Below are 72,089 nucleotides of genomic sequence, written 5' to 3' on the forward strand. Positions count from 1 at the left end.
TCATACACTTAGCAAATAACCAGCAGAGAAGAAGTGAAGTGAAAGAAAGTCTTGTTGAGATTAGTGGTTAGCTTTGTTGATGCAATTAATCAAATAGTTAGAAGAATGGAAATATGGACAATGGATAACTAAAATAATCAAAGAAAAAGAAATAGAAATCAGAGTAGAGATAAAAGAAAAATAAAAAGCACAAAAATAAAATAAAATAACAAGGAAATTAAATTGCTTAATCTAGCTCTCCAATCAGAAAGCCAATCCCCGGCAACAGCGCCATAAAACTTGATGAGTCCAATTCACACCCCATTCAAAAAAATGGTGAATCAATTCTTTTGGTGAGCACACCAAAATTAACGTCAAGTAATAACCCACAGTGGAGTGGGATCGTATCCACAAAGACTGGCAAATTTGAGTAGTTTTAATCAATTGATGAATTAGTTAAATGGAACAGATAGATTGTAATTGCAGAATTGTAACTGGCAGAAATGTAAATGGTTAAAATGTAAAGGAAAGCAATAAAGTGCAGAAATGGAAATGGCAGAATGTAAAGTGCAGAATCATAAATGACTTAATTGTAAATGGGAATGGGAAATTGCATAATGTAAAAGCAGACTATAAAGAAAGTGGTAGATAAGAATGGGGAAATTCATTGAGATCAGTAGATGTTGTCTCTTTGGATCAATTTCAGCTTATATCCTCTTCAATCATGCAACTCATTGACCTCTTGGCAATCATGATTGATTGAGCCCCAATCCCTTGGTGACTCAATCTCTCAGATCTTGATCAATAGCCAATTCCTTGGTCTAATTGTTCATGAAGAGAGATATGCTTGGTCCCTGATTATACCACACATCATCATAGGTCCAAGTAGAGGGAGGATTATATGTCACCATATCCAAACACCAAAACCCAGATCCTATTCAAGTGTGAGAAGGGATTTCAAGCATGATTTCATGTTTCCTTTCCCAAGGTTCCCATGAAACCTATTTTGCATTCAATCTCTTTTCCAAGATAATTGAACACTAAGCATTAGAAACGAAATTCCTTCTAGCAAATCAAAGAGAAGATGAATAGAAGAAGAATTTCACTATCATCAATCCATTAAGTACAACAAAGCTCCCTCTCTCAATGAGAGGGAATTTAGCTACTCATAGCTCAAGGAAAAGTACTCAAAAGTAAAAAAAGATGATGAAGTATAAAAGTGGATCCAAAACTAGTCTCTCTAACTGCTTAACTCCTTCTTCAGTACTTCTTGGGGGTATTTATACTACTCCTAACTCTCAACATAAAAGAATTACAAAAGTGAAAAAGTGAAATTACAATTTGGAGGGAAAAGAAACTCAATAAGCGTGACTTTCCAGCTGGCGTGTGGTAGGTGCTTCAGTGGCATGTCACTTGCTCCTCCAATTTGGGCTTGGCGTGCCACGCCCAGTCCCTCAAGGGGCACGCCCTTCTTCAGTAACATCCCTGGCGTGCCACGCCTTCGAGCTCAATTGGCACGCCCAGGGTCTTTTAATGCCCATGTAGCATGGCGTGCCACGCCTTCGAGCTTAAGTGGCACGCCCTAGCCTTTTTCCACTTCTCTTTGCCTCTGGAGACTTGAACTAGCGTGGCACGCCCAGGGTATGGTGTGCCACGCCCTTGTTGCGCGCTTAATCAAGCTCTCTGAAAATTTGAACTAGCGTGGCACACCCAAGGTCTGGCGTGCCATGCCCTTAGTGGGCAAGTGACTCTTCTGTTTGGCGTGCCACGCCGCAAACTCAAGTAGCACGCCCCTATGGCTTTTGCTTTCTGAATGACACTGGCGTGCCACGCCTGGGGTTCAAGTGGCATACACAAGTAAGGAATAGTGGGTGGTGTGCCATGCCCTCAACACCAAGTGGCACGCCCATGTATCTGGCCTCCTTCATCCTCTCTGGAAACTTGTACCAGCGTGCCACGCCCATGATCTTGTGTTGGTTCCAGCAGTTGGCGTGCCACGCCCAACACTCAAGTGGCACGCCATAATGAGATTCTTGGGCTGGCGTGCCACGCCTTCGATACCAAGTGGCACGCCCAGCCCTTACTTTGGCCTCTTTGTGCATTGGCGTGCCACACCTGCTTGCTCAAGTGGCACGCCTAAGTGAGATTGAGAGCCTGGCGTACCACGCCCTTGACCTCAAGTGGCACGCCCAGACTTCATTTGCCTTCAACTCCTTCTCTGAGATTTTGTATCAGCGTGCCACGCCATGCTGCTCAAGTGGCATGCCCATACATTTGTGGACTTCTCAAGCTTGGTGTGCCACACCTGGTTCCTCAAGTGGCACGCCCAAGTGACTTTTTGGAGCTGGTGTGCCACACCTTCGATACCAAGTGGCACGCCATAGTGATAGTTCCTCCTGAAGTGATGAGCTAGCGTGCCACGCCCCTTGGCTCAAGTGGCACGCCCATAGTAGGTGATGGGTTAGGCGTGCCACGCCCAACCTGGCGTGCCACGCCCGTTTTGTGTCCTCCATTGTTGCTCTCTGGAACTTTGTACTAGCGTGGCACGCCCAGGGTCTGGCGTGCCACGCCCTTGTGAATGCTTGAGAATTCTCCTCTGGAATTTAGTACTGGCGTGGCACGCTAGTTCATTTTTGTGGTGCTTGCTCCAAGTGGCATGCCAGTTTCACACGTGCAGCTTCTTTGTTGCTTTCTTCCCATTTTTTATGTCTTTTTCACTTGAAATTCAGCACAACTCATCTCAAAGCACTGTACCATAATATTCATTAATTAATGCATGAATTGCAATGATTAATTGAGCTTTATGCTCTTTTATAGTCCTCTTTATGCAAGAAAGAAGGGTAGATGATGCAAGTCATCAAGTATGTGCCAGTAAAGGCATCCAATTTGAATTTAGAGGTCTTCAAGAACAGTCTTCCAAGCAAAACAGAGGAGGAACTTCCATTATCCGTCCGAGGCATTTCAAGGATATAGAAATCAACCGGAAACACCAAATCCTTGATTGCCACAAGCACATCTTCTGCTACCCCTACTACGGTGATCACACTCTTGTCGGCTAAGGTAAATTTGGCAGCCGAACTTTTCAATGGAGCCAACTTCAACCTTGTAAATATAGAGAGCGGCATGATACTTACACAAGCCCCTAAATCACACATACAGTCATGAAATGTAACACCACCAATCCGACAAGATATTAAACATGGTTCGGGGTCACTACACTTTTCTGAAATAGGCTTCATCAATGAAGAAATGGAACTACCTAAAGACAAAGTTTCCAACTCACCAATCCTTTCTTTGTGTGTGCACAAGTCCTTTAAAAACTTAGCATACTTTGGATTTTGTTGAATAGTATCAAGAAGTGGGATAGTTATCTCAACCTTCTTGAATACTTGAAGCATGTTTAAATCAAACTCCGGAGTTTTCTTGGCCTTCTTTACCATTGAAGGGAATGGGATAGGGATGGATTCATCTATTATAGCCTTCCTCTTAGGCTCCTTAAGGCTCACATCTTCTTCCTCTTGCCTTGTGTCTACCTCATCTTCTTCATGTAGAACTTTAACAACCACTTCCTCCTCATGAATGTCTTCCATGACCCTAGGAGGTATTTCTTCCAATGTAGTCCCCGACCACAGAGTAATGACATTGAGACCATCCTTTGGGTTTGAAAGGGTTAGGATGGAAGGCTAGAAGAGCTTGAGGGTTGGTTGGTGTTGTTGGAGGGAGGTAAATATATCCTTGAAAGCATCTCAGTGATGTTGGACAATTGAGCATTTATGTCACCAACTTGTTCACTGAGGTTTCTTGTGTTGTCCGCATTTTTCTCTACCATGGTCTTAATCCTCTCTTGCTCTTGGTAGAGTGCACGGTTGGAATCATCACCTTGGTTGATGGAGGGGGAAGAGGATTGGTTGGATTGATGTCTTTGATGTGGTGCTTGGTATCTAGGGTAGTTATTTTGGTTTTGGTGGGGTGCTTAGTATGGTTGGTTGTGGTGATTTTGGTTAGCTTGATAGTTATTGTTGTGATATTGGGATGAAGCTTGGTGATTGTTGTTGAAATGAGAAGAGGAGTTGTTCCATCTTTGATTTCAATTGTTCCCTTGTGCATTGTCCCTCCACCCATGGTTGGAACTATTACTAGAAGAGTAATTGTTTTGGCCTTGAGATTGATAGGGTAGACTGTTGTTATAATTCAAATTGGCTACTGCAAAGGTATAATCTTCTTGAACTTGGTGGCATTGGTCGGTGTAATGTGCAGTGCTAGAGCATAAACCACATACTCTAGGGGGGCCTTCAAGTTGGAGTGTTTGAGTGGACCTTGGATGGCTTGGATTGAATAAAATGCCTTTTGTTCATTGCACATCTCAGTGAGGAGAGTAGTCATGTTCCCAAGCACTTTGGTCAAGCTTGCTTCAGAAGGGGGGGTGCTTCCACCACGCCCTTGAGGGGGTTGTTCCTCACCCTTACATGTTGTGTAGCCTTGGTGACATCATTTATCAATCTCCAAGCTTCCGCCACCGTCTTGTTTTTGGAAAGGGAACCATCACTAAAAGTGGTGAGCAATCTCTTGTCTACCGCGCAAAGACCTCCAGTGAAATAACTAATGAGCAAGTGAATGTCCAATCCATGGTGTGGACAAGATTCCAATAGCCACTTGAATCGAATCCAATACTCATATAAGGTCTCTTGATCCTTTTGCATTATACTAGAGATTTCTTTTCGGATGTAGTCAGTCTTCTCCGATGGAAAAAACTTGTCTAGAAACTCTGTTCTCAATAAATCCCATTCGGTCACTATCTCATCCGGTTGGGAATAGAACCACTCCTTTGCTTGCCCCTTAAGAAAGAAGGGGCAAGAAAAAACCATGATAGCAATCTCATTGGCTCCATGCCTTCGAGCTGTAGAACAAGCAACTTGAAAATCTCTCAGATGTCTGATGGGGTCTTGGCCCGGAAGTCCATGATACTTGGGGAGCAAATTTATCAAGCTATTCTTCAACTCAAAGTTCGGGTCAAGATTGGGATACCTCACTTGCAATGGTTGAAGTATAAGATCCGGAGCCCTTTGTTCGTGCAAAGTTATCCTTCGTGGCTCCGCCATGAAATTTTCACCTGTAGGATGCAAATATATGTTAATAGTGTCAATAGAAGAAGTGGCGGATTCTAAGTCGCTCTCGTTCCGTCTAGTGGTTCGGAGGTTTCCTCAAAAGGGACCAAAGCACTAGCCGCATAGCTCAACCGCCGCCTAGCTTGCCGGGTGTGTAACAAAATTCTTTCAATCTCAAGATCAAGCTCGACTAAGCTAGAGTTCGGTTGAGACCGAGTCATCAAACTTAGAACTCATGACTTATGCATTAAAAGAAATCTAACCAAGACAAAATATTAGAAGCAAGTAAACTATCTACACTATTCACATATTCACATAACCGATACCAAGGCATACGTTGCAACCATTCCCTGGCAACGGCGCCAAAAATTTGATAGCAAGGAGTTATCGTTGGCAAAGAATTTCACAAAATATTCACGTTGTAAGTATAGTTCTAAACCAACAATGGATCCTCAAATCAAATTTTAATATGGTTGTCACAGAATTTAACCCCAATAAAAGTAAACCAAAGCATTCATTGGAAACTCTGAGATTTTTTGTATCTTATTCTTCTTTTTATCCTATTTTGTTTTTAGTTTCTTGAGGACAAGCAACAATTTAAGTTTGGTGTTGTGATGAGCGGATATTTTATATGCTTTTGGGTATTATTTTCATATAGTTTTTAGTATGTTTTGTTTAAGTTTTATTAAGTTTTCATAGATTTTAGTGTTAAATTCATATTTTTGGATTCTACTATGAGTTTGTGTGTTTTTATGCAATTTCAGGTATTTTCTGGCTGAAATTGAGGAGTTAGAGCAAAAGTCTGTTTCAGAGGCAAAGAAAATGCTGCAGATACAGTTTGGATCTGACCTCCTTGCACTCGAAAGAGCTTTTCTGGAGCTACAGAAGTCCGAATGGAGCGTTCTTAACGGCTATGGAAAGCTAACATCCGGCTTTTCAAAAATATATAATAGTTCATACTTTGCATCAAAATAGAAGGTCCAAAACTGGCGTCCAACGCTAGCCATCTGCCTCATTCCAAGCGTCCAGCGCCCACCAAGGGGAGACCAGCATCCAAACGCCCAAAGAGGACCCCCTAGCCAACGTTCAATGCCCTAGAGGCCTCATAGCACGTGAAACTCATCAAAGCTCAGCCCAAACACTCACCAAGTGGGCCCCAGAAGTGGATTTTAGCACTAAAAGACTGTTTTACCCTTCTTAATGTAATCCATAGTTATTAGTTTAGTATTTAAAAACTTTTTACATCTCTCATCAGAGAGATCTACCATATTTCATTTTACACATTGTATTTTCTATCAGTATAAGTTTCTAAACCTCCTAGGTTGAAGGGAGGAGCTCTGCTGAGTTTTATGGATTAATAAAGGTATTACTGTTTCTCTTCAATCCGTGTTTGATTCAATTTTAAGATGTATCTTCGTTCTTCAACTTGATGAATGGGATGACTCGTGACAATCATCTTCGTTCTTCATACTAAAATCGTGTGCCTGACAACCACCTGTGTTCTTCTTGGGTTCGTGTGAATACGTAACTGGAAAGCATCGAACCACCAGCTTGATTATACATGTCTTAGACGGCTAATCCAAGACGTCATTGGGGACTTCTCGAGACACCAGTTCAGCCAAAGTATAGGAAGATTAGGGTCTCTATGGTAGAGGCTAGAATCCAAAGGCACAGCATTCTCTGATCCGGAAGATTCGACCTTGTCTGTGGCATTTTGAGTAGGATCATTAAGAAGTATGGACTGCAGGAGCTTCACCCTCAATCAGAATGGATCCACACTAACCCTGGGGTTCAGATCTGGAGGAGATTGGTGACCACGATCGTATGGCGTTGATTGCATATAGCCTGCCATAGAAAAAATCATTCACAATTGAAGAAGACAATAAGACCAGAGTTAATCCAGAAGGACAAAGCATCTCTAAGCCTTAACCATCTTCTTATCATTATAAACAGGTCAACCTAGTTCAGATCTCATTATTCCTTTTATGCAATTAAAAATAACATATCAACATCTCCTACTCACCTGACTAAGATCTATAAAATAACCATAGCTTGCTTCAAACCACAATCCTCGTGGGATCGACCCTGACTCGCTCAGGTATTACTTGGACAACCCAGTGCACTTTCTAGTACAGTTGTACAAAGTGTGAGGATTCGTGCACCAACATGCTAGACGAAAGTAGGAAGAAGTTGTTGATTAGAGATAGGAACTAACAAGAATAAGAATGTGACTGACATACTTATCATCTTATCAAATGGGAGATCTAGGAAAATTAATTACTTTGAGGTAGGTGTTAACCGCATTATCAAGTGTTATGACTTTTGAATGTAAACTGAAAATAAATACTAAGAAGAGGGGAAAATATAGTAAATGTATAGTGATAATCCAAGTGTTATGACTTATGAATCTTTCTTATTTGTTTTGTTTTTTTTTTTGGATTAGTAAATTAAACATTTAATTCTCTTTTCATTTGTTATTGTTAAATGATGAGATTGAACACTTGTTTAAATATGCTCAGTTTTATTTAGATATATTGTATTTATGTCAGTTATTTAAGAATTGATGAACGGACTTTTGATAGTTTAGAATTTCACAAATAAATTCTCATTGCAAGTATAGTTTCTAAACTAACAATAATCCTTTCATACAAAAATTTGGTTGTCACTTAAGCAAACCCAATAAAAATAAACCGAAGTATTTAAACCTCGGGTCGTCTCTCAAGGAATTGCAGGGAGGTGTAGTTATTATTGGTTATGGAAAAAGTATATCTTTGGTTTTTGAAAGGTTTGAACAAGGAATGTAAATGACAAGAAAGTAAACTAATTATCATGAAATCCCTTGCAAGGTATAAGAACTGGACGTCCTCTCCTAGTTATCCTTATCAATTGTGATGAGAATTGGCTTTTGCTCCCACTTTGTTAACCTCTAACTATGAAGGTAAGTCAAGTGGATAAATCAATTTGATTCCTCAAGTCCTAGTCAACTCTCAAGGAGAGACTAGAGTCATTGGAATTCAAATCAATTAGCAAAGATAACAATTATCAATCAACAAGGAGTTTGATAACTCAAGTGTCTCCAATTAATCAATTCAAGCTAAGGATGTAAAAAGCTAAATTAAAATCATAAATCTGAAATACCTCAAATTGCATTAAATAGAAAATCAAATTAAACATGAGAATTTATAAACCAAATAGCAACATAAAGTAATCAATAGGGAAAATAGATAAACTAAAGTACTAGAAAAATTAAAAGTAGAAGAGAAAGCTAAATTGAAATAAGAAAAGCTAATCCTAAAATCCTAAAACCTAAGAGAGAGGAGGGAGCCTCTATCTCTAAAAACTACATCTAAACCTAAAATTGTGAATAACGGAATGTGTGAATGAATGTGTAGATTCCCCCACTCTGCAGCTTCTATTCTATGTTTTTTGGGCCAAAAACTGGGTCCAAAATAGCCCAAAAATCGCCCCCATTGATTTCTACAGTTGCAGTACGTTGCACATGTCGCGCATACGCGCCAAGTGCGCGTGCGCGCTGATGGACTTTTTGCCAATGTGCGCGTGCGCGTCAAGTGCGCGTGCGCGTCGCCTAGCTGCATGGCCACTATGACAAATTGTATATCATTTTGAAGCCTCGGATGTTAGCTTTCCAACGCAACTAAAACCGCCTCATTTGGATCTCTATAGCTCAAGTTATGATTGATTGAATATGAAGAGGTCAAGGTTGATAGCTTTGCAGTTCCTTCAGCTTCTTGTATTCCTTCCACTTTTGCATGCTTCCTTTCCATCCTTTAAGCCATTCTTGCCCTGTAATCTCTGAAAACACTTAACACACATATCATGGCATCGAATGGTAATAAGAGATGATTAAACATAGCAAAATTAAGGCCAAAGAAGCATGTTTTCAATCATAGCACAAAATCAAGAAGGAAAATGTAAAACATGCGAATTCAATGAATAAGTGTGAGAATAGTGGATAAAATCCACTCAATTAAGTACAAGATATACCATGAAATAGTGGTGCATCAAATCTCCCCACGCTTAAACATTAGCATGTCCTCATGCTAAGCTCAAGAGAAACTATATGAGTGAAGAGGAATGGTAGAAAGTATGAGATGCAACCTATCTATATGAATACAACTACATACAAAATGTTTCTACCTACTTGGTTAATAGTAAATAAATCTTTTAAGAACAAATATGAACTGGATTTCACTAATTCAAATCATAAAAATGAAGTACAAATAGACTTGCAAGAAAAAAATAGCTCACGAAAGCCGGGAACATAGAGTCGAGCTTCGAACCCTCACTGGAAGTGTATACACTCTAATCGCTCAAGTGTTTAAGGTTCGATTCTCTCAATTCTCTACTAATCTCGCTTTCTAAGACTTTCTCTTCATCTAACAATCAACAAAGATTCAATGCACAAATACACACATCAAGAGGTCTTTTAAGCGTTGTAATGGGGTTAGGGTCAAGGTAGGATTGTATTTGGTCAAGTGGACTAAAATTTGAATCCTTGATTAACCTAAACTTACCACCTAACCTAAGACAATCCATATAATCATAATATAAAATCAATAACTACCCATTAACTATGTTTACCACATATTCATGCATCCCAATTTTAGTGCAACTCATATGCATTGCTTTCACCATTTACTTTGGGGCATTTTGTCCCCTTTTTATTAATTATGATGAGATTTGTTCATTGCTCCCACTTGGTTAACCTCTAACCATGGAGAAAAGTCAAGTGGATGAATTAACTTAATTCCACAAGTCCTAGCCAACTCCTAAGGAAAGACTAGCGTAGTGGCATTCAAGTCAATTAGCAATCTCTAGTTATCAATCAACAAGAGAGTTTGATAACTCAAGAGTCACTAATCACTCAACCAAAGCCAAGAGAAACAAGATCTAACTCATAACTAAAAGGTGGTTCTTGGGAGTATTGATATTTGAATGGTGGTTCTATGTATGGCTCATATGGTTCAAAAGGTTGTTGGAGTGATGAATATAGATTAGGGTCATATGGAGGTGCTTGGTAAAGAGGGGCTTGTGAGTATCTGATAAACCCATATTTTATGATACAATTTGTGCTTAATTTAAGTGATTTGTTCAATCCTTCACTCACTTATTCATATAAACTGCATGATTTTACTTTCCCTTCCTTATTATGTGATATATGTGAAATATATGTTTTCTATGCTTTAAAATTATCAAATTTAATTATCCTTTATTACCATTCGATGCCGTGATTTGTGTGTTGAGTATTTTAAGTTTCATAGGGTAAGAATGGCTTAAAGGATGGAAAGGAAACATACAAAAATGGAAGGAAAGCATAAAACGGAGTTTGTGAAGAAACTGGCAGCGACGCGACCGCATGGACGACGCGGCCGCATGCCAAGCGCGAAGAAGCAGCGACGCGGCCGCATGACTGACGCGACCGCGCACCTAAAGAAGAACACCTATGACGCGGCCGCATGACTGACGCGACCGTGCGACAAGGAAAACTCCAATTGACGCGACCATGTGACCCACGCGGACGCGTGACAGAGGCCACGCACCAGAAATTGCAGAAAGCTCATAGCGAATTCTGAAGCCCTTTTTGGCCCAAATCCAAGTCCAGAAGGTACAGATCATAGGTTATAAAGTGGAAGCATGCATCCATTCAACGGGAGTCGAGAATTTTTAGTCACTTTCCATGATTTAGGTTTAGTTGGAGAGAGGTTCTCTCCTCTCTCTTTAGGATTAAGATTAGATTTAGGATTTTATTCGCTTTCAGGATTATCTCTTTTGATCAGGTTCAACATTCCTTTTTATTTACTTTCTCAATTTGATTTATGAACTCTTCTATGTTCCAGATTATTAATTGAATTAATGTTATTGAGGTATTTCAGTTTATTATTGCTCTCTTTGATTTATGTTACTGTTGCTTCCCATCTAAGGATATTTTTATTCTAGCAGTTTTACTTTTTCCCTTTTTGGTCTTGGTTAAGAAATCAGTAACTCAGGAGTTACCTTAGCTTAACATAATTGATAACTGTTATCTTTGCTAATTAGCTTGAACTTCAATAATCCCAATCTTTTCTTAGGAAATAAATAGGATTCGAAGATCAAACCAATTAGTCCCTTGACCTTCCTTTGCTTTAATAAAGGTTAACTAAGTGGAATTAAAATTCAACTTTCATTGTTATTGATAAGGATAACTAGGTCTAGACTTTCAATTTCTCATACCTTGCCCAAAAGTTTGCTTTACAGTATTTATTTATTTTAATTGCCATTTAATTTACTCGTCATTAAATTACTTGTTCCTCATCCTTGAAACCCCAAATTTACAATCTCCATAACCAATAATAAGAACACCTCCCTGCAGTTCCTTGAGAAGACGACCCGAGGTTTAAATACTCGGTTATCAATTTTAAAGGGGTTTGTTACTTGTGACAACCAAATCGTTTGTATGAAAGGACTTTTGTTGGTTTAGAATCTATACTTACAACGCGACTTTATAAAATTCTTTACTAGTAAAAATCCTCTCATCAAAATGGCGCCGTTGCCGGGGAATTGCAAACGTGTGCCTTATTATTGGTTATTGTAAATATTTAAAATAAAAAAAAAACAAAAAAACAAAAAAAATTCATATTTTTATTTTAAAATTCTTATCTTATCTTTCTTTCCTTACTTGTTATTTGTTTTTGTTTTTCCCTCTTTTATTTCTATTAGCTACTATGAATTCTCACCCCTCTCGCTTTGAGTTTGGTTCTAATTTTGCTGAAGGGAATGGAAACTATCACAGGTATATGCATCAAGGTCTAGGCAATTGGTGGACGAAATTGTGATCCTCAAAGTTGGTCTCTTTATATTTGTATGAAATCAAAAATACCCCAAAGAGATCATGGTATGATGAATTGGGATCTTTAATAATCCCTGGTAATGGCACGTGTGATCACAACTCCGTTCAACTTAACCAGCAAGTGTACTGGGTCATCCAAGTAATACCTTACGTGAGTAAGGGTCGATCCCACAGAGATTGTTGGTATGAAGCAAGCTATGGTCACCTTGTAAATCTCAGTTAGGCAGATTAAATGGTTTATGATAAGTTTGAAAATAAATAATAAATAGAAAATAGAAAAGGATAGAAATACTTATGTAGATCAATGATGGGAATTTCAGATAGGCGTGTGGAGATGCTAGAATCCTCTCGAATCTCTGTTTTCATATTGCTTTCATCCAATCCTTCTTACTCCTTTCCATGGCAAACTGTATGTAGGGCGTCACCGTCGTCAATGGCTACTTTTCATGCTCTCGGGAAAATGGTCCTATGCGCTGTCACTGCATGGCTAATCGTCTGGAGGCATCACCCTTGTCGATGGCTACATCCCATCCTCTCAGTGAAAATGGTCCAAATGCTCTGTCACAGCACGGCTAATCATCTGTTGGTTCTCAATCAGGTTGGAATAGAATCCCTTGATTCTTTTGCGTCTATCACTAACGCCCAGCCTTCAAGAGTTTGAAGCTCGTCATAGTCATTCAATACCGGAATCCTACTCGGAATACCACAGACAAGGTTAGACTTTCCGAATTCCTAGAATCCTACTCGAAATACCACAGACAAGGTTAGACTTTCCGGATTCCCATGAATGCCGCCATCTATCTAGCTTATACCACGAAGATTCTGTTAGGGAATCTAAGAGATATGCGCCCGGCCTAAAGTAGAACGGAAGTGGTTGTCAGTCACGCGCGTTCATAGGTGAGAATGATGATGAGTGTCACGGATCATCACATTCATCAAGTTGAAGTGCAACGTATATCTTGGAATAAGAATAAAAGAGAATTGAATAGAAAATAATAGTAATTGTATTGAAACTTGAGGTACAGCAGAGCTCCACACCCTTAATCTATGGTGTGCAGAAACTCCACCATTGAAAATACATAAGTGAAAGGTTCAGGCATGGCCGAATGGCCAGCCCCCTAAAATGTGATCAATAGCCTCTTAAGATGAAGAATAAAACAAAACTGAGACCAAAGATGTCTAATACAATAGTAACTTATCCTATTTATACTAGACTAGCTACTAGGGTTTACATGAGTAAGTAATTGATGCATAAATCCACTTCCGGGGCCCACTTGGTGTATGTTTCGGCTGAGCTTGATCTATCCACGAGCTGAGGCTTCTCTTGGAGTTGAACGCCAAGTTATAACGTGTTTTGGGCGTTCAACTCCGGGTCGTGACGTGTTTCTGGCGTTTAACTCCAGACAGCAACATGTAATTGGCATTGAGCGCCAATTTACGTCGTTAATTCCCTAATAAAGTACAAAGTATTATATATTGCTGGAAAGCTCTGGATGTCTACTTTCCAACGCCAGTGAGAGCGCGCCATTTGGAGTTCTGTAGCTCCAGAAAATCCATTTTGAGTGCAGGGAGGTCAGATTCCAACAGCATCAGCAGTCCTATGTCAGCCTCCTTCTCAGAGTTTTGCTCAAGTCCCTCAATTTCAGCCAGAAATTACCTGAAATTACAGAAAAACACACAAACTCATAGTAAAGTCCAGAAATGTGAATTTAACATAAAAACTAATGAAAACATCCCTAAAAGTAGCTTGAACTTACTAAAAACTACCTAAAAACAATGCCAAAAAGCGTATAAATTATCCGCTCATCACAACACCAAACTTAAATTGTTGCTTGTCCCCAAGCAACTGAAAATCAATTAGGATAAAAAGAAGAGAATATACTATAAATTCCAAAATATCAATGAATATTAATTCTAATTAGATGAGCGGGACTTGTAGCTTTTTGCTTCTGAACAGTTTTGGCATCCCACTTTTTCCTTTGAAGTTTAGAATGATTGGCTTCTCTAGGAACTTAGAATTTCAGATAGTGTTATTGACTTTCCTAGTTAAGTATGTTGATTCTTGAACACAGCTATTTATGAGTCTTGGCTGTGGCCATAAGCACTTTGTTTTCCAGTATTACCACCAGATACATAAATGCCACAGACACATGACTGGGTGAACCTTTTCAGATTGTGACTCAGCTTTGCTAGAGTCCCCAGTTAGAGGTGTCTAGAGCTCTTAAGCACACTCTTTTTGCTTTGGATCACGACTTTAACCACTCAGTCTCAAGCTTTTCACTTGGACCTTCATGACACAAGCACATGGTTAGGGACAGCTTGATTTAGCCGCTTAGGCCTGGATTTTATTTCCTTGGGCCCTCCTATCCATTGATGCTCAAAGCCTTGGATCCTTTTTACCCTTGCCTTTTGGTTTTAAAGGCTATTGGCTTTTTCTGCTTGCTTTTTCTTTTTCTTTCTATTATTTTTTTTTCGCCATTTCTCTCTTTTTTTCGCAAGCTTTCTTTTTCACTGCTTTTTCTTGCTTCAAGAATCAATTTCATGATTTTTCAGATCACCAATAACATTTCTCTTTGTTCATTATTCTTTCAAGAGCCAACAATTTTAACATTCATAAACAACAAGATCAAAAAAATATGCACTGTTTAAGCATTCATTCAGAAGACAAAAAGTATTGTCACCACATCAATATAATTAAATTAATTTCAAGGATAAATTCGAAATTCATGTACTTCTTGTTCTTTTGAATTAAAACATTTTTTCATTTAAGAGAGGTGAAGGATTCATGGAATTATTCATAACTTTAAGACATAGTTACTAACTACTAATGATCATGAAGTAGAGACACAAAACATAGATAAACACAGCATAAAAACCGAAAAGCAGAAAGAAATAAGAACAAGGAATGAATCCACCTGAGTGAGGGTGGCGCCTTCTTGAAGGTCCAATGGTGCTTTTTGAGCTCCTTTATGTCTCTTCCTTGCTTCTGTTGCATGATCCCTAGTAATTTTGGTGTTCCTATCCTTAGTTGCTCCCAATAATTGTGTAGAGGACAATTTATCCCCTGAGGTATCTCAGGGATCTCTTGATTTGCAGTCAAATATTCTACCACTGAGCTATAAACCCTTTACATCAGTCTTTCCATCTCCCATGACTCAGAGGTGGAAGCTTTTGTCTTCCCTTTTTTCTCTTCTTCTTCTTTTTTTTTTTTGGATGTCTCTGGCCTTAGGTGCCATTAATGGTTATGGAAAAGCAAAAAGCTATGCTTTTACCACACCAAACTTAGAAAATTGCTCGCCCTCGAGCAAGAGAAGAAAGAAAAGATGAAGAATAAGAAGAAGATATGGAGGAGATTGAGGGATGTGTGTATTCGGCTATATGGGTGGGATTGGGTGGGAAAGAGAATTTGAATTTTAAAGGTAGGTGGGGTGTATGGGGAAGAGTGGATAGATGTAGGTGGTGAATGAAAAATAGAAGGGATGACCATGAATGGAGAGAGAGGGTGAGGTAGGTGGGGATCCTGTGGGGTTCACAGATCCTGAGATGATCCTGTGGGGTCCACAGATCCTGAGGTGTCAAGGATTTACATCCCTGCACCAATTAGGCATGTAAAATGCCTCTGCACACCATTCTGGCATTTAAACGCCGAGATGATGCACACTCTGGGCGTTCAACGCCCATGTGCAGCATGTTTCTGGTGTTGAACGCCCATATGTAGCATGTTTCTGGCGTTGAACGACAGTTCCATGCTTGTTACTGGCGTTCAGCGCCAGCTTTTCTTAAGGCACATTCCTGGCTTTCAAACGCCAGAATGTTGCTTGTTTCTGGCGTTCAGCGCCAGATTCATGCTCTGTTCTGGCGTTGAACGCCAGCCAGATGCTCCTTACTGGCGTTGAACGCCAGTCTGTCCTTCCTCCAGGGTGTGATTTTTCTTCTGCTGTTTTTGATTTTGTTTTTAATTTTTATATTTTTTTCGTGACTCCACATGATCATGTACCTAATAAAACACAAAATAACAATAAAATAAAATAAAATAAAAATTAGATAAATAAAATTGGGTTGCCTCCCAACAAGCGCTCTTTTAATGTCATTAGCTTGATAGTGGGCTCTCATGGAGCCTCACAGGTGATCAGATTAATGTTGTATAGCCCCAACACCAAACTTAGAGTTTGGATATGGGGTCTTAACACCAAACTTAGTGTTTGGTTGTGGCCTCCCAACACCAAACTTAGAGTTTGACTGTGGGGGCTCTTCTTGACTCTGAATTGAGAGAAGCTCTTTATGCTTACTCTCTTTTGTCACAGAGGGATGGCCATGTGCCTTAAACACAAGGTAGTCCCCATTCAATTGAAGGACTAATTCACCTCTGTTGACATCTATCACAGCTCCTGCTGTAGCTAGGAAAGGTCTTCCAAGGATGATGCATTCATCCTCTTCCTTCCTAGTGTCTAAGATTATGAAATCAGCAGGGATGTAAAGGCCTTCAACCTTAAATAACATGTCCTCTACTATTCCATAAGCTTGTCTCAATGACTTGTCTGCCAATTGTAGTGGGAACAAGGCAGGTTGTACCTCAATGATCCCCAGCTTCTCCATTACAGAGAGTGGCATAAGATTTATCCCTGACCCTAGATCACATAGAGCTTTTTCAAAGGTCATGGTGCCTATGGTACAAGGTATTAACAACTTGCCAGGATCTTGTCTCTTTTGAGGTAAAATTTGCTGAATCCAGGTATCTAGTTCATTAATGAGCAAGGGAGGTTCACTTTCCCAAGTCTCATTACCAAACAACTTGGCATTCAGCTTCATGATAGCTCCTAAATATTGAGCAACTTGCTCTCTAGTCACATCTTCATCCTCTTCAGAGGAAGAATAGTCTTCAGAGCTCATGAATGGCAGAAGGAGATTTAATGGAATTTCTATGGTCTCTATATGAGCCTCAGATTCCTTTGGATCCTTAATAGGAAACTCCTTCTTGCTTGAGGGACGTCCCAGGAGGTCTTCCTCACTAGGATTTTCGTCCTCCTCCTCCCTTGTGCATTCGGCCATATTGATTACATCAATGGCCTTGCACTCTCCTTTTGGATTCTCTTCTGTGTTGCTTGGGAGAATACTGGGAGGAGTTTCAATGACTTTCTTACTCAGCTGGCCCACTTGTGCCTCCAGATTTCTGATAGAGGATCTTGTTTCACTCATGAAACTGAAAGTGGCCTTTGACAGATCAGAGACTAGATTGGCTAAATTGGAAGTGCTTTGTTCAGAATTCTCTGTCTGTTGCTGAGAAGATAATGGAAAAGGCTTGCTATTGCTCAGCCTATTGCGTCCACCATTGTTAAAGCCTTGTTGAGGCTTTTGTTGATCCTTCCATGAGAAATTTGGATGATTTCTCCATGATGAATTATAGGTGTTTCCATAAGGTTCACCCATGTAATTTACCTCTGCTATTGCAGGGTTCTCAGGATCATAAGCTTCTTCAGAAGCTGCCTCTTTAGTACTGTTGGATGCGTTTTGCCATCCATTCAGACTTTGAGAGATCATGTTGACTTGCTGAGTCAACACTTTGTTCTGAGCCAATATGGCATTCAGAGCATCAATTTCAAGAACTCTCTTCCTCTGAGGTGTCCCATTATTCACGGAATTCCTCTCAGAGGTGTACATGAATTGGTTATTTGCAACCATGTCAATGAGTTCTTGAGCCTCTTCAGGCGTTTTCTTTAGGTGAATAGATCCACCTGCAGAATGGTCCAATGACATTTTCGAAAACTCAGATAGACCATAATAGAATATATCTAATATGATCCATTCTGAAAACATGTCAGATGGACACCTTTTGGTCAACTGCTTGTATCTTTCCCAAGCTTCATAGGGGGATTCACCATCTTTTTGTTTGAAGGTCTGAACATCCACTCTAAGTTTGCTCAGCTTTTGAGGAGGAAAGAATTTATCCAAGAAAGCCGTGACCAGCTTATCCTAGGAGTCCAGGCTATCCTTAGGTTGTGAATCCAACCCATATTTTATGATACAATTTGTGCTTAATTTAAGTGATTTGTTCAATCCTTCACTCACTTATTCATATAAACTGCATGATTTTACTTTCCCTTCCTTATTATGTGATATATGTGAAATATATGTTTTCTATGCTTTAAAATTATCAAATTTAATTATCCTTTATTACCATTCGATGCCGTGATTTGTGTGTTGAGTATTTCAGGTTTCATAGGGCAGGAATGGCTTAAAGGATTGAAAGGAAACATACAAAAATGGAAGGAAAGCATAAAACAGAGTTTGTGAAGAAACTGACAGCGATGCAACCGCATGGACGACGCGGCCGCATGCCAAGCGTGAAGAAGCAGCGACGCGGCCGCATGACTGACGCGACCGTGCACCTAAAGAAGAACACCTATGACGCGGCCGCATGACTGACGCGACCGCGCGACAAGGAAAACTCCAATTGACGCGACCGCGTGACCCACGCAGACGCGTGACAGAGGCCACGCACCAGAAATTGCAGAAAATGCTCATAGTGAATTCTAAAGCCCTTTTTGGCCCAAATCCAAGTTCAAAAGGTACAGATCAGAGGTTATAAAGTGGAAGCATGCATCCATTCAAAGGGAGCCGAGAATTTTTAGTCACTTTCCATGATTTAGGTTTAGTTGGAGAGAGGTTCTCTCCTCTCTCTTTAGGATTAAGATTAGATTTAGGATTTTATTCGCTTTCAGGATTATCTCTTTTGATCAGGTTCAACATTCCTTTTTATTTACTTTCTCAATTTGATTTATGAACTCTTCTATGTTCCAGATTATTAATTGAATTAATGTTATTCAGGTATTTCAGTTTATTATTGCTCTCTTTGATTTATGTTACTGTTGCTTCCCATCTAAGGATATTTTTATTCTAGCAGTTTTACCTTTTCCCTTTTTGGTCTTGGTTAAGAAATCAGTAACTCAGGAGTTACCTTAGCTTAACGTAATTGATAACTGTTATCTTTGCTAATTTGCTTGAACTTCAATAATCCCAATCTTTTCTTAGGAAATAAATAGGATTCGAAGATCAAACCAATTAGTCCCTTGACCTTCCTTTGCTTTAATAAAGGTTAACTAAGTGGAATTAAAATTCAACTTTCATTGTTATTGATAAGGATAACTAGGTCTGGACTTTCAATTTCTCATACCTTGCCCAAAAGTTTGCTTTACAGTATTTATTTATTTTAATTGCCATTTAATTTACTCGTCATTAAATTACTTGTTCCTCATCCTTGAAACCCCAAATTTACAATCTCCATAACCAATAATAAGAACACCTCCCTGCAATTCCTTGAGAAGACGACCCGAGGTTTAAATACTCGGTTATCAATTTTAAAAGAGTTTGTTACTTGTGACAACCAAATCGTTTGTATGAAAGGACTTTTGTTGGTTTAGAATCTATACTTATGATGAGCGGATAATTTGTACGCTTTTTGGCATTGTTTTTAGTATGTTTTTAGTATCTTTTAGTTAGTTTTTATTATATTTTTATTAGTTTTTAGTTAAAAATCACTTTTCTGGACTTTACTATGAGTTTGTGTGTTTTTCTATGATTTCAGGTATTTTCTGGCTGAAATTGAGGGATCTGAGCAAAAATCTGATCCAGAGACTCAAAAGGACTGCAGATGCTGTTGGATTCTGACCTCCCTGCACTCGAAGTGGATTTTCTGGAGCTACAGAAGCCCAATTGGCGCGCTCTCAACGGCGTTGGAAAGTAGACATCCTGGGCTTTCCAGCAATATTTGATAGTACATACTTTGTCCAAGATTTGATGGCCCAAACCGGCGTTCAAAGTCACCTCAAGAAATTCCAGCGTTAAACGCCGGAACTGGCACCTAAATGGGAGTTAAACGCCCAAACTGGCATAAAAGCTAGCGTTTAACTCCAAGAAGAGTCTCTACATGAAAATGCTTCATTGCTCATCCCAAGCACACACCAAGTGGGCCCGGAAGTGGATTTTTATGTCATTTACTCATCTCTGTACACCCTAGGCTACTAGTTTTCTATAAGTAGGACCTTTTACTATTGTATTTTCATCTTTGGATTATTTTTAGATCCTTTGATCATCTTTGGACATCTAGTTCTTAGATCACTGGGAGGCTGGCCATTCGGCCATGCCTAGACCTTGTTCTTATGTATTTTCAACGGTGGAGTTTCTACACACCATAGATTAAGGTGTGGAGCTCTGCTGTACCTCGAGTATTAATGCAATTACTATTGTTCTTCTATTCAATTCCGCTTGTTCTTGTTCCAAGATATCACCTGTTCTTCAACTTGATGAATGTGATGATCCGTGACACTCATCATCATTCTCACTTATGAACAAAGTGACTGACAACCATTCTTGTTCTATAAGCATACGAGGCTTAGTGAATATCTCTTGGATTCCTGATACACGATGCATGGTTGATCGCCTGACAACCGAGTGCTCGCCTGACAAACGAGCCAGCCATTCCGTGAGATCAGAGTCTTCGTGGTATAGGCGAGAACTGATGGCGGCATTCAAGAGAATCCGGAAGGTCTAACCTTGTCTGTGGTATTCTGAGTAGGATTCAATGATTGAATGACTGTGACGTACTTCAAACTCCTAGCAGGCGGGGCATTAGTGACAGACGCAAAAGGATCGATGGATTTTATTCCGGCCTGACCGAGAACCGACAGCTGATTAGCCATATGCTGTGACAGAGCATGGGAACATTTTCACTGAGAGGATGGGAGGTAGCCACTGACAACGGTGAAACCCTACATGAGCTTGCCATGGAAAGGAGTAAGAAGGATTGGATGAAGACTGTAGGAAAGCAGAGAGACGGAAGGGAAGGCATCTTCATACACTTATCTGAAGCTCTCACCAATGATATACATAAGTATCTCTATCTTTATCTTCATGCTTTATTCGTTTATCACTATACCCAATTGAGTCTGCCTAACTGAGATTTACAAGGTGACCATAGCTTGCTTCATAGCAACAATCTCTGTGGGATCGACCCTTACTCGCGTAAGGTTTATTACTTGGACGACCCAGTGCACTTGCTGGTTAGTTGTGCGAAGTTGTGTTTATGCCATGGTATTGAGCACCAAGTCTTTGGAGCCATTACCGGGGATTGTTTTGTGTATTAAAAAGTAGTGATCACAATTTCGTGCACCAAGTTTTTGGCGCCGTTGCCGGGGATTGTTTGTGTATGGACAACTGACGGTTCATCTTGTTGCTTAGATTAGGTATTTTTTTTCTTCAGAGTTCTTGAGAATGAATTCTAGTGTTTCGTGGTGATCTGTTGAAATCTGGCTGGCTGTGAAGCCATGTCTAATCTTATTGGACCGAGGTTTCAACTAATCATCACAATAGCTTGTTGATCTCTATCAATCTTGCTATTGGAGCAATGATCTGCTAAGGCTTGGCTGGCCATTGGCCATGTCTAGTGTTTTGGACCGAAGCTTTCTTTGAAAGCTTGGCTGGCTGTGAAGCCATGTCTAATTCCTGGACCGGAGTCTTAGACTAGCATTGCAATGATTCCTGGAAATTCAAATTGAGAATTCTGAAACCTTTATTTTTCTATTTCCATATAATTTTCGAAAAAAGCACAAAAAAATTTTTAAAATCATAAAAACCAAAAAATTTTTCTTTCAAGAAACAAGAAACATAAAGTATTTTCTATTTCTTCTTTTTCTTGTTTGAGTCTAGTGTCTAATTTTAAGTTTGGTGTCTTGCATGCCTTGTTTATTTGATCTTGGTTCTATTTTCAAGTCAATAGTACAGGGAACTGAAGATTCAGAACATGCAGCAGAGGAATTACACAGAAAAAGCTGGGCATTCAAAACGCCCAGTGAAGAAGGACAGACTGGCGTTTAAACGCCAGCCAGGGTACCTGGTTGGGCGTTTAACGCCCAAAAAGGTAGCATTTTGGGCGTTAAACGCCAGAATGGATACCATTCTGGGCGTTTAACGCCAGGATGGCACAAGGGGGAAGATTTTGTTTTTCAAATCAATTTTTTTTTAAGTTTTCAAAGTTTTTCAAAATCAAATCTTTTTCAAATCATATCTTTTCAATCAAATGTTTTCAAAATCAATTTCTTTCCTTTTTCAAAGATACTTACTAACAATTAATGATTTGATTGAACATCTCAAAATTGTTACCTTTTCTGTTGAGAAAGGTTTAAATGTTTGAATCATATCTTTTCTTGTTAGGCAAGTCATTAATTTTTAAAATCAAATCTTTTTAAAAATTGTTTTCAAATCATATCTTTTAAAATTATTTTCAAATCAAATCTTTTCAATCATATCTTCTTAACCACATCTTTTTCGAATAAGTTTTCAATCAAATCTTTTTAACTTCTAATTTCAAAATCTTTTTTCAAAAATCACTTGATTTCTTTCTCACTTTTATTTTCGAAAATCAATTAAGTGTTTTTTTTCAAAATGTTTTCAAAATCTTTTTAATTGAATTTTCGAAAATCTTCTTCCTCTCTTCCCACATCCTTCTATTTATGGAGTACTACTCCTTCTTAATGCACAATTCGAACTCTATCTAATCAAGTTCGAATTCTTCTACCTTCTTTCTTCTATTTTTCTTTCCTCTGACACCTCAAGGAATCTCTATACTGTGACATAGAGGATTCCATATTTTCTTGTTCTCTTCTCTTTCATATGAGCAGGAGCAGAGACAAAGGCATTCTTGTTGAAGCTGACCCTGAACCTGAAAGGACCTTGAAGTGAAAGCTAAGAGAAGCTAAGGCACAACTCTCTGTTGAGGACCTGACCGAATTCTTCAAAGAAGAAGACATGGCAGCCGAAAACAACAACAATGCCAACAATGCAAGGAAGGTGCTGGGTGACTTTACTGCACCTACTCCTGACTTCTATGGGAGAAGCATCTCTATCCCTGCCATTGGAGCAAACAACTTTGAGCTTAAGCCTCAATTAGTTTCTCTAATGCAACAGAATTGCAAGTTTCATGGACTTCAAATGGAAGATCCTCATCAGTTTTTAGCTGAGTTCTTGCAAATCTGTGACACAGTCAAGACTAATGGGGTTGACCCTGAGGTCTACAGACTGATGATATTCCCTTTTGCTGTAAGAGACAGAGCTAGGACTTGGTTGGACTCACAACCTAAAGAAAGTCTAGACTCATGGGAAAAGCTAGTCAATGCCTTCTTAGCAAAGTTCTTTCCACCTCAAAAATTGAGTAAGCTTAGAGTGGAAGTCCAAACCTTCAGATAGAAGGATGGAGAATCCCTCTATGAAGCTTGGGAAAGATACAAACAATTAATTAGAAAGTGTCCCTCAGACATGCTTTCTGAATGGAGCATCATAGGTATTTTCTATGATGGTCTCTCTGAACTATCCAAGATGTCTTTGGATAGCTCTGCTGGAGGATCTCTTCATCTGAAGAAGACGCCTACAGAAGCTCAAGAGCTAATTGAAATGGTTGCAAATAACCAATTCATGTACACTTCTGAAAGAAATCCTGTGAACAATGGGACTAGTCAGAAGAAAGGAGTTCTTGAGATTGACACTCTGAATGCCATATTGGCTCAGAACAAGATATTGACTCAGCAAGTCAATTTGATTTCTCAAAGTCTGTCTGGAATGCAAAATGCACCAAGCAGTACTAAGGATGCTTCATCTGAAGAAGAAGCTTATGATCCTGAGAATCCCTCAATGGAAGAGGTGAATTACCTAGGAGAACTCTATGGAAACACCTATAATTCTTCATGGAGAAATCACCCAAATTTTTCATGGAAGAATCAAGAGAGACCTCAACAAGGTTTCAACAACAACAATGGTGGAAGAAAAAGGTTTAGCAATAGCAAACCTTTTCCATCATCTTCTCAGCAACAGACAGAGAACTCTAAGCAGAACCCCTCTGACTTAGCAACCATGGTCTCTGATCTAATCAAAACCACTCAAAGTTTCATGACTGAAACAAGGTCTTCCATTTGGAATTTGGAAGCACAAGTGGGACACCTGAGCAAGAAAGTTACTGAACTCCCTCCTAGTACTCTCCCAAGTAATACAGAAGAAAATCCAAAAGGAGAGTGCAAGGCCATCAACATGGCCGAATTTGGAGAGGAGGGAGAGGAAGTGGACGCCACTGAGGAAGGCCTCAATGGGCGTGCACTGACCTCCAATGCGTTCCCCAATGAGGAATTATGGGAATCTGAGGCTCAAAATGAGACCATAGAGATTCCATTGGACTTACTTCTGCCTTTCATGAGCTCTGATGAGTATTCCTCCTCTGAAGAGGATGAGTATGTCACTGAAGAGCAAGTTGCTAAATACCTTGGAGCAATCATGAAGCTAAATGACAAGTTATTTGGAAATGAGACTTGGGAGACTGAACCTCCTTTGCTCACCAAAGAACTGGATGACTTGTCTAGGCAGAAATTACCTCAAAAGAGACAAGATCCTGGGAAGTTTTCCATACCTTGTACCATAGGCACCATGACCTTCAAGAAGGCCCTGTGTGACTTAGGGTCAAGTGTGAACCTCATGCCTCTCTCTGTAATGGAGAAGCTAGGGATCTTTGAGGTACAAGCTGCAAGAATCTCACTAGAGATGGCAGACAACTCAAGAAAACAAGCTCATGGACTTGTAGAGAATGTTTTGGTAAAAGTTGAAGACCATTACATCCCTACTGATTTCATAGTCCTAGAGACTGGGAAGTGCATGGATGAATCCATCATCCTTGGCAGACCCTTCCTAGCCACAGCAAAGGCTGTGATTGATGTTGATGGAGGTGAACTGATCATTCAAGTAAATGAAAAATCCTATGTGTTTAAGGCTCAAGGATATCCCTCTGTCATCATGGAGAAGAAGCATGAAGAGCTTCTCTCAATTCAGAGTCAAACAGAGCCCCCACAGTCAAACTCTAAGTTTGGTGTTGGGAGGCCACAACCAAACTCTAAGTTTGGTGTTGAACCCCCACATTCAAACTCTAAGTTTGGTGTTGGGAGGTTCCAACATTGCTCTGAGTATCTGTGAGGCTCCATGAGAGCCCTCTGTCAAGCTACTGACATTAAAGAAGCGCTTGTTGGGAGGCAACCCAATGATTATATTTTATATATCTTCTTTTGTTATTTTATGTTTTTTGTAGGTTGATGATCATAAGAAGTCACAAAATCCATTGAAAAAGCAAAAACAGAATGAAAAACAGGAAGAAAAACAGCACACCCTGGAGGAAGAATTCACTGGCGTTTAAACGCCAGTGAGTCTAGCAGTTGGGCGTTTAACGCCCAGTCTGGCACCATTCTGGGCGTTTAACGCCAGAAAGGGGCACCAGACTGGCGTTAAACGCCAGAAAAGGGCAAGAACCTGGCGTTAAATGCCAGGAATGGGCACCAGCCCGGCGTTTAACGCCAGAAATGGCTCAAAACGTGATTTTTGATGCCATTTGGTGCAGGGATGACTTTTCCTTGACACCACAGGATCTGTGGACCCCACAGGATCCCCACCAACCCCACCACTCTCTCTCTCTTCTTCACCCATTCACCAATCACCTCATTACCTCTTCCCCAAAATCTCTTCACCACTCACATCCATCCTTCATAAAACCCCACCAACTTCACCCTTCAAATTCAAACCACTTTCCCTCCCAAACCCACCCAATATGGCCGAACCCCATCTCCCCTCTCTCCTATAAATACCCTTCTTCACTCCTTCATTTTCACAAAACCTAAACACCACTTCCCCCCTCCTTGGCCGAATACATAAGCCATCTCCTTCTCCCTCATTTCTTCTTCTTCTACTCTCTTCTTTCTTCTTTTGCTCGAGGACGAGCAAACCTTTTAAGTTTGGTGTGGTAAAAGCATTGCTTTTTGTTTTTCCATAACCATTTATGGCATCCAAGGCCGGAGAAACCTCTAGAAAGAGGAAAGGGAAGGCAAAAGCTTCCACCTCCGAGTCATGGGAGATGGATAGATTCATCTCAAGGGTGCATCAAGACCACTTCTATGAAGTTGTGGCCTTGAAGAAGGTGATCCCCGAGGTCCCCTTTTCACTCAAAAAGGGTGAATATCCGGAGATCCGCCATGAGATCCGAAGAAGAGGTTGGGAAGTGCTTACCAACCCCATTCAACAAGTCGGAATCTTGATGGTTCAAGAGTTCTATGCCAATGCATGGATCACCAAGAACCATGATCAAAGTGTGAACCCGGATCCAAAGAATTATCTTACTATGGTTCAGGGGAAATACTTGGATTTTAGTCCGGAAAATGTAAGGTTAGCATTCAACTTGCCCATGATGCAAGGAGATGCACATCCTTACACTAGAAGGGTCAACTTTGGATAAAGATTGGACCAAGTCCTCACAGTCATATGTGAAGAGGGCGCACAATGGAAGAGAGATTCAAGAGGCAAGCCGGTTCAATTGAGAAGGCATGACCTCAAGCCCATGGCTAGAGGATGGTTGGAGTTCATCCAACGCTCAATCATTCCAACTAGCAACCGGTCTGAAGTTACTCTAGACCGGGCCATCATGATTCATAGCATCATGATTGGAGAAGAAGTGGAAGTTCATGAGGTTATAGCCCAAGAACTCTATAAAGTGGCGGACAAGTCTTCCACCTTGGCAAGGCTAGCCTTTCCTCATCTCATTTGTCATCTCTGTTATTCAGTTGGAGTTGACATAGAAGGAGATATCCCCATTGATGAGGACAAGCCCATCACCAAGAAAAGGATGGAGCAAACAAGAGACCCCTCTCATCATGAGATCCCTGAGATACCTCAAGGGATGCACTTTCCTCCACAAAACTATTGGGAGCAACTGAACACCTCCCTAGGAGAATTGAGTTCCAACATGGGACAACTAAGGGTGGAGCACCAAGAGCATTCCATCCTCCTCCATGAAATTAGAGAAGATCAAAAAATCATGAGAGAGGAGCAACAAAGACAAGGAAGAGACATTGAGGAGCTCAAGCACTCCATAAGACCTTCAAGAGGAAGAACAAGCCACCATCACTGAGGTGGACCCGTTCTTTAATCTCCTTGTTCTTTAATTTTCTGTTTTTCGAATTTTAGTGCTTTATATTATCCATGTTTGTGTCTTATGATCATTAGTGTCTTAGTGTCTATGCCTTAAAGTTATGAATGTCCTATGAATCCATCACCTTTCTTAGAGATTGTTCTTAATTGAAAAAGAAAAGAATTGCATGAATTTTGAATTTTATAACAGTTTAATTATTTTGATGTGGTGGCAACACTTTTGTTCTATGAATGTATGCTTGAACAGTGCATATGTCTTTTGAATTTGTGGTTCATGAATGTTGGCTCTTGAAAGAATGATGAAAAAGGAAACATGTTACTGAGGATCTGAAAAATCATAAAAATGATTCTTGAAGCAAGAAAAAGCAGTGAATACAAAAAAAAAAGAGAGAAAGAAAAAGAAGAGGCGAAAAAAAAACCGAAAAAGAAAGAAAAAGAAAGAAATAAAGTTGTGATCCAAGGAAAAAAGAGTGTGCTTAAGAACCCTGGACACCTCTAGTTGGGGACTCTAGCAAAGCTGAGTCACAATCTGAAAAGGTTCACCCAATTATGTGTCTGTGGCATGTATGTATCCGGTGGTAATACTGGAAGACAGAGTGCTTTGGGCCACAGCCAAGACTCAATAAGTAGCTGTGTTCAAGAATCATCATACTTAACTAGGAGAATCAATAACACTATCTGGATTCTGAGTTCTTAAAGAAGCCAATCATTCTGAATTCCAAAGGATAAAGTGAGATGCCAAAACTATTCAGAGGCAAAAAGCTAAAAGCCCCGCTCATCTAATCAATACTGATCTTCATAGATATTTTTGGAGTTCATTGCATATTCTCTTCTTTTTATCTTATTTGATTTTCAGTTGCTTGGGGACAAGCAACAATTTAAGTTTGGTGTTGTGATGAGCGGATAATTTGTACGCTTTTTGGCATTGTTTTTAGTATGTTTTTAGTATCTTTTAGTTAGTTTTTATTATATTTTTATTAGTTTTTAGTTAAAAATCACTTTTCTGGACTTTACTATGAGTTTGTGTGTTTTTCTGTGATTTCAGGTATTTTCTGGCTGAAATTGAGGGATCTGAGCAAAAATCTGATCCAGAGACTCAAAAGGACTGCAGATGCTGTTGGATTCTGACCTCCCTGCACTCGAAGTGGATTTTCTGGAGCTACAGAAGCCCAATTGGCGCGCTCTCAACGGCGTTGGAAAGTAGACATCCTGGGCTTTCCAGCAATATATGATAGTCCATACTTTGCCCAAGATTTGATGGCCCAAACCGGCGTTCAAAGTCACCTCAAGAAATTCCAGCGTTAAACGCCGGAACTGGCACCTAAATGGGAGTTAAACGCCCAAACTGGCATAAAAGCTGGCGTTTAACTCCAAGAAGAGTCTCTACACGAAAATGCTTCATTGCTCAGCCCAAGCACACACCAAGTGGGCCCGAAAGTGGATTTTTATGTCATTTACTCATCTCTGTACACCCTAGGCTACTAGTTTTCTATAAGTAGGACCTTTTACTATTGTATTTTCATCTTTGGATTATTTTTAGATCCTTTGATCATCTTTGGACATCTAGTTCTTAGATCACTGGGAGGCTGGCCATTCGGCCATGCCTAGACCTTGTTCTTATGTATTTTCAACGGTGGAGTTTCTACACACCATAGATTAAGGTGTGGAGCTCTGCTGTACCTCGAGTATTAATGCAATTACTATTGTTCTTCTATTCAATTTCGCTTGTTCTTGTTCCAAGATATCACCTGTTCTTCAACTTGATGAATGTGATGATCCGTGACACTCATCATCATTCTCACTTATGAACAAAGTGACTGACAACCATTCTTGTTCTACAAGCATACGAGGCTTAATGAATATCTCTTGGATTCCTGATACACGATGCATGGTTGATCGCCTGACAACCGAGTGCTCGCCTGACAAACGAGCCAGCCATTCCGTGAGATCAGAGTCTTCGTGGTATAGGCGAGAACTGATGGCGGCATTCAAGAGAATCCGGAAGGTCTAACCTTGTCTGTGGTATTCTGAGTAGGATTCAATGATTGAATGACTGTGACGTGCTTCAAACTCCTAGCAGGCGGGGCGTTAGTGACAGACGCAAAAGGATCGATGGATTTTATTCCGGCCTGACCGAGAACCGACAGCTGATTAGCCATATGCTGTGACAGAGCATGGGAACATTTTCACTGAGAGGATGGGAGGTAGCCACTGACAACGGTGAAACCTTACATGAGCTTGCCATGGAAAGGAGTAAGAAGGATTGGATGAAGACTGTAGGAAAGCAGAGAGACGGAAGGGAAGGCATCTTCATACACTTATCTGAAGCTCTCATCAATGATATACATAAGTATCTCTATCTTTATCTTCATGCTTTATTCGTTTATCACTATACCCAATTGAGTCTGCCTAACTGAGATTTACAAGGTGACCATAGCTTGCTTCATAGCAACAATCTCCGTGGGATCGACCCTTACTCGCGTAAGGTTTATTACTTGGACGACCCAGTGCACTTGCTGGTTAGTTGTGCGAAGTTGTGTTTATGCCATGGTATTGAGCACCAAGTCTTTGGAGCCATTACCGGGGATTGTTTTGTGTATTAAAAAGTAGTGATCACAATTTCGTGCACCAACTTACAACGCGACTTTATAAAATTCTTTACTAGCAAAAATCCTCTCATCAGTATCATTGAGGGTTATGTTGAGGATATGGCTCATAGGCATATGGTAGTGGTTCTTGAAAGTCACAAGGAAATTTACCAAAGCCATTGGATTGGTATGCATCATAGAATGACTCTTGCTCATAATGCATTGGTGGAGGTGGTTGCCATGAAGAATGATCATATGCATACGGCTCCTCCCACCTTTGATTGTTCCATTCTTGATGCATGTTGTCATTGAAATTCACATCTCCTACAACATAGTTAGAACCAAACTCATAGCCAAAGTGAGAATTCATGGTAGCAAGAGAAAATAAAAGCAAAAACTAGTAACAAATAAAGGAAATAAACTCCTACAACTACCAAAAAATTAACAAAGAAGCAAAAGGCAAACATATTCACAATATTCACATATATACAATAACCAATAACACAACACCATTGTGATTCCCCGGTAACGGCGCCATTTTGATGAATAGATTCTTGTGTGGTCTAAAATTTCATTAATGAAATCTCGTTGCAAGTATAGTTTCTAAACCAACAATAATTCTTTCATACAAAAATTTGTTTGTCACAAGTACAAACCCCTAAAAATAATAACCGAAGTATTCAAACCTCGGGTCATTCTCCCTAGGAATTGCAATAAAGTGTTCTTGTTATTGGTTAGAGGTATGTTTTGGGGTTTTGGGAATAAGAGACAAGAATTGTAAATTGCAAAAGAAATAAATTAACACTAAGAAAGCTCTTGGCAAGGTATGAGAACTAGAGGTCCTATCCTAGCTATCCTTATCAATTGTGATGAGATTTGTTCATTGCTCCCACTTAGTTAACCTCTAACCATGGAGGAAAGTCAAGTGGATGAATTAACTTGATTCCACAAGTCCTAGCCAACTCCTAAGGAATGACTAGCGTAGTGGCATTCAAGTCAATTAGCAATCTCTAGTTATCAATCAACAAGAGAGTTTGATAAGTCAAGAGTCACTAATAACTCAACCAAAGCCAAAAGAAACAAGATCTAACTCATAACTAAAAGAAGCATTTTAACAAACACATAAAAGACATTAAAGGCAAACATTATTAATTGCAAGAATTGAAAGAATCTACAACTACAAAGGTAAGAGATTAACAACAACAATTCAAATCAACAACAAAGGAACATGAATTATAAATTGCATAAAAGGAAAATGGAAGAACAAAAGTGCATCAACATAAAAGTAGAGAATTACAAGAATTAAATACTAAACTAGAGAGAGGAGATGTAGAAGAACAAGAATTACAAAAGAAAAAGTAAATCAAAGCATGAAATTAACCGGCGCCATTTTGATGAATTGGATTTTTGTGTGGTCTAGAATTTCACAAATGAATTCTGGTTGCAAGTATAGTTCCTAAACCAACTAAAATCCTTTCATGCAAAAATTTGGTTGTCACAAGTAACAAACCCCTAAAAATATAAACCGAAATATTCAAGCCTCGGGTCATTCTCCCTAGGAATTGCAAAAAAGTGTTCTTGTTATTGGTTAGATGTATGTTTTGGGGTTTTTGGGAATAAAAGACAAGAATTGTAAATTGCAAAAGAAATAAACTAACACTAAGAAAAGCTCTTGGCAAGGTATGAGAACTAGAGGTCCTATCCTAGCTATCCTTATCAATTGTGATGAGATTTGTTCATTGCTCCCACTTGATTAACCTCTAACCATGGAGGAAAGTCAAGTGGATGAATTAACTTGATTCCACAAGTCCTAGCCAACTCCTAAGGAAAGACTAGCGTAGTGGCATTCAAGTCAATTAGCAATCTCTAGTTATCAATCAACAAGAGAGTTTGATAACTCAAGAGCCACTAATCACTCAACCAAAGCCAAGAGAAACAAGATCTAACTCGTAATTAAAGGAAGCATTTTAAGCCAATTACTACTAAGAGCGACTTAATTAAAAAAAATTTGGTGCAGGGACCCAATTAAAAAGAAAAAAAAAGTATAGGGACCTACTTGAAAATTTTACAAAACTATAGGGACCAACAGAGTAATTAAACCTTATTATTATGAAACTTTAAATTATTATTATTAGACTCTAAATTATTGTTATGTTAATGTTGCAATGTTATGGAATAATTATTTTCTAAAATTTAGAGGTTCAAAAGATGTAGAATCCAATCTTTGGTGATGTCGTGATAAAGTTGATCAAGACCTGGGTTTCATCTGGTCTAGACCCGGCTTTAGTGTGGTCTGAAAGTAACACGATTTCTTCGGGTATAGGGGCCGGGTAAGGGTCTCATAAATAGACTCAGTCATTATTTAATGTCGGATTCGAGTCAAGGCAAACTCTGTCTCACCCGGCCTCATGTGCACCCCTACTAAATATAAATAGTATTATTTTCATAAAAACTAATGAAATTTTGTCATTTTGAATAACTATCCTTATTCAATTTAAAAAAATTGAATTGAGACTAATTAAACGTTGAAATGATAAATCTTATATTTAATTTCATGTTATTATTATAATATATGGTTTTACAAATATTTATATAATATTTGGTAAGATCTAAAATAAAATTGAAATGAAAGTTAGTATTGAAAATTATCTAAATTAATATGAGTTACTTACCAATTTGGTACCCGAAAGATTTAGATGTTAACAAAATGGTTTCTGAAAGATGTTATTAATAAAACAATCTCTGAATGATTTACAAATACTACAAAAATAACCAATAAATACTATTTTTTTGTAAATGACAAAAAATTTGTATCTAGCAAACAACTTAACCATTTAGTCTGAATTTTTGTAGTAACATTTAAATAAATGTTTAAATGGTGTACAAAAAGATTTAGAGCAAAATGTGATCTCTAGATTTTTCTTTTTATTTTTCAAAAAAATTTTTGTTATTCACAATATAAAATTTACATGACATAAAATTATCAAACTTTAAGGATAAAAAATCTTATTATTCTAATAATGCTTGCAAAAAAAAAATACATTTAAACCCCACCTCTAAAATTATGTTTTAGAATGTATTTTTAATATCTAATTTTTTTTGTTGTGTTCTTAAATTTTCAAAAACTTATTTATCATTAGTATTATTTAAAATTATTTTTGTTAGTAATATAAATTTTGGAATATCATTTTAGTAGTTTACGCTACTCTATACATGAAATCACAAGATTTTTTACCCTTATAAATATGTGAGTTGAGTTCAAATATTTTTCATTGGTAAGGAGGAGACATGTCCTACTAATAAGTAATTTTTTTTTTTGTCAGTAGATTGGACAACTCTCAATCCTAAATACACAATATATCCACGTACTCTTCACACATTTATCATTTTTTTTTCACAAATACACTCTTTAGAGTTTAAACTCTAGACCTTAATGGTGGGAAAGGGGTGAAGTGCCACTGAACTAAGGCTCTTCGGCGTCCTACTAATAAGTAATAAGATTAGTGGTGCTAAGTCCAATTAAAATTTGTTTTCTATTTTATTACCAAAAAAAATAAAACCTTCAAGAATGGGTTGGTCCATTCTATGGATCCATGGACTTCAAAGTGGTGGCCCAGCCAGGACAGCGTTCTCGCTCTAGTCGCTGATCCTGATTGGATTAAAAAAAAGGATACAGGAAACCTAGTTGCTGCCTAAGGTCCCGAAAAGAAAAACTCTAACCGCTGCTCGCGCCTGCTCCTCTGAAATTAGCTTTCAGATTTGCCGTTTGCTATGCTAAGAGATTGTTTTTGTTATTACTAATTTTTAATTTTTAATAGCTTTTAGCTGTGTTATGTTAATTGATACTTGTCTTGGTTATTGTTTCTTCAAAATTTTATCATTTTTTATTGTTAATATATACAAATACAAATACAAATACAAATGAGCATAAATAGGTGTTTATGTGTATCTGATTGTTAAGTAGGTGTTTATGTGTATGTTGAATGTCGATGGGAAAAGATGTCTTCAGGCGGGGGTAGGGGGTTTGGGAAATGGCAGCAACTATAGTATTGCTCATTATTTTCTCTATTTGTTCAATTATATGGTATTCGTGATTTGTTTCCTATGTTTTCCATTATATAAAAATAAATTTGTATTAGTACAATTATTTTTTATAGCAAATAGTTCTGTTTGGTGTTACGTTCCTACTGTACGTGCTTGTATAAGAATTTTTATAGGCACTTGTGTTCGTACTGTTTTTTGTTCCTCCACTTTCTGTGCCTTTTGTATGAACTCCTCCTTCATGACAACCTTGGTTACGGCGCTTTCAGTGGCTGCTTAGTGGGTACAAATACATTGTATTTCTGCGTCATCAATCCACACATTTTTTCCACAAAATGAATACTTCACCGCTACAATTTCCATCTCACTACGACGATGACGAAAATGAGGAGGTTTTCATCGATGAGTCTGACATTCTCTATGAAGTTTCTGTGGATGACGAAGACCTTCCAGATGCTGATGACGATCAAGATTCTGATCCTGAACATCTCGGTATCACCCTCCACTTTTTCAAGTTTATCGAATTCTCAAATTGACTAGTAAACTCCATAATATTCTAGTTCCCAAGTTAACCTTGAGGTCTTTTACAAGTTGAGAGTTTACTATCCTTAGGTTAGCTTAGCTCCACCAAGTGTAAATAAATTCTCGAGTTTGATTTCCTTGAATCAAAATTATTTTCAAGTTTTTAAGTTTATTGGTGTGTTTTGCTCAATGATATTATCAGAAAATCTCTCAGCTGAGGTCCGTGATTCTGTGCATATATTCCGTCTTCATGATGGTAAAATTTCTAACTTTACATTTATTTTTAAATTAAAAAAATTGTTTTTTGAATGTGATTGTGTGTTTATGTTTCTAATTCTTGTGCAGGGGAGTTATACTCAGCTGCATTTAGCCCAAGCAATCCAACATTGGTGGCAACAGGGGGTGGTGATAACAAAGGATTTCTTTGGAAGATCGGTGATGGAGTTTGGACGTCTGAGCTAGAGGGTATTTCCATCACATTAAAAAGATAATTGTGTGAAGCTTGATATTGTGGTGCTGATGTCTAGTTCGTTTTGTTGTTAATTCTACGCAGGTCATCAGGATTCTGTGTCTAGTTTAGCTTTTAGCCATGATGGACAGTTTCTCGCATCAGGGTGTTTAAGTGGGATTGTTCAAGTATGGGATGTTTTGGGAAATCTGAAAGGCACATTAGAAGGTCCTAGTGGGGGAATTGAGGTAAAAGAGGTTGTTCGTTTTATGCTTGTTATTGTGTGTCATTACGAAAATTAATTCGATGTGATATCTTTCAGTGGCTTAGGTGGCATCCGAGAGGACACATACTCTTAGCTGGTTCTGAGGATTCTACTGTTTGGATGTGGAATGCTAAAGGAGCTGCTTTTCCTAATATATTTGTTGGTCATGGTGCTAGTGTGACCTGTGGTGATTTTACTCCTGATGGTAATATCTTCTTTTCTACTTGGCGTATTTTCTTCTATAAGTTCAGATTTTCAATTTCATTTTACTTGGTGCCTTAGGGAAAATAATATGTACTGGTTCAAAAGATGCAACTTTGAGAATCTGGAATCCAAAGACTGGAGAAAACATTCATGTGGTCCAGGGTATATAAATCTGAACCCCCTTTTGGCGTGCTTTGTTGGCTTTGATTTTTGGGTAGCCTTGTAAAATATGATTTACAGGTCATCCGTATCATACCGAGGGACTAACATGCTTGTCAATAAGTTCATCGTCGACCCTTGCTCTTACTGGTTCTGGTGGTGATCGCGATTCTGTTTCCAGTGATGAATCTGGATCTGCCCATATTGTGAATATCTCTACTGGGAAGGTATGTATCATTAGTTTTCATTGTGTTTGATATCCTTGCATTATCTTCATCAATCAACTTGTAATTCTTCTTTCTCTTTGTTTTGGTTTATGATCTCTCAATAATTTGATAGACCTCTTAGCCAATGTTGTAATATTGTAATGTTTTTAAAATTTTCTTCACATGGTTTCAATTCTATAAACTTGAGAGTGCTACTAATTCCTCTGAGCTAATAGTTGCTCAAAGTAAAATTTGATCATACAACTATTGGATTTCAAATACATTCATCCAAACAAAGATAACCTCTGATGTCACTTAAAGTGATTTGAGTGGATAGGAGGCTTTTGAGTGGATACTGTTGGCCCATGGAGTCATATGGCCTCTCAATAGCTAATGGGAGCTAGCTTGTGAACATAAGTAGCATATCAAAGAGAACTGAGCAAAACCAGTTCCTCATAGTTATTTGTTAATTTACTTGAAATTATGTTGTTCACAATAGCAAAGTTAGTCTAAGTGATGCTCTATTTGACATTAATTGGTAGGTAGCTGCTAGCTTATCCCCTGTATGGCTCAAGATTGGCATATTGTGTTATGCTCATATATATGAGATCTTAGCTATTTGGTTGATTTGCTTATGGAAATTGATTTATTCGAATGTGGCTTGGTGATTCTCTTCCCTAGCAACTACTAGCAAGATGATGAGATTTAGACAATCTTTGATCCAATGTATTTGGCTTTTGTGAAAGTATAGTTCTTTGTAAACTTATGTCCTTGCATAATATAACCCTCCAGTAATGCTGTAATTGTGTAAGGACTTCAAACCCAAACACTTTCAATACTATCCATTCTTCTGTTTGTCTCGGTCATTGCACTTTTTTTTTCAGTTCTTAATTTTCAATTCTATTTTTAAGGAGTTTAAGCATTGAAATTCAGTTTTCTGCAAGCTCTCTAAGAAGCATGAGTACTGTGAACAGGTTATTAATACTCTGGTTTCTCATTCGGAGTCCATTGAATGTGTTGGCTTTTCACCAAGGTATTTCCTTTCATGGCCTTTGTGTCTGTGCGGTGCTGCATAATTGGAAATAATTTAGAGAAAAATAACTCACTCAAGATGTAAAATTATTGTTATCATGTAAAATAAAATATGTGATCATCAAATAACACGAACCAAAGCAAAGTGGCTTGACTTGGTTTCTAGTGTACCACAGCTTTTTTGACATAATTCTTTCTCGTAAATATCTGATGTGCTGTCGATGTTGTCACTTGTCATAGATGTTAACCATAAATAACATTGTTCAATGAAATTGTGATAGTGATTCCTGGGCTGCAATTGGAGGCTTGGATAAGAAACTTGTCATCTGGGATGTAGAACATTCCTTATCCCGTGCCACTTGTAACCACAAGGTTTGTGTGAATTCTGCTTTGTGCAAATGCCAGGCTTGCGTATCTAGAGACTAACTGAGCTCTGGTTGCAACTATCTTTAGCTTGAAATTGTAAACTCACTGCATGTCTGATACAATGAACTTCATCATGTGAATAGTATGGAGTGACATGTTTGGCGTGGCTTGATGCTTCAAATTTGGCCACTGGATGCTCGGATGGAAGTGTAAGATTATGGGATAGCCGATCCGGTGAATGTACAACCACATTCAGGGGGCACCGAGATTCCATTCATGCTCTTTGTGTGTCTGCTGATCACAAGTACCTTGTCTCGGCTTCATGGGATGGAACCGCTCGCGTCTTTGAGCTTGGCGGTTAGCAGTTTATTCGTTGGGGAGGATTTTTTTAAGGGAAGATTTCTACTTTTCATTTATGGTAGGAGAGTTAAAAATGTGAAACACAAAAACTAAACTTATTTCCATCATTTTTATTTGTATAATTGGTTTCTAAATAATTGAATATGTGACAAATAATTTATGTTTAGATATTTTATTTAAAAAGTGATTTTAAGATAATTTGTTGTATTTATGATATGAAAATAAGCCGTTTTTAAGTGGTATAGTTACAAAAATAAGTATGAAATGTTTATGTTATTATTTAGAATATCTCTAATGCTAGATCAAATTTTAATTTTATTTTGGGTCTTATAAGATGACACATAAATATTTGTGGGTTTGTATGTGATAAATAGTAATTTGAAATTAAAAGTAAAATGTCCCTTCAATGCTAAGTTTTAATTTAGTTAGAATTTTATGTTATTTTTTATTATTTTATTAACATAATTGTATAAATGACAAAATTTTATTGATTTTTCATCAAAATGATACTATATTTCTAAGGCGATATTGATTCATTTAACCTTATTGTAATTACTTAAGTTAAATAAGTAAATAGGTACCTAATTGTGTGTTAAGTTAAATAAATAAAATAAGTAACTCTTATTTAACCTGTTAGTCTAATAAATAGGTATCTGTTACATTCAATATAAACGCTTATCTAGGTAGATTATAATTTTTTGTAATGTTTAGCAACAATAATGGTTTAGATGTAATTAATATGCGCTAGTCAATATTTTGGGAATAACAGAGATCACGGTTACTGTTGCCACACCGTGTGACCTTGGGTCCCCCACCGACGGCCATCCTGTTACCCTATATAAGGGAGGTGGGGTTTGAAAATGCGGTAGAATTGAGAAATTTTATGTTTGACAATTCCTTGATCTTTGCATTTGTCGACATGGGTAATGCAATGACTGGAACAGGCCGCAGTCGTATGTACGCGCGTTAAACCGAACACGATATGAAGTCTGCGACCAACCTTCCACCGACTCCAACTCTTCCACACTGAACACGGATGCCCTACGATCACAATGGGTGACTCGCATCATCGGCAAGCTCTCTCTGTTCTTGTCTATAGCTGCTAACAGTGATGTGAGTATATCTGTCCAACCTTTAACTGAGCATGTCCTTCGCAACCTCTGCGCACAAATAGCTGCTCCAAACCTCTCATACGTTGCCCATACAATTACAGCCATTGGAAGATTCCTCGTTCCCTTCAGCACCGCATTTATACACTCGGATAGGTTTGTCGTCATGTGACCATACTGAAGACCTTCGTCGCAATTACAGCCACAAATCCTTCCTAAAACGAAGATCCCAATCCACCATCCCACGGGATAGTGTACCCAAAGCATCCAAGTACCAGTCACAACCCTCCTTGCTTGCACTGTACTTAACATTTATTAGGTACCTCTTACCCTTGGCCGATTTGAATAGTGAATTGAAGTTTGAAGCCATATGCCGGATGCAGTAAGCATGATATGCCGACGGAGGATGCCATCCACTGTGAGGTGCGTTGAGGGCGGCACGAATGGCCTGTGATTTATCTGATATGTTAAGGATTCTCGGCTGTGGAGTAACGTGTTGTCTCAAATTCGAGAAAAAAACGACCATGACTCCATTGTCTCCGACTCAACTAATGAAAAATATATGGGAAGAATATTGTTGTTACCATCTTGAGCATTAGCAATTAAAAGCACGCTCTCGTACTTTCCGTACAAGTGTGTTCCGTCTACAAATACAAAGGGCTTGCAACGCTTAAATACTTCAATACATGGAGGAAATGTCCAAAAAATCTTATCAAACTGACTCCACTCTCCGTCAATCATGTCCCCATTGTAATAAGGAAAAGCAACGCATTCATGAATCGTACCTGGAAGGTTGATAAACCACTATTTTATGGTTTATCTTGTGCTCAATTGAGTGGATTTTATCAACTCTTTACCCGCTTATTCATACTATTTGCATGTTTTACATTTCCCTTCCTAATTATGTGCTTTGATTAAAAACATGCTTCTTTGGACTTATATTTGCTTATTATTAATCCTCTCTTATTACCATTAGATGCCTTGATATGTGTGTTAAGTGTTTTCAGAGATTACAAGGCAGGAATGACTCAGAGGATGGAAAGGAAGCATGCAAAAGTGGAAGGAATACAAGAAGTTGGAGAAACTACTAAGCTATCTAGCCTGACCTCTTCGCACTCAAACGACTATAACTTTAGCTACAGAGGTCCAAACGACGCGGTTTCAGTTGGGTTGGAAAGCTAACGTCCGGGGCTTCGATTTGATATATAATATGCCATAGTGGCCCTGACGCTAGGCGACGCGATCGCGTGATCCATGCGACCGCGTCGCAAGTGACGAAAATCAGCGAAGTTAAATTCGCAACCAGCGAATTCTGGGCTGTTTTTGACCCAGTTCTCGGCCCAAAAAACACAGATTAGAGGCTATAAAGTGGGGGAATGCATCCATTCATAATCAGGCACTCATAATTCACTTCTCATGATTTAGATTAGTTTTGAGAGTGGTTCTCTCCTCTCTCTTAGGATTTAGGATTTCTCTTAGTTTTAGAGGAGTGACTCTCAATTCCAGGTTCTTTATTTTTATTTATTTTTCCGATTAAAATTATGAACTCTTTCATGTTATGATTTTCTTTGAATTAATATTATTTGAGATATTTCAGTTATTATTGCTTTCTTTTAATTACATGATTATTGCTTCCCATCTGAAGGCATTTTTATTTGAGCAGTTTCAATTTTCTTTCCTTTTGGCTTTGGTTAAATAATTGGTGACTCTAGAGTTATCAAACTCATTGTTGATTGAAAATTGGAATTCATCCACTTAACTTACCTTCATAGTTAGAGGTTAACAAAGTGGGAGAAAAATCCAATTCTCATCACAATTGATAAGGATAACTAGGAAAGGACCTCCAATTCTTATACCTTGCCAAAGGTTTATTTTACAGCTATTATTATTTTATTTTACTTGTCATATAATATATTCGCACCTTACTTCCAAAACCCCAATTTTACCTTTTTCATAGACAATAATAAGAACATACCTCCCTGCAATTCCTTGAGAAGACGACCGAGGTTTAAATACTCGGTTAACAATTTTAAAGGGGTTTGTTACTTGTGACAACCAAAATGTTTGTATGAAAGGACTTTTGAAGGTTTAGAAACTATACTTGCAACGAGGATTTATCTGCAATTTTCTAGACCACGCAAAAGTTCTCTCATCAAAATGGCGCCATTGCCGGGGAATTGCAAACGTGTGCCTTATTATTGGTTATTGTAAATATTTTTCTAAAAAAAATATATTTTTCTTTTACTTGTTTATTTGTTTCACCTTTTTCCCCCTTATTTCTGATAACTACTATGAATTCTCACCCCTCTCGCTTTGAGTTTGGTTCTAACTTTGTTGAAGGAAATAGAAACCACAGCAGGAATATGCATCAAGGTCAGACCAATCAAGGATGGATGGAGCCAAGAGGATCTAATCAACCCTTTAGGCAACAACACCATCCTAGATATCATGGACAAAGACCAGGCTACAATGCATCCCAAGCTGATAGATATGGTGGACCACCTTGTAGCTACCAACAAGCCCCACCCTATGCTCAGAGATCATCCTTTCAACACAACCTCAACCCACCACACTCACAAGCCCCTTTCCACCATTCACCCCCATATGACCCTAACCCTCAACCACCATACCAACCACCTTATGAGCCATATGAACCATATATAGAACCACCCCAATTCCAACCCAATTACTCACAAGAACCACCACTTCAATATTCACCATCTCCATATCCATCAATCCAAGAGCATTATGATCCTACTTATGAAAACCGAGTGCATCAAGAGGCAAAGGATCGTCTCAAGGAAACAATGGATCGATTTCAGGCAACCACTCAACAACTGGGGCAAGTATTAATTCAATGGGCTTCTAGACACTTAAATACACAAGGATCAGCCACAGCCCCATGTGGACAGTCTAGTGAAGAGCATAGCATAAAGGAGATACCAGAAACTCCAGTGGACAAGACAGAGCATGAATTCATACTAGAACAAGTAGAAGAAGCTATCATTGTTCAAGAAGAAGAGTTGGTTGAAGACTTAGGAGACGCAGAACCTCCATGGGAAAGACAAGACATAGAGCCTCCTTCCAAGACGGTTGAAATTGATGCTGAAGAAGGTGTACAACCTCCAAAGCATATCATAGTTGAAGACTTGGAAGAGGTTGATCAAGAGATGGAGATTCAAGAAAAAGAAGCACAACCTCCCATGCCCTTGGAAAGCAATAAAAAGGAGATTGAATTGAAAGAGAGCTACCAAGAGGAAGAGGTTGAAATTGAAGAAGTTTGCAAAGAGGTGGTAATTATCAGAGAAGAGCACAAGGGAGTGAAGCTTGCAATTTCATTAAAGATACCTCCCCCTAAATCGCCATCATCCTTCATAACATTCAAGTGGGTAAAATTCATATCCCAGAGCTTTCTAATCCCACTTGAATATGGGCTACTGGAGACGGATGGTCAACTTAGAGCTCTTTATGGCATTAAGAGTAAAAGGAAGATGGCCAGTGGTAAGAATTGTCTTGCAAGGTTCATCATGGTTGGAAGCTTTAAGCTTAAACGTAAAGGTTGGTATAGAGCTCAACTGAATGGGTCTAGGAAGTTGTTTGGCCGCTTTAATGAGAATTCAGATTGCTTGCTACCCGGATGGAATCATGATAATCAACACGAAGACGGGTGTAAAAGCAAGATTTGGGATCCTGGAATCTGTTCTGACATCCAACACCCTGGGAGCCTAAGAATCTTTTTAAAGCTGCTCAAGGATTTTACATGCCTAGTTTGGGACCCCGGAGGTTACTGGAATCACAAACACTGGTGGAGATTCCTGGATGAGTTCAAGCATAAGCCACCATAACAGGAAGCTCCTCAAATGTCCAACTTAAGGACTTTAACTAAAAGTGCTAGGTGGGAGACAACCCACCATGATATGATCGTCCTTTTTCATTTTTATTTAGTTGTATTTGTTTTTGAATTTTATTTTATTTTTTTATATTGAACCTGGAGTTTTGCATCACATTCATATTAACACTGCATTCTGCATTTTTCAGATTATATAAAAAAAAGCGAGCACGCGACGCGACCGCATCAGCGACGTGTCCGCGTCGCAAGGAGATGAGAGAATAATAAATTGAACAGACAGTTACGCATGAGCAGGGCTGGAGGCGCGCTATTAGCACAAATTGACTCCACGCGAACGCGTTACCCACGTGTCCGCGTCAGTTGGAAAAATAGCCTCCCACGCGACCGCGTCACCCACGTGGCCGCGTGACCTGAAATCGGCGTAAAAAGGGTGTATGGCCGAAAGTTGAGCTGGAATTGGGCTGGACCCGTGCTAGCAGCACAAGCCCTGCCACGCGAACGCGTCACTCACGCGTCCGCGTCATATTGGAAATAAGGCCACCCGCGCGATCGCGTCGACCATGCGACCGCGTCACTCTGGATTTTGGCAATACCAAGTTTCGAATAGAGAGTTGTGCGACCGCGAGGCTGCACTCGCGCCACTAGCACAAATCGAGTCACGCGATCGCGTGCCCCATGCGTCCGCGTCAGCCAACCTTATCGCACACCACGCGACCGCGTCGCCAGCGTCACACAACCTATCCAGATTAGTGCCAATTTTCTTATCTTCTCTCTTCTAATCCTAATTTCTTCCTTCTCTCTCCTTTCTCACTTTCTTTTTCTACTTCTCATTCTTTTTCACTTTCATTTTATTTTATTTAATTTATTTGCATACTTTCATTCATTACATATTTTATTTTTCTAAAAGTTATTATTGGTGTTCAAATATTCTTATTCAACTGTTACATCTTTTCTGGTATTTTCTTGGTGCTTCATGACTTGTTTAATTCTGATTGAGTAATATTATTTAAATCAATGCCAATCTTTTATACCTATATTACTTTTGCATTGACATGAATTTATATTATCTCTCCTTACCCACACTCTCTTCCCTATTGTTGCAACTTTTTGCACTCTTGATTTGCCATGTCCTTCTATTATATTCTCACTTGCATGTTGTAGCTACCATGTAATTGAGACCCTTATTTTTGGCATTAACCAACCCCTGTTTTATTTGTTTTCTATCTTTGCTTTGGGTTACTTTCCTTCCCTTTTTCTTTCAGGATGGCCACCAGGAAGAGACTGGAAGTCGTTTACATGGGAGAGACAAACAAGTTCCTATGCACATTCCTTGATGAGAAAAGCATCAGTTGGAGCAACTCGTCCACCTGCACATCTCAGCATGCACCGAGGACGGTGCAATCTTTAAGTGTGGGGAGGTCGATACCGATCTCCATGGGTTAGTACTTTTCTGTCTCAAACACCAATATTTTATTTTCTTTGTTAATTGTTGCATTTGCATATTTAATTTCATGTTTATTTGATTTTTGCATTTAGTTACTGCTTGGTTAAAATAATAAGTTTCTTCTTAAGATCCTATTTTTTGAAAAATTTTACTAATTTAAATTGAAATTTTTTTTGTTAAATTTGTTTGAAGTTGTATTTGGAACATGGTTTTTGAGCTAAAGAACACACAACCTGTGAGACTTTGAGCTTATTTACATGGTTATATTATTTAACCATAAATATTTTATTCCTGTGTGTTTCCTTCTCCATGATTGTAATCTGTATTTTGTTCCAGTCTATATGTCCTTTGTTTAGTATATTTACATGCTTGCATATGATTGAGGCCATATTTGATTATCAACTCACTTACCCCAAATAAGCCTACCTTTTACATCACCTTTGTTAGCCCCTTGAGCTTTTAATCCCCTTCTGTTCTATAACCACATCACTAGCCTTAAGCGAAAAACAAATTAATTATCCCAATTGAATCTTTGGTTAGCTTAAGATAGAGATTGTGTAGCAAATAAGTGTGAGGAAATTGTGGGAACAAAAGTTGTTAAGGGAATGCGTCATGAAAATTTAAAAGTAATTTGGATACCCATTCATGTGAAACTATAAGAATAAAAAATCTATGTGCATTGATAAGCTTTATTTATTTCAATTCAAAAAAAAAAGTCAATGAATAAGGGGACAAAATTACCCCAATGTTAAATTCAGAATTCGAGGATCAATGCACATATGATAGAATTAAAAAGAAAAAGTTGATACATGAGTATGGGAATTATACAAAAGTGGGAATTATGGGTAGCTAGGCATGAATTTAAAAGTATATATAGTATATGTATATTAGGTGAGAGTTTAAGTTAATTAAAGATTCAATTTATAAAGCTCACTTAGCCATATATATACCTTTACCCTTACCTTAGCCCCATTACAACCTTGAAAAAGACCTCATGACGTTTGCATTGGTATATTAAATATTGTTAATTGGTTAGATGAAGAACAAGGTTTAGAAAGCATGACTAGAGAAGAGTAGAGTGAATAACCCTATACACTTGAGAGATTAGAGTGATACACACTACCAGTGAGGGTTCAATGCTTGATTCTATGTTCCCTGCTTTCATAAGATGTCTTCTTACAAGTTTACTTGCTTTTTATTGTATGATTTGAATTAGTGAAATCTGGTTTATGTTTGTCTTGAAGAGCTTATTTACTTTTAACCAAGTAGGTAGAAACATTTTTTTGCATGTAGTTGCATTCATATAGATAGGTTGCATTTCATACATTCTACCATTCCTCTTCATTTTTATAGTCTCTCTTGAGCTTAGCATGAGGACATGCTAATGTTTAAGTGTGGGGAGGTTGATAAACTACTATTTTATGGTTTATCTTGTGCTCAATTGATTGGATTTTATCAACTCTTTACCCACTTATTCATACTATTTGCATGTTTTACATTTCCCTTCCTAATTATGTGCTTTGATTGAAAACATGCTTCTTTGGACTTATATTTGCTTATTATTAATCCTCTCTTATTACCATTAGATGCCTTGATATGTGTGTTAAGTGTTTTCAGAGATTACAAGGCAGGAATGACTCAGAGGATGGAAAGGAAGCATGCAAAAGGGGAAGGAATACAAGAAGTTGGAGAAACTGCTAAGCTGTCCAGCCTGACCTCTTCGCACTCAAACAGCAATAACTTTAGCTACAAAGGTCCAAACGACGCGGTTCCAGTTGCGTTGGAAAGCTAACGTCCGGGGCTTCGATTTGATATATAATATACCATAGTAGCCCTGACGCTAGGCGACGCGACCGCGTGATCCATGCGGCCGCGTCGCAAGTGACGAAAATCAGCGAAGTTAAATTCGCAACCAGCGAATTCTGGGCTGTTTCTGACCCAGTTCTCGGCCCAGAAAACATAGATTAGAGGCTATAAAGTGGGGGAATGCATCCATTCATAATCAGGCACTCATAATTCACTTCTCATGATTTAGATTAGTTTTGAGAGGGGTTTTCTCCTCTCTCTCTTAGGATTTATGATTTCTCTTAGTTTTAGGAGTGACTCTCAATCCAGGTTCTTTATTTTTATTTATTTTTCCGATTAAAATTATGAACTCTTTCATGTTATGATTTTCTTTGAATTAATATTATTTGAGATATTTCAGTTATTATTGCTTTCTTTTAATTACATGATTATTGCTTCCCATCTGAAGGCATTTTTATTTGAGCAGTTTCAATTTTCTTTCCTTTTGACTTTGGTTAAATAATTGGTGACTCTAGATTTATCAAACTCATTGTTGATTGAAAATTGAAATTCATCCACTTAATTTACCTTCATAGTTAGAGGTTAACAAAGTGGGAGAAAAATCCAATTCTCATCACAATTGATAAGGATAACTAGGAAAGGACCTCCAGTTCTTATACCTTGCCAAATGTTTATTTTACAGCTATTATTATTTTATTTTACTTGTCATATAATATATTCGCATCTTACTTCCAAAACCCCAATTTTACCTTTTTCATAGCCAATAATAAGAACATACCTCCCTGCAATTCCTTGAGAAGACGACCCGAGGTTTAAATACTCGGTTAACAATTTTAAAGGGGTTTGTTACTTGTGACAACCAAAATGTTTGTATGAAAGGACTTTTGAAGGTTTAGAAACTATACTTGCAACGGGGATTTATCCGCAATTTTCTAGACCACGCAAAAGTTCTCTCATCAAAATGGCGCCGTTGCCGGGGAATTGCAAACGTGTGCCTTATTATTGGTTATTGTAAATATTTTTCTAAAAAAAATATATTTTTCTTTTACTTGTTTATTTGTTTCTCCTTTTTCCCCCTTATTTCTGATAACTACTATGAATTCTCACCCCTCTCGCTTTGAGTTTGGTTCTAACTTTGTTGAAGGAAATAGAAACCACAGCAGGAATATGCATCAAGGTCAGACCAATCAAGGATGGATGGAGCCAAGAGGATCTAATCAACCCTTTAGGCAACAACACCATCCTAGATATCATGGACAAAGACCAGGCTACAATGCATCCCAAGCTGATAGATATGGTGGACCACCTTGTAGCTACCAACAAGCCCCACCCTATGCTCAGAGATCATCCTTTCAACACAACCTCAACCCACCACACTCACAAGCCCCTTTCCACCATTCACCCCCATATGACCCTAACCCTCAACCACCATACCAACCACCTTATGAGCCATATGAACCATATATAGAACCACCCCAATTCCAACCCAATTACTCACAAGAACCACCACTTCAATATTCACCATCTCCATATCCATCAATCCAAGAGCATTATGATCCTACTTATGAAAACCGAGTGCATCAAGAGGCAAAGGATCGTCTCAAGGAAACAATGGATCGATTTCAGGCAACCACTCAACAACTGGGGCAAGTATTAATTCAATGGGCTTCTAGACACTTAAATACACAAGGATCAGCCACAGCCCCATGTGGACAGTCTAGTGAAGAGCATAGCATAAAGGAGATACCAGAAACTCCAGTGGACAAGACAGAGCATGAATTCATACTAGAACAAGTAGAAGAAGCTATCATTGTTCAAGAAGAAGAGTTGGTTGAAGACTTAGGAGACGCAGAACCTCCATGGGAAAGACAAGACATAGAGCCTCCTTCCAAGACGGTTGAAATTGATGCTGAAGAAGGTGTACAACCTCCAAAGCATATCATAGTTGAAGACTTGGAAGAGGTTGATCAAGAGATGGAGATTCAAGAAAAAGAAGCACAACCTCCCATGCCCTTGGAAAGCAATAAAAAGGAGATTGAATTGAAAGAGAGCTACCAAGAGGAAGAGGTTGAAATTGAAGAAGTTTGCAAAGAGGTGGTAATTATCAGAGAAGAGCACAAGGGAGTGAAGCTTGCAATTTCATTAAAGATACCTCCCCCTAAATCGCCATCATCCTTCATAACATTCAAGTGGGTAAAATTCATATCCCATAGCTTTCTAATCCCACTTGAATATGGGCTACTGGAGACGGATGGTCAACTTAGAGCTCTTTATGGCATTAAGAGTAAAAGGAAGATGACCAGTGGTAAGAATTGTCTTGCAAGGTTCATCATGGTTGGAAGCTTTAAGCTTAAACGTAAAGGTTGGTATAGAGCTCAACTGAATGGGTCTAGGAAGTTGTTTGGCCGCTTTAGTGAGAATTCAGATTGCTTGCTACCCGGATGGAATCATGATAATCAACACGAAGACGGGTGTAAAAGCAAGATTTGGGATCCTGGAATCTGTTCTGACATCCAACACCCCGGGAGCCTAAGAATCTTTTTAAAGCTGCTCAAGGGTTTTACATGCCTAGTTTGGGACCCCGGAGGTTACTGGAATCACAAACACTGGTGGAGATTCATGGATGAGTTCAAGCATAAGCCACCATAACAGGAAGCTCATCAAATATCCAACTTAAGGACTTTAACTAAAAGTGCTAGGTGGGAGACAACCCACCATGGTATGATCGTCCTTTTTCATTTTTATTTAGTTTTATTTGTTTTTGAATTTTATTTTATTTTGTTATATTGAACCTGGAGTTTTGCATCACATTCATATTAACACTGCATTTTGCATTTTTCAGATTATATAAAAAAAAGCGAGCACGCGACGCGACCGCATCAGCGACGCGTCCGCATCGCAAGGAGATGAGAGAATAATAAATTGAACAGACAGTTACGCATGAGCAGGGCTGGAGGCGCGCTATTAACACAAATTGACTCCACGCGAACGCGTTACCCACGTGTCCGCGTCAGTTGGAAAAATAGCCTCCCACGCGACCGCGTCACCCACGCGGCCGCGTGACCTGAAATCGGCGTAAAAAGGGTGTATGGCCGAAAGTTGTGCTGGAATTGGGCTGGACCCGTGCTAGCAGCACAAGCCCTGCCACGCGAACGCGTCACTCACGCGTCCGCGTCATATTGGAAATAAGACCACCTGCGCGATCGCGTCGATCACGCGACCGCGTCACTCTGGATTTTGGCAATACCAAGTTTCGAATAGAGAGATGTGCGACTGCGAGGCTGCACTCGCGCCACTAGCACAAATCGAGTCACGCGATCGCGTGCCCCATGCGTCCGCGTCACCCAACCTTATCGCACACCACGCGACCGCGTCGCCAGCGTCACACAACCTATCTAGATTAGTGCCAATTTTCTTATCTTCTCTCTTCTAATCCTAATTTCTTCCTTTTCTCTCCTTTCTCACTTTCTTTTTCTACTTCTCATTCTTTTTCACTTTCATTTTATTTTATTTAATTTATTTGCATACTTTCATTCATTGCATATTTTATTTTTCTAAAAGTTATTATTGGTGTTCAAATATTCTTATTCAACTGTTACATCTTTTCTGGTATTTTATTGGTGCTTCATGACTTGTTTAATTCTGATTGAGTAATATTATTTAAATCAATGCCAATCTTTTATACCTATATTACTTTTGCATTGACATGAATTTATATTATCTCTCCTTACCCACACTCTCTTCCCTATTGTTGCAACTTTTTGCACTCTTGATTTGCCATGTCCTTCTATTATATTCTCACTTGCATGTTGTAGCTACCATGTAATTGAGACCCTTATTCTTGGCATTAACCAACCCCTGTTTTATTTGTTTTCTATCTTTGCTTTGGGTTACTTTCCTTCCCTTTTTCTTTCAGGATGGCCACCAGGAAGAGACTGGAAGACGTTTACATGGGAGAGACAAACAAGTTTCTATGCACATTCCTTGATGAGAAAAGCATCAGTTGGAGCAACTCGTCCACCTGCACATCTCAGCATGCACCGAGGACAGTGCAATCTTTAAGTGTGGGGAGGTCGATACCGATCTCCATGGGTTAGTACTTTCCCGTCTCAAACACCAATATTTTATTTTCTTTGTTAATTGTTGCATTTGCATATTTAATTTCATGTTTATTTGATTTTTGCATTTAGTTACTGCTTGGTTAAAATAATAAGTTTCTTCTTAAGATCCTATTTTTTGAAAAATTTTACTAATTTAAATTGAAATTTTTTTTTGTTAAATTTGTTTGAAGTTGTATTTGGAACATGGTTTTTGAGCTAAAGAACACACAACCTGTGAGACTTTGAGCTTATTTACATGGTTATATTATTTAACCATAAATATTTATTCCTGTGTGTTTCCTTCTCCATGATTGTAATCTGTATTTTGTTCCAGTCTATATGTCCTTTGTTTAGTATATTTACATGCTTGCATATGATTGAGGCCATATTTGATTATCAACTCACTTACCCCAAATAAGCCTACCTTTTACATCACCTTTGTTAGCCCCTTGAGCTTTTAATCCCCTTCTGTTCTATAACCACATCACTAGCCTTAAGCGAAAAACAAATTAATTATCCCAATTGAATCTTTGGTTAGCTTAAGATAGAGATTGTGTAGCAAATAAGTGTGAGGAAATTGTGGGAACAAAAGTTGTTAAGGGAATGCGTCATGAAAATTTAAAAGTAATTTGGATACCCATTCATGTGAAACTATAAGAATAAAAAATCTATGTGCATTGATAAGCTTTATTTATTTCAATTCAAAAAAAAAAGTCAATGAATAAGGGGACAAAATTACCCCAATGTTAAATTCAGAATTCGAGGATCAATGCACATATGATAGAATTAAAAAGAAAAAGTTGATACATGAGTATGGGAATTATACAAAAGTGGGAATTATGGGTAGCTAGGCATGAATTTAAAAGTATATATAGTATATGTATATTAGGTGAGAGTTTAAGTTAATTAAAGATTCAATTTATAAAGCTCACTTAGCCATATATATACCTTTACCCTTACCTTAGCCCCATTACAACCTTGAAAAAGACCTCATGACGTTTGCATTGGTATATTAAATATTGTTGATTGGTTAGATGAAGAACAAGGTTTAAAAAGCATGACTTGAGAAGAGTAGAGTGAATAACCCTATACACTTGAGAGATTAGAGTGATACACACTACCAGTGAGGGTTCAATGCTTGATTCTATGTTCCCTGCTTTCATGAGATGTCTTCTTACAAGTTTACTTGCATTTTATTGTATGATTTGAATTAGTGAAATTTGATTTATGTTTGTCTTGAAGAGCTTATTTACTTTTAACCAAGTAGGTAGAAATATTTTTTTGCATGTAGTTGCATTCATATAGATAGGTTGCATTTCATACATTCTACCATTCCTCTTCATCTTTATAGTATCTCTTGAGCTTAGCATGAGGACATGCTAATGTTTAAGTGTGGGGAGGTTGATAAACCACTATTTTATGGTTTATCTTGTGCTCAATTGAGTGGATTTTATCAAATCTTTACCCACTTATTCATACTATTTGCATGTTTTACATTTCCCTTCCTAATTATGTGCTTTGATTGAAAACATGCTTCTTTGGACTTATATTTGCTTATTATTAATCCTCTCATATTACCATTAGATGCCTTGATATGTGTGTTAAGTGTTTTCAGAGATTACAAGGCAGGAATGACTCAGAGGATGGAAAGGAAGCATGCAAAAGGGGAAGGAATACAAAAAGTTGGAGAAACTGCTAAACTGTCCAGCCTGACCTCTTCGCACTCAAACAGCTATAACTTTAGCTACAGTGATCCAAACGACGCGGTTTCAATTGCGTTGGAAACCTAACGTCTGAGGCTTCGATTTGATATATAATATGCCATACTGGCCCTGACGCTAGGCGACGCGACCGCATGATCCATGCGGCCGCGTCGCATGTGACGAAAATCAGCGAAGTTAAATTCGCAACCAGCGAATTCTGGGCTGTTTCTGACCCAGTTCTCGGCCCAGAAAACACAGATTAGAGGCTATAAAGTGGGGGAATGCATCCATTCATAATCAGGCACTCATAATTCACTTCTCATTATTTAGATTAGTTTTGAGAGGGGTTTTCTCCTCTCTCTCTTAGGATTTATGATTTCTCTTAGTTTTAGGAGTGACTCTCAATCCCAGGTTCTTTATTTTTATTTATTTTTCCGATTAAAATTATGAACTCTTTCATGTTATGATTTTCTTTGAATTAATATTATTTGAGATATTTCAGTTATTATTGCTTTCTTTTAATTACATGATTATTGCTTCCCATCTGAAGGCATTTTTATTTGAGCAGTTTCAATTTTCTTTCCTTTTGACTTTGGTTAAATAATTGGTGACTCTAGAGTTATCAAACTCATTGTTGATTGAAAATTGAAATTCATCCACTTAACTTACCTTCATAGTTAGAGGTTAACAAAGTGGGAGAAAAATCCAATTCTCATCACAATTGATAAGGATAACTAGGAAATGACCTCCAGTTCTTATACCTTTCCAAATGTTTATTTTACAGCTATTATTATTATTTTATTTTACTTGTCATATAATATATTCGCACCTTACTTCCAAAACCCCAATTTTACCTTTTTCATAGCCAATAATAAGAACATACCTCCCTGCAATTCCTTGAGAAGACGACCCGAGGTTTAAATACTCGGTTAACAATTTTAAAGGGGTTTGTTACTTGTGACAACCAAAATGTTTGTATGAAAGGACTTTTGAAGGTTTAGAAACTATACTTGCAACGAGGATTTATCCGCAATTTTCTAGACCACGCAAAAGTTCTCTCATCAAAATGGCGCCGTTGCCGGGGAATTGCAAACGTGTGCCTTATTATTGGTTATTGTAAATATTTTTCTAAAAAAAATATATTTTTCTTTTACTTGTTTATTTGTTTCTCCTTTTTCCCCCTTATTTCTGATAACTACTATGAATTCTCACCCCTCTCGCTTTGAGTTTGGTTCTAACTTTGTTGAAGGAAATAGAAACCACAGCAGGAATATGCATCAAGGTCAGACCAATCAAGGATGGATGGAGCCAAGAGGATCTAATCAACCCTTTAGGCAACAACACCATCCTAGATATCATGGACAAAGACCAGGCTACAATGCATCCCAAGCTGATAGATATGGTGGACCACCTTGTAGCTACCAACAAGCCCCACCCTATGCTCAGAGATCATCCTTTCAACACAACCTCAACCCACCACACTCACAAGCCCCTTTCCACCATTCACCCCCATATGACCCTAACCCTCAACCACCATACCAACCACCTTATGAGCCATATGAACCATATATAGAACCACCCCAATTCCAACCCAATTACTCACAAGAACCACCACTTCAATATTCACCATCTCCATATCCATCAATCCAAGAGCATTATGATCCTACTTATGAAAACCGAGTGCATCAAGAGGCAAAGGATCGTCTCAAGGAAACAATGGATCGATTTCAGGCAACCACTCAACAACTGGGGCAAGTATTAATTCAATGGGCTTCTAGACACTTAAATACACAAGGATCAGCCACAGCCCCATGTGGACAGTCTAGTGAAGAGCATAGCATAAAGGAGATACCAGAAACTCCAGTGGACAAGACAGAGCATGAATTCATACTAGAACAAGTAGAAGAAGCTATCATTGTTCAAGAAGAAGAGTTGGTTGAAGACTTAGGAGACGCAGAACCTCCATGGGAAAGTGATGCAAATGCATATTTGCATTATTAGTTAGTTAGCTTAGTTAGTTTTAGCTTAATTTCACTCATTTTCTCTAAATAAACAAGTCCTTTTATGAGTTTTGTTTCCATGCATGATGATATTAAGGAACATGTTAATTCTAGCCAAATTCATGCAAATGATTTAAGGAATGCATATATGAATGAGTATGAATGAATCTCATGAAATTTATTGCTTGAATTGGTAAGACTTTGAAGCTATTTCCCTTGTTGATGATAGGTGATGAAACAAGGAGGCATGGAAGCAAGAATGATGCAAGCTGGGCAAAGTTGGCGTTGCCAACTTGGAATCCACATTGCCAACTCCACAACACAAGGCAAGCTTGGTCCTGGAGGCAACCAAGGCAAGAGTTGGCGTTGCCAACTTGGAATCCACGTTGCCAACTCCACAACACAAGGCAAGCTTGGTCCTGGAGGCAACCAAGGCAAGAGTTGGCGTTGCCAACTTGGAATCCACGTTGCCAACTCCACAACACAAGGCAAGCTTGGTCCTGGAGGCAACCAAGGCAAGGAGTTGGCGTTGCCAACTTGGGATTGGCGTTGCCAACGCCACACACAACCACACCAAGCAAGCTTGGCAACCCTGGAAGCAAAGTTGGCGTTGCCAACTCTAGAATCAAGTTGCCAACGCCACACACAAGACTAAGCAACATCCAAGTTGCCAACGCCCATCACATGCAACATCCAAGTTGCCAACGCCAAGACTAGGCAACATTCAAGTTGCCAACGCCAAGACTAGGCAACATTCAAGTTGCCAACGCCAAGACTAGGCAACATTCAAGTTGCCAACGCCAAGACTAGGCACCATTCACGTTGCCAACGTGGGAAGCAAGTTTTAGAGCCTTGAAGAAGGCTCGAGCACGTTGCCAACGCCAGCTTCTATGGGCGTGTTCACTGGCAACGTGGGAAGCAATGCCTGGAGCTAGGAAAGGAGGCTCGAGCACGTTGCCAACTCAAGATGGGCGTTGCCAACGCCACACAACCAAGCAAACTTGGCCCTGGAAGCAAGGTTGGCGTTGCCAACTCTAGAACCAAGTTGCCAACGCCACACACACAAGACACAAGCAAGGAACTTGGCCCTGGAGGAAGACAAGAAGCAAAGTTGGCGTTGCCAACTTGAGAGTGGCGTTGCCAACGCCACACACACAAGCAATTTTGGCACTAATATGGAAGCTCGAGCACGTTGTTTGAGCTAGGAAGCATTGGCGTTTTTGAGGACAACGCAGGCTAACAACGCCACACTATCAAGCTTGGCCCTGGAAGAAGCAAAGTTGGCGTTGCCAACTTGAATCTGGCGTTGCCAACGCCACACACAAGCAAGGCAAGCTTGGCCCTGGAAGAAGCAAAGTTGGCGTTGCCAACTTGAATCTGGCGTTGCCAACGCCACACACAAGCAAATTTTGGCACCAAGTCTTGGCGCACCAACCAGGCTGCCAAACGCCCATTGGCGCACCAACCAAGGTGCCAAGCGCCCAATGGCGCACAAACCGCGTTCCAAACGCCCAAATGCCGCACCACTCACGTTGCCAACGCTAGATGGGCGTTGCCAACGCCAACTTACCAAAACAAGGCAGCCTGAACATGTCCACTTCAATGGAAGATATCTTGAGCTACAGAGATCCAAATTGAGTACTTCCAGTTGCGTTGGAAAGCTAACATTCAGAGCTTTCCAACCATATATAATAGTCCATGGTGGAGCACAAGATTGGAGCCAAACCAGAGTCATCTTTAGGCCCTAAAAACAAGAACAAGAAATGAAATTCAAGGGAGCTAGAGATGATCCTTGGATGTGGGATCGAGCACGTTGCCAACGTGCACAAAGGGGGCGTGTTTTGCAACAACGCCAGCCTCAAGTCCTTGCCTTGGGAGAGTCATGCTCGAGCACGTTGCTAACTTGGGGTTGAGGGTGCGTTATTCACAACAACTTGGCAACAACTTGGCAGCTTGACCTTACCTTCTTTGAGGAACCATAACTTGAGCTAGGAAAGTCCAATTGAGGTGATTCCAGTGGCATTAGAAAATAGACATCAAGAGCTTTCCAATGATGTATAATAGTCCATATTGAAGCTGAAGGTTGACACTCAAATTCTGGGCTACATTTAGCATGAAAGTAAGGCCAAGAAGAGGAAGAGCAAGTTGTTTGCAACAACTTGGGCTAGCAACGCCCAAGTCTCAAACTCACTTCCAGGAAATTGGCATGCACGTTGCCAACGTGCACTAAGGCCTGAGTTATTGCCAACAACGCCCATCAATGGGCCAGAATTGGTGCCAACTTGATTTGCTTCCCTTATTCATCACAAAGGCTAACAACTTCTCCAATTGAGCCAAGAATTCAACAAAGAGGAAGCCCATATTGCTAACCCACTTGAAGATCTTTAGGACTAGTATAAATAGAGATTGAGTTTGTACTTTAGGGGGACTTTTTTTTACACTTTTACTTTTACTCTTTGACACTTAGACATTTTTAGACTTTTTAGCACTTGTATTGGAAAACTCTTTTGGTACTTCCGAGAGAGGACCCAGGGAGCTACTCTTGGTTCATCTTGGAACTTCTCTTCTTCATTTTCTTAATCTTCAAGCAATTACCTCTTCTTTATCATCTTTCTTTGCAATTTAGTTTAACTTTGATTGATGGCAATTGTTGTTGAAATTGGAGCTATGATTCACTAAACCCCTTTCATTAGGGGGAGGAGCTCTGTTGGTTGGAATGAATTGGTGAACCCATCTTCTCTTTCTCAATTTTGGTGGTTGATCTAAAGAGGGAACTCTTGCTCTTCAAAGATTCAACCACCATCGAGAGAGGGGTTAATCTATATGAATTATGTGGTGAAATTGATGAATGAGCCACATAATTCAGTTTAGAGTTCATCCTCTCATGATTTCCTCAATCAACATACCTTGGTTAGTATGTGAGATGTAACTCTCCTAGGTTGAGATTTTGGAAATTGTGTGGCTGGATTAAAATTGATCTTCATCTCTTCTCATGAACAATTAGATCACGAGAGTGGCAATTGGCTATGTTGAGAGAGATTGAATCACCAAGAGATTGGGATTCAATCACCCATTTGCCATGGATCTATACCCATGATTGAGGAGGATTTGACTAACATCAATTCATGAAAACTAACATCTCTAATCCCTAATGATCCTCTCTATCATTAATTCTCATTTCTCTTGCTCTAGCTATTTGATTACCCATTTCCCAATCCCTTTCTACATTCTGTCTATTTACTACTCTTGTTATTTACATTCTATTCATCTACTTCTTGCCATTTACTGTTATGCTCTTTAAATTTCTGCACCCTTTAATTTCTTGCCATTTACCTTTGATGTTATTTAATTTTCTTGCAATTTAAGTTTCCGTCATTTACTTGCACTTCATTTCTTTATTCTAGTTCTTTACATTCTTTGCCATTTAAATTCTTGCAATTATGTTCAAAAATCAAAATGCTCATGAAATCACAACTATGTTTGCTTGACTAAATGTACCATTAACTAAAGTTGCTTAATCTACCAATCTCCGTGGGATCGACCTCACTCTTTGTGAGTTTTATTACTTGATACGACCCGGTATACTTGCCGGTTATACGTGAAATCTCATTTTTACTTATCAAGTTTTTGGCGCCGTTGCCGGGGATTGGTTAGGTTGACAATGATTAAGTGAAAGGTGGTTTAGATTAAGCATTTTTTTTTATTTTTGTTAAGCCCACTAACTGTTTGATACTTTGTTTCACTAACTCCAATTCCACTCTAATTCTAGAATATTTCACTTGTGATTTTGGTTCTGTTTGTGTATGTCAGGAACAAGTAGACGTGATATTGAGGACGAGAGAACCCGACGAAGGTTAAGGAGAGCAGAAAGAGGAAAGTTCATAGTTGGTGAAGAAGGGTCAGAGGAATCAGAGGGAGAAGATCAAGTCATGGAGGATGAGATGCACAACCCTCCTGGAGGGGTCAACAATAATGGTGGACACGCTAGAAGGGTGTTATCCTCATATACTATCCCTGATCCAAGACATTGTGGGAGCAGCATTGCTACACCAAATGTTCAGGCCAATAACTTTGAGCTAAAACCTCAGCTCATCACTTTGGTACAGAACAATTGCTCTTATGGAGGGGGACCTCTTGAAGACCCAAATCAACATCTCTCTGTTTTTCTGAGGATATGCAATACAGTGAAGACAAATGGAGTGCATCCAGATGTCTACAAGTTGTTGCTATTTCCATTCTCTTTGAGGGATAAAGCCACTCAATGGCTAGAATCATTCCCCAAGGAAAGCCTCAATGATTGGAATGAAGTGATGGGCAAATTTCTAGCAAAGTTCTACCCACCTCAAAAGGTCATCAAGTTGAAGACAGAGGTTCAGACTTTTAGGCAAATGGAAGGGGAGTCATTGTACGAAGCCTGGGAAAGATATAAGGCACTAATGAGAAGATGTCCCCCAGACATGTTTAGTGATTGGGTTAAGCTCCAAAACTTCTATGAAGGCTTAAACTTAGAAGCAAGGAAGGGACTAGACTACTCATCAGGAGGATCACTCAACATGATGAAAACTGCTGAGGAGGCTCAAAACCTCATTGAGATTGTGGCAAACAATCAATATTATTACTCATCAGAGAGGCAACACAATCCACCCCCAAAGAAAGGTGTAATGGAGCTTGAAGGTGTTGATGCTATCTTGGCACAAAACAAGTTAATGCACCAACAAATCCAACAACAAATGGAGATGATAACAAAGAGAATGGATGGTATGCAACTTGCATCAGTGAACACAACAAATCAACCATCACTTGAATGGAACCAAGGTGAAGGAACCACGGTTGAACAACCACAAGAACAAGTTCAATACATGCAGAATACTTCAAATTCTCAGGAGGAATTCCATGGTGATACATACAACTCATCTTGGAAGAATCATCCCAATTTAAAGTGGGGAGAAAACCATTGGCAAAAGAACAACAACCACAATCACACCCGTAACACAAACAACCAAAATCACCATACCAACAACACTAACCAATATAGAAAAACACAAAACACATATCAACACCCCCATCATAACTCACAAACCCACCAAAATAAATTCTCTGCACCAACATCCAACTCACAAAATTACCACACTAATCCACCCAACAACTTCCAACAACAATTAACCCCCATCATACCTCCAATTGACCATCATGAGGCCAGAATCTCAAGTCTGGAAGCAACCTTGCAAGCACTTGCTCAAACCACTCAAGCTTTAGCTAAGGGACAACAAGAACAAGCGGTCACTATGAAGAACATTGAGAGACAAGTGGGACAACTAGCCAAACAAGCCGAGAAACCAACCCATGTCCTCCCAAGTGACACAATACCCAACCCAAGAGAAGAATGTAAGGCTTTGCAGTTAAGGAGTGGCAAGGTAGTTGGTGAAAGTTCAAATAAAGAAGCAACAAAACCCAAAGAGCAAGACACAGTGGAGAGGCAAGATGGAGAAAAGGCTTCAACATCTAACAAAGGCAAAGAGGTTGTCAAGCCACAAGGCAATCCACCAAGTCAAGAAGGCAACCGTGATGGCAAGGAAAGTATGAATCCACAAAAAGAAAACAAAAATGAAGGAGTGAAAGCTTATGTACCCAAGCTTCCATACCCAACTAGGATACACAAAGGAGCAAAGGACCAACAATTCCCAAGGTTTTTAGAGATCTTCAAGAAACTTGAAATCAACATCCCATTGGCAGAGGCTCTAGAACAGATGCCATTGTATGCAAAGTTTCTTAAGGAGTTGATCACCAAGAAGAGGAGTTGGCAAGAAAAAGAAACCGTGGTTCTCAATCAAGAGTGTAGTGCCATCATTCAACAAGGGTTACCTCCAAAACTCAAAGACCCTGGCAGCTTTCTCATACCTTGCACGATTGGGAGCATGGCTGTTGACAACTCACTTTGTGACCTGGGAGCAAGCATTAACTTAATGCCCCTTACCATGATGAAGAAAATGATGATTGAAGAGCTCAAACCCACAAGGATGTCACTCCAACTTGCTGACAGATCCATCAAAGTGCCAAATGGAGTAGTTGAGAACCTCTTGGTGAAGGTGGGAAACTTCATATTCCCAGCGGATTTTGTGGTCCTAGATATGGATGAAGAGGGAAACAACTCAGTCATTCTTGGTAGACCCTTTTTGGCTACAGCTAGAACAATCATTGATGTGGAAAAGGGAGAGATGATCTTCAGGGTGCATGATGAACAAATGACCATAATGTCTTCAAAGCAATGCAACACCCTGTTGAGAAAGAAAATTGCATGAGGATTGATGTAGTGGACTCTTTGGTTGAAGAAGTGCTTAACACAAACCATCAAATGCAACAAGAGGAAGTCCATAACATCAAGGGACAAGAAGAAAATACGTTGGAAGCATCAAAGGAACCAAGTGAAGCTACCAAAGAAGAGGCACCACAACAAGAGTTGAAACCACTACCCCCTCATCTTAAATATGCATTCCTTGGTGAGAAAGACAGCTTCCCAGTGATCATCAATTCCACATTGAATGCAGAGGAAGAAGAAAAGCTCCTTGTGGTTTTGAGAACTCACAAAGAGGCTTTGGGGTGGACCATTGATGACTTGAAGGGCATAAGCCCTGCCATATGCATGCACAAGATACTCTTGGAGGAGAACTCCAAACCTGTGGTACAACCTCAAAGAAGATTGAATCCCACAATGAAGGAGGTTGTTCAAAAGGAAGTCCTGAAGTTGTGCAAGGCTGGGATCATCTACCCTATATCTGACAGCCCATGGGTCAGTCCAGTGCAAGTAGTACCTAAGAAAGGAGACATGACTGTCATTGTTAATGAGAAGAATGAGCTTATCCCAACACGAACAGTGACAGGGTGGAGGATGTGCATAGACTATAGGAGGTTGAATGATGCAACAAGAAAAGACCACTTTCCTCTACCTTTCATTGATCAGATGCTTGAAAGGTTGGCTGGCCATGCTTATTATTGTTTTCTTGATGGATATTCTGGGTATAATCAGATAGTGGTTGACCCCATGGATCAAGAGAAGACTTCCTTCACTTGTCCCTTTGGAGTCTTTGCATACCGGAGGATGCCATTTGGACTTTGCAATGCCCCAGCTACCTTTCAAAGATGCATGCTTTCAATCTTCTCAGACATGGTAGAAAAATTCATTGAAGTCTTTATGGATGATTTCTCTGTTTTTGGTGATTCATTCAATACTTGCTTGCACCATCTTACCTTAGTCTTGAAAAGATGCCAAGAAACAAACTTAGTTTTGAATTGGGAAAAATGCCATTTCATGGTACCCGAAGGCATTGTTCTTGGTCACAAAATTTCAAGAAAGGGTATAGAAGTTGACAAGGCAAAAGTAGAAATTATAGAAAAACTTCCTTTGCCAACTAGTGTGAAAGCTGTTAGAAGTTTCTTAGGACATGCTGGATTTTATAGGAGATTCATCAAAGATTTTTCCAAAATAGCAAAGCCACTAAGCAATTTGCTGGTGGTAGAAAATCCTTTTATCTTTGATGAGGAATGCAAGCATGCTTTTGAAACTCTAAAGGCTAAGCTCACCACAGCACCAATCATCACACCCCCAACTTGGGGACTACCTTTTGAACTCATGTGTGATGCAAGCAACCTTGCAATTGGCGCTGTGTTGGGGCAAAGGAAGGAAAAGAAGCTTCATGTTATCTACTATGCAAGTAAGGTGTTGAATGAAGCTCAAAAGAACTACACCACAACAGAGAAAGAGTTACTAGCCGTGGTGTATGCCTTTGATAAGTTTAGACAATATTTGATTGGATCTAAAGTCTTAGTGTATACTGACCATGCTGCCATTAAGTATCTTATGTCAAAACAGGATGCCAAACCAAGGCTAATTAGATGGGTGCTACTCCTACAAGAGTTTGACATTGAGATCAAAGATAGAAAGGGCAGTGAAAATCAAGTTGCTGATCACTTATCAAGGGTGCCACAAGATGAATGCCAAGACAACCTTCCATCAATAAATGAAGAGTTTCTAGATGAACATCTCTTGCACATTCAACATGTCCCATGGTTTGCAGACATGGCCAACTACAAGGCAGGAAGAATCATCCCACAAGAGTACACAAGACAACAAGTGAAGAAGCTGTTGTATGAGGCTAGGTTCTTCTTTTGGGACGAACCATTCTTGTTCAAAAGATGCCCAGACGGAATGATAAGAAGATGTGTGCCAGAAAATGAGATGAAGAACATACTATGGCATTGTCACAACTCTAGTTATGGTGGTCATTTTGGAGCTGAAAGAACTGCTGCTAAGGTCCTTCAAAGTGGTTTCTATTGGCCCTCAATCTTCAAGGATGCTAGGGAGTTTGTGAGCCAATGCAATGAATGTCAAAGAACAGGGGGTTTGTCAAAGAAAAATGAGATGCCTCAAAAGTTCATTTTGGAAGTGGAACTCTTTGATTTGTGGGAAATAGATTTCATGGGACCTTTCCCTCCATCCTACACGTTCAAATACATCTTGGTAGCAGTAGAGTATGTCTCCAAATGGGTTGAAGCAATAGCCACCACCACATGTGATACCAACGTGGTCTTGCAATTCCTCAAGAAGAACATCTTCACTAGATTTGGAGTGCCCAAAGGACTTATAAGTGATGGGGGAAGCCACTTTTGCAACAAGCAACTCAATTCTTTACTCCACAAGTATGGTGTTACACACAAAGTAGCTACCCCGTATCACCCACAAACCAATGGACAAGCTGAACTTGCTAACAGAGAGCTAAAAAGGATCTTGGAGAAAACTGTGGGAACAACAAGAAAGGACTGGGTTAGGAAGCTAGATGATGCACTTTGGGCATATAGGACAGCCTTCAAAACACCCATAGGAAAATCTCCATTTCAGTTGGTGTATGGAAAGGCATGCCACCTCCCTGTAGAGCTTGAACATAAGGCTTCTGGGCCACCAAACTTCTAAATCTAGATGCTCAAGCAGCAGGAGAGAAGAGGTTGCTACAACTCAATGAGCTTGAGGAGTTCAGATTGGAGGCATATGACAATGCCAAAATATACAAGGAGAGAGCAAAGAGATGGCATGACAAGAGGATCTCTCAAAGAACATTTGAACCAGGCCAAAAGGTGTTATTATTCAATTCAAGATTGAAGATCTTCCCTGGGAAGCTGAGGTCTAGATGGACTGGTCCATACACCATCACCAAAGTATCACCTCATGGCTATGTTGAATTGCTTGATGAAGCCTCAAAACAAACCTTCACAGTCAATGGACATAGGGTGAAGCACTATTTTGGTGGCCCTTGGAGCAAGGAAGAGAGTGTGCAACTCTTAACATGAGCAAAGAAGCTGCAATGTCGAGCTAAGGACAATAAACAAAGCGCTTCATGGGAGGCAACCCATGCACAGGGAGTCTTTTAATTTCATGTTTTAGTAACCAATAATGAGCAAGTAGACTAGTACATGGTGTATGCAAGGCACTAAGTCTGGTGTGGCCAATCTTGAAGTAATGGCAAATGTGTGTTCTATAACACCTAGCCACAAACTAAGTTTGGTGTCCATACATACACGAAAATGCTAAGCTATGAAAGTTTTGTCATCTACTTTAGTTATAAAAAAAAAAAAAAACGTGAAAAAAAAAAGCATTGAATGTAGGTAAATTACTAAGTTTGATGTGGCTATCTTTGGAATTAATTCCATAGAACACTTAGTCACAAACTAAGTTTGGTGTCTTTACTTGCATTATTAATGCTAAAAAAATAGATTAGGGAATCTAATTTAGTCAATTTTGTATAGGAACATAATCATAAGTTTTTAGCCATTAATGTCACTTTAAGAATCTCAAGCCTTTGGCATTTTGTTGCAGGAAAAAAAGAAAGAAGTGATGGGGAATCTTGGAAGCATATAATGAAAGAAGGAAAGAAATGATGGGGAATCTGGAAGAAAGATCACGGATACATAAGGAAGGGTAGTCACATGAATTTTAAACTTTGTGCATGGGGAAAAAGAAATCAACATGCATTGTGCACAAGGAAGCATGCCATGACCGAGCCTTAAATGCCTTCCCACCAACTTTCACTTTAAATACTTCAACCATATTCATTCATCATTCACTCTTCTACCCACCAACTTTCACTTCACTAACCGAACTCATACTCAACCTCCAACCTACTCCATGTTTCACACATTCTAACCTTGAACCTCATCTTTACCCAACAAAACTCCTCTTGAAGCATCACATCTCTCACATAACCGAAACACTCAATCTCCTTCACCATCATTTTCTAAGTCACCGTGCTTACCTCATATCTCTCATTCAAAATCATTTTCCTTGTGCTTGAGGACAAGCATTCAACTAAGTTTGGTGTTGGGGAGATTCAACCTTGCAAGTGAATCTCAATGGCATCATCATCAAGGGAGAGGAGAGAAGATGAATTTGATGAAAGAAGATTCAAATCCAAACACAATGAGCGGATCTTTAGTTGGATGTCAAGCAAAGATGTTGTTCCAGAACTACCATTCAAGCTTAAAAAAGATGAATATCCGAGATACAAAAAATAATCAGAAAAAGGGGATGGGAGCTTCTCTGTGACCAACCTCAAGAAGTGAGCATGCTTCTCATCCATGAGTTCTTCACTAATGTGATAAGAGAATATGATGATGAAGAACCATACATGAGCTATGTAAGAGGTGTGGATGTTGATTTTAGCCCGGACACCATCAATAGGGTGCTAAGGGTCAAGCACAAACAGTTCAAACGACCTAGCTATGAAGAAAGGGTTGAAAATGACCCAAGATATGTGGATGTGGTGAGTGACTTATGCAGAGTAGGCACGGATTGGGTATTGGATTCACATGGCCGACCACTCAAACTTCGGAGAGGTGATCTCATACCTCAAGCAAAAGGATGGCATGACATAGTGAGGAGGTCATTGATCTCTACTTCAAATAACTCTGAGGTAACGGTGAATAGAGCTATAATGATCCATTGCATAATGAAAGGAGGGGAAATCAATGTTGGAGACATTATAGCCAAGAACATCATTGAAATAGCTCAAAAGGTCAAACAGGACAGCTGGCTAGGATATCCTAGTACTATTCTGCGCCTATGTGAAGAAGCTGGAGTGCCTCTTGAAGAATTTGGAGAAACTGATTTGGTCTCCATTGGAAAGCCTCTCACCAAAGAAAGGTTGGAGTTCATCACCACAACCCAATTGGAAAGGCAACCTTTAGCAAGAAGGAAGAAAAGGAAAGAAGTAAGACAAGAGGAGGAGCCTCAAGAAATGGATGAATCCCACACCTTGAACATGAACCAACTCCAAGCCGCCTTGGAAGGGATTTCTGGGCAATATTCACAAATTCAAAGAAGCCAAGAGGAACAAGCGCAACAACAAAGGGACCTTTGGCAATTGATGGATCAACAAAGAGGGGTTCAAATTCAATGGATGAACCAACAAAATGAGTACCAAACACACATGATGGAGTTGCAACAAGAACAATATGCCAAGATGCAAGAAGCCATCAACAAATCAGCTACGGAACATGAAAAAGCCATGGAGAAAGTGATACAAGAACAAGCTCAACTAAGGATAGAGCAAGCTCAGCAAAGAGAACTTCTCCATAGGTTGGATGCTAGACATGAAACACTCTACAGAGATTTCAATGAAAACAGAATGTTCAAGGAAGCCAGGCACAAGGACAGACTTGATTATGACATATGCACCCAAGAAAAGCTTAGTTACCTCTGTTCCACACCCCCATTGATCAACCCACAAATCAAATGTTTTAATGAGGCTCGGAAGATATTTGAACAGCAAGAACTAGCAAGGGTGAGATTCAATCAACAGAGGCTACAGGAGACAATGATCAGGAATTTGGCAAAAAGAAGATCCAAAGGGGAATGCAACGACACAACAACAAGGAGAAAGGAGGAGCAAAAAGAAAGAAGATCCAAAAGGAGATGCAACAACACAACAACAAGGAGAAAGGAGAAGCAAAAAGAAAGAAGACCCAAAAGGCAAAGGAAAGCAAGGAGAATCAAGCAAAGGAAAAGGGACATGAAGACTAAAGGTGGTGAAGTTCCTATGTTTTTCTTTATGTTTTATTAAATAAAGAAGATGTATGTCTGAAATATGGTATACCTTCTAGGATGCATTTTCTTTTTGAAGCATTGTCTTTTATGTTGCCCATTCCATGCATCACCACTCACAGATTTGGAATGGTTGCTTGTCTTAATACTTTTACTTGTCATTGGAATAAAAGATGCAGTTTGAGCAAGAACAGAGAGAAATCTAGCTTAAAAAGGATCATGTTGTCCCATAGGAAAGTGCTAGTATATTTATTGTGAAAGAATCAAGGTTCAATGAACTCAAAAGAATGCTTGCTATACAAGACTAGTTTGGTTAAGGATCATAAGGACTTTATTAGTAAAAGCACAAATAACCTTGACAATAAGAAAATAGAATACAAGAATGAAAGGCTAGGCATCAATGACAAAAGTTGGATATGTGTCTGTGGTGATTGATGTTAAGAGACATACTTGGGCTAGTAAATCCGAGGGGTGCTTCATCACCCGGTAACTTGAGTTAACTAATTCGGGATTATCGATTGAAAACCCACAATCAAGAGTAGCTCTATAACAGAACATTTAGCAACCCAAAGAGGTGCTGGACACCACTATCCAAACAAAATTTCAATGTTATATGCCTGTGACTGAATGTGTTAAGGAAAGAGGCTTGAGTGAGTAAATCTTTAAGAGTGTCTCAACACTTAACAACTTGAACCAACTGGTTTGGGATTGTTGATTGAAAGCTTATGCTAAAGAGCCGCCTTAAGACAAGATTTCGAGCTTAATTGAAAGAAAAAGGAAAAAAAAAAGAAAAAAAGGAAAAAGAAATAAGCAGAAAAAAATTGGTTCAAGGATCATGTGCTAAGGTATGAAAGAAGTCTAGTGAAGTTAACCAATTCAGTAGGGAAGCAAGCATTTTAATTGAAAAAGTTGAATAGTTGTGTTCAATTACAATAAATTAATGACCACACAAGTGAGGACAATATGCTCAATGAAAATTACTCTCTGGAAGAACATTCAAGTCTTACATCTTAAATTCTTGTGACAAAGTCCTTTATATTTTGCTTGAGGACAAGCAATACTTTAAGTTTGGTGTTGTGATGCAAATGCATATTTGCATTATTAGTTAGTTAGCTTAGTTAGTTTTAGCTTAATTTCACTCATTTTCTCTAAATAAACAAGTCCTTTTATGAGTTTTGTTTCCATGCATGATGATATTAAGGAACATGTTAATTCTAGCCAAATTCATGCAAATGATTTAAGGAATGCATATATGAATGAGTATGAATGAATCTTATGAAATTTATTGCTTGAATTGGTAAGACTTTGAAGCTATTTCCCTTGTTGATGATAGGTGATGAAACAAGGAGGCATGGAAGCAAGAATGATGCAAGCTGGGCAAAGTTGGCGTTGCCAACTTGGAATCCACGTTGCCAACTCCACAACACAAGGCAAGCTTGGTCCTGGAGGCAACCAAGGCAAGAGTTGGCGTTGCCAACTTGGAATCCACGTTGCCAACTCCACAACACAAGGCAAGCTTGGTCCTGGAGGCAACCAAGGCAAGAGTTGGCGTTGCCAACTTGGAATCCACGTTGCCAACTCCACAACACAAGGCAAGCTTGGTCCTGGAGGCAACCAAGGCAAGGAGTTGGCGTTGCCAACTTGGGATTGGCGTTGCCAACGCCACACACAACCACACCAAGCAAGCTTGGCAACCCTGGAAGCAAAGTTGGCGTTGCCAACTCTAGAATCAAGTTGCCAACGCCACACACAGACTAAGCAACATCCAAGTTGCCAACGCCCATCACATGCAACATCCAAGTTGCCAACGCCAAGACTAGGCAACATTCAAGTTGCCAACGCCAAGACTAGGCAACATTCAAGTTGCCAACGCCAAGACTAGGCACCATTCACGTTGCCAACGTGGGAAGCAAGTTTTAGAGCCTTGAAGAAGGCTCGAGCACGTTGCCAACGCCAGCTTCTATGGGCGTGTTCACTGGCAACGTGGGAAGCAATGCCTGGAGCTAGGAAAGGAGGCTCGAGCACGTTGCCAACTCAAGATGGGCGTTGCCAACGCCACACAACCAAGCAAACTTGGCCCTGGAAGCAAGGTTGGCGTTGCCAACTCTAGAACCAAGTTGCCAACGCCACACACACAAGACACAAGCAAGGAACTTGGCCCTGGAGGAAGACAAGAAGCAAGTTGGCGTTGCCAACTTGAGAGTGGCGTTGCCAACGCCACACACACAAGCAATTTTGGCACTAATATGGAAGCTCGAGCACGTTGTTTGAGCTAGGAAGCATTGGCGTTTTTGAGGACAACGCAGGCTAACAACGCCACACTATCAAGCTTGGCCCTGGAAGAAGCAAAGTTGGCGTTGCCAACTTGAATCTGGCGTTGCCAACGCCACACACAAGCAAGGCAAGCTTGGCCCTGGAAGAAGCAAAGTTGGCGTTGCCAACTTGAATCTGGCGTTGCCAACGCCACACACAAGCAAATTTTGGCACCAAGTCTTGGCGCACCAACCAGGCTGCCAAACGCCCATTGGTGCACCAACCAAGGTGCCAAGCGCCCAATGGCGCACAAACCGCGTTCCAAACGCCCAAATGCCGCACCACTCACGTTGCCAACGCTAGATGGGCGTTGCCAACGCCAACTTACCAAAACAAGGCAGCCTGAACATGTCCACTTCAATGGAAGATATCTTGAGCTACAGAGATCCAAATTGAGTACTTCCAGTTGCGTTGGAAAGCTAACATTCAGAGCTTTCCAACCATATAATAGTCCATGGTGGAGCACAAGATTGGAGCCAAACCAGAGTCATCTTTAGGCCCTAAAAACAAGAACAAGAAATGAAATTCAAGGGAGCTAGAGATGATCCTTGGATGTGGGATCGAGCACGTTGCCAACGTGCACAAAGGGGGCGTGTTTTGCAACAACGCCAGCCTCAAGTCCTTGCCTTGGGAGAGTCATGCTCGAGCACGTTGCTAACTTGGGGTTGAGGGTGCGTTATTCACAACAACTTGGCAACAACTTGGCAGCTTGACCTTACCTTTTTTGAGGAACCATAACTTGAGCTAGGAAAGTCCAATTGAGGTGATTCCAGTGGCATTAGAAAATAGACATCAAGAGCTTTCCAATGATGTATAATAGTCCATATTGAAGCTGAAGGTTGACACTCAAATTCTGGGCTACATTTAGCATGAAAGTAAGGCCAAGAAGAGGAAGAGCAAGTTGTTTGCAACAACTTGGGCTAGCAACGCCCAAGTCTCAAACTCACTTCCAGGAAATTGGCATGCACGTTGCCAACGTGCACTAAGGCCTGAGTTATTGCCAACAACGCCCATCAATGGGCCAAAATTGGTGCCAACTTGATTTGCTTCCCTTATTCATCACAAAGGCTAACAACTTCTCCAATTGAGCCAAGAATTCAACAAAGAGGAAGCCCATATTGCTAACCCACTTGAAGATCTTTAGGACTAGTATAAATAGAGATTGAGTTTGTACTTTAGGGGGACTTTTTTTTACACTTTTACTTTTACTCTTTGACACTTAGACATTTTTAGACTTTTTAGCACTTGTATTGGAAAACTCTTTTGGTACTTCCGAGAGAGGACCCAGGGAGCTACTCTTGGTTCATCTTGGAACTTCTCTTCTTCATTTTCTTAATCTTCAAGCAATTACCTCTTCTTTATCATCTTTCTTTGCAATTTAGTTTAACTTTGATTGATGGCAATTGTTGTTGAAATTGGAGCTATGATTCACTAAACCCCTTTCATTAGGGGGAGAGCTCTGTTGGTTGGAATGAATTGGTGAACCCATCTTCTCTTTCTCAATTTTGGTGGTTGATCTAAAGAGGGAACTCTTGCTCTTCAAAGATTCAACCACCATCGAGAGAGGGGTTAATCTATATGAATTATGTGGTGAAATTGATGAATGAGCCACATAATTCAGTTTAGAGTTCATCCTCTCATGATTTCCTCAATCAACATACCTTGGTTAGTATGTGAGATGTAACTCTCCTAGGTTGAGATTTTGGAAATTGTGTGGCTGGATTAAAATTGATCTTCATCTCTTCTCATGAACAATTAGATCACGAGAGTGGCAATTGGCTATGTTGAGAGAGATTGAATCACCAAGAGATTGGGATTCAATCACCCATTTGCCATGGATCTATACCCATGATTGAGGAGGATTTGACTAACATCAATTCATGAAAACTAACATCTCTAATCCCTAATGATCCTCTCTATCATTAATTCTCATTTCTCTTGCTCTAGCTATTTGATTACCCATTTCCCAATCCCTTTCTACATTCTGTCTATTTACTACTCTTGTTATTTACATTCTATTCATCTACTTCTTGCCATTTACTGTTATGCTCTTTAAATTTCTGCACCCTTTAATTTCTTGCCATTTACCTTTGATGTTATTTAATTTTCTTGCAATTTAAGTTTCCGTCATTTACTTGCACTTCATTTCTTTATTCTAGTTCTTTACATTCTTTGCCATTTAAATTCTTGCAATTATGTTCAAAAATCAAAATGCTCATGAAATCACAACTATGTTTGCTTGACTAAATGTACCATTAACTAAAGTTGCTTAATCTACCAATCTCCGTGGGATCGACCTCACTCTTTGTGAGTTTTATTACTTGATACGACCCGGTATACTTGCCGGTTATACGTGAAATCTCATTTTTACTTATCAGAAAGACAAGACATAGAGCCTCCTTCCAAGACGGTTGAAATTGATGCTGAAGAAGGTGTACAACCTCCAAAGCATATCATAGTTGAAGACTTGGAAGAGGTTGATCAAGAGATGGAGATTCAAGAAGAAGAAGCACAACCTCCCATGCCCTTGGAAAGCAATAAAAAGGAGATTGAATTGAAAGAGAGCTACCAAGAGGAAGAGGTTGAAATTGAAGAAGTTTGCAAAGAGGTGGTAATTATCAGAGAAGAGCACAAGGGAGTGAAGCTTGCAATTTCATTAAAGATACCTCCCCCTAAATCGCCATCATCCTTCATAACATTCAAGTGGGTAAAATTCATATCCCAGAGCTTTCTAATCCCACTTGAATATGGGCTACTGGAGACGGATGGTCAACTTAGAGCTCTTTATGGCATTAAGAGTTAAAGGAAGATGGCCAGTGGTAAGAATTGTCTTGCAAGGTTCATCATGGTTGGAAGCTTTAAGCTTAAACGTAAAGGTTGGTATAGAGCTCAACTGAATGGGTCTAGGAAGTTGTTTGGCTGCTTTAGTGAGAATTCAGATTGCTTGCTACCCGGATGGAATCATGATAATCAACACGAAGACGGGTGTAAAAGCAAGATTTGGGATCTTGGAATCTGTTCTGACATCCAACACCCCGGGAGCCTAAGAATCTTTTTAAAGCTGCTCAAGGGTTTTACATGCCTAGTTTGGGACCCCGGAGGTTACTGGAATCACAAACACTGGTGGAGATTCATGGATGAGTTCAAGCATAAGCCACCATAACAGGAAGCTCATCAAATGTCCAACTTAAGGACTTTAACTAAAAGTGCTAGGTGGGAGACAACCCACCATGGTATGATCGTCCTTTTTCATTTTTATTTAGTTTTATTTGTTTTTGAATTTTATTTTATTTTGTTATATTGAACCTGGAGTTTTGCATCACATTCATATTAACACTGCATTCTGCATTTTTCAGATTATATAAAAAAAAAGCGAGCACGCGACGCGACCGCATCAGCGACGCGTCCGCGTCGCAAGGAGATGAGAGAATAATAAATTGAACAGACAGTTACGCATGAGCACGGCTGGAGGCGCGCTATTAGCACAAATTGACTCCACGCGAACGCGTTACCCACGTGTCCGCGTCAGTTGGAAAAATAGCCTCCCACGCGACCGCGTCACCCACGCGGCCGCGTGACCTGAAATCGACGTAAAAAGGGTGTATGGCCGAAAGTTGAGCTGGAATTGGGCTGGACCCGTGCTAGCAGCACAAGCCCTGCCACACGAACGCGTCACTCACGCGTCCGCGTCATATTGGAAACAAGGCCACCCGCGCGATCGCGTCGACCACGCGACCGCGTCACTCTGGATTTTGGCAATACCAAATTTCTAATAGAGAGTTGTGCGACCGCGAGGCTGCACTCGCGCCACTAGCACAAATCGAGTCACGCGTTCGCGTGCCCCATGTGTCCGCGTCACCCAACCTTATCGCACACCACGCGACCGCGTCGCCAGCGTCACACAACCTATCCAGATTAGTGCCAATTTTCTTATCTTCTCTCTTCTAATCCTAATTTCTTCCTTCTCTCTCCTTTCTCACTTTCTTTTTCTACTTCTCATTCTTTTTCACTTTCATTTTATTTTATTTAATTTATTTGCATACTTTCATTCATTGCATATTTTATTTTTCTAAAAGTTATTATTTGTGTTCAAATATTCTTATTCAACTGTTATATCTTTTCTAGTATTTTCTTGGTGCTTCATGACTTGTTTAATTCTGATTGAGTAATATTATTTAAATCAATGCCAATCTTTTATACCTATATTACTTTTGCATTGACATGAATTTATATTATCTCTCCTTACCCACACTCTCTTCCCTATTGTTGCAACTTTTTGCACTCTTGATTTGCCATGTCCTTCTATTATATTCTCACTTGCATGTTGTAGCTACCATGTAATTGAGACCCTTATTTTTGGCATTAACCAACCCCTGTTTTATTTGTTTTCTATCTTTGCTTTGGGTTACTTTCCTTCCCTTTTTCTTTCAGGATGGCCACCAGGAAGAGACTGGAAGACGTTTACATGGGAGAGACAAACAAGTTCCTATGCACATTCCTTGATGAGAAAAGCATCAGTTGGAGCAACTCGTCCACCTGCACATCTCAGCATGC

At 39.4% G+C, this 72,089-nt stretch overlaps 1 protein-coding gene and 1 non-coding gene across 2 annotated transcripts; both read left to right on the forward strand.

Annotated features, from left to right (window-relative positions):
* Window positions 1-4,599: 4,599 nt before the first annotated feature.
* On the forward strand, window positions 4,600-4,706 carry LOC130937743 (small nucleolar RNA R71). The gene has a single exon (XR_009068945.1). It is a non-coding gene; the product is annotated as a small nucleolar RNA R71 (small nucleolar RNA).
* A 28,416-nt stretch (window positions 4,707-33,122) lies between these two features.
* On the forward strand, window positions 33,123-37,346 carry LOC130936254 (uncharacterized). Its single transcript, XM_057866300.1, has 10 exons — window positions 33,123-34,052; window positions 34,285-34,338; window positions 34,428-34,547; window positions 34,636-34,778; window positions 34,853-35,000; window positions 35,078-35,161; window positions 35,240-35,385; window positions 36,339-36,397; window positions 36,678-36,768; window positions 36,906-37,346. Exons 1-10 carry the CDS (start codon window positions 33,896-33,898, stop codon window positions 37,122-37,124), a joined length of 1,221 nt encoding a protein of 406 aa, XP_057722283.1. The 5' UTR covers window positions 33,123-33,895; the 3' UTR covers window positions 37,125-37,346.
* The last annotated feature ends 34,743 nt before the right edge of the window (window positions 37,347-72,089 follow it).

Source organism: Arachis stenosperma, chromosome 6, assembly GCF_014773155.1.
Source record: "Arachis stenosperma cultivar V10309 chromosome 6, arast.V10309.gnm1.PFL2, whole genome shotgun sequence".
Lineage (NCBI taxonomy): Eukaryota > Viridiplantae > Streptophyta > Magnoliopsida > Fabales > Fabaceae > Arachis > Arachis stenosperma.

Bases quoted from the DNA above. Each gene is read 5' to 3' on its own strand.
- LOC130936254 (XM_057866300.1), top strand. From the start codon at position 33,896: ATGAATACTTCACCGCTACAATTTCCATCTCACTACGACGATGACGAA. The intron at 35,386-36,338 runs GTATGTATCATT...TACTGTGAACAG, and splicing joins TGAATATCTCTACTGGGAAG to GTTATTAATACTCTGGTTTC. The intron at 36,398-36,677 runs GTATTTCCTTTC...AAATTGTGATAG, and splicing joins TGTGTTGGCTTTTCACCAAG to TGATTCCTGGGCTGCAATTG.